The 72,089-nt window shown below is 39.7% G+C and overlaps 1 protein-coding gene across 1 annotated transcript; it reads left to right on the top strand.

Moving 5' to 3' along the window:
- The first annotated feature begins 29,524 nt into the window (after nt 1-29,524).
- LOC148791588 (wall-associated receptor kinase 2-like) lies at nt 29,525-48,127 on the top strand. Its single transcript, XM_088887027.1, has 3 exons — nt 29,525-30,541; nt 34,359-35,225; nt 46,803-48,127. The coding sequence occupies exons 1-3, from the start codon at nt 30,421-30,423 to the stop codon at nt 47,126-47,128; spliced, it is 1,314 nt and encodes a 437-aa protein (XP_088743153.1). The 5' UTR covers nt 29,525-30,420; the 3' UTR covers nt 47,129-48,127.
- The last annotated feature ends 23,962 nt before the right edge of the window (nt 48,128-72,089 follow it).

Raw genomic sequence — 72,089 nt, 5'->3', positions numbered from 1 at the left:
TACACTGTTATGGACAGTGCACCCCCTGAAACCCATCAAATGGGCTCTATGGGCCCAACACTTACCCTAAGTGATCCCTGGGCCAAGCCACCTTGTAACACCCAGGGATTGTGGGCAGATGCAAGATTAGCCCATTAGGTATTATCCTCAATGGTCTTACATTTAACCTCTCAGCCCATAATGATCATACACTGCCCGACAAGAGAGGACCTCTCCCTCGGCTGCAAGGAACAGTGTTGCATTCTCCACTCATATGGATCCCGGGAATTAAAACCTTCTTGCAAACATTTTAGAAACCATAATATATATACTTTTATATCTCATATAAAACATACTTTGCAAAACAAATCTCAACGGTTGAAATCGGTTGCCGGCAGTCTTGGTTTCCTTCAGGGAGAGTACATCCCCGATCATTACCTTTGTCTGACAAAGGGGCTGATCCTGTCACTATGATCACCCACTCAGATGAATTCTCAGACTGTCCCAACATACCTAGGTTTTGACTCCCGCTAAGGATCTCACTGAATGGTACATCAAATACAACCCAATCCGAACCTAGTGCAGTATCATAATCGAGACTAGGGGTCGGGTGTAACTTTGCAATTTTGCCCATCAATCTCAAAGGTCCAGGGCAATACTAGAAATCTGGTCTAGTTCAAAGATTCAATTAATCCTACGTTGTATGTGCCTAGGGTCTCACCCTAGCAGCTGAGACAGGCCACCCCAACCGACTTGGTGGCACCACAGTGTCAACCTTTGCACGATAGGTCTCCCCAGACCGATCCACTGGCTGTGAACATTCTAAATTAACACGAGTCTCAATAAATGTCCAGTTTAAGGGTATTACACAGAAACATACCAAGGGAACATGAATCAAATATGCACTTTTATTCATTTACAATAAACTCATAAAGTACATCATTCTGATTGAAGCTAAGGGCATACAAAACCGTCTAACAGCTCCCACTTGCACTTAGGTCCAATCAGGTACTAGCCGGAGTCCCATGCTTTCCACGTGTTTCTTAAACACTTTCTGTGACAATGGCTTCGTCAAATGGTCTGCCACTTTCTCCGTTGCTACTACCTCTCAACATCAACCTCCTATTGTCACACAACAGTGGAATGGGTGATGTGCTGAATTCCAAATTCAAGAATGAACACTTTCATTCATAAGGCAGCCTCACTTACGGCAATGTGTTCGGCTTGGGTTGTGGACTATTAATTTGCTACTTAGGACCCCTATTTGCTAACATTCAGGAAACAACACACGATCCTATCGTGAAAACAGATGTAGAGTCTCTATCATCTGGATCCGACTAGAAATCGGCATCTGTATACCCTTGGATCTGTAGTGAGCTACCGTCGAATACTAGACAAAACTCTTTTGTCCTTCGAAAGTACTTAAGTATGTTTTTCACAGCAGTCCAATGCTCCTGCCCTGAGTTGGCCTGAAATCTGCTTACTACACTCACTGCCTGAGCTATGTCAGGATGAGTGCACAGCATGGCATACATGATGCTCCCTGCGGAAGAGACATAGGGAACGTCTTTCATGCCATCAATCTCCTCAGAAGTCTTGGGAGACATCTTCATGGAGAGAGTGACTCCGTGCCTGAAAGGAACATTTCCTTTCTTGTAGTTTTTCGTGCTGTATCTTTTGACTATTTTGTCAATGTAAGCAGATTGGGATAATCCTATTATCTGCTTCGATCTATTTCTATAGAGTCGAAGACCCAATATATAGGAGGCTTCTCCTAGATCTTTCATGGAGAATTGCTGTGATAGCCATACTTTCACCATAGTTAACATTCCTACATCATTCCCAATGAGTAGAATGTCATCTACATATAGAACCAAGAAGGTAACCTTATCTCCACTGTATTTCCTGTAGACACAGGGTTCATCCAGATTCTGCTCAAAGTCAAATGATTTGACAGTAGAGTCAAAATGGATGTTCCGACTTCTAGAAGTTTGCTTAAGTCCATAAATGGATCTATTAAGTTTACATACCATGGTTTCCTGACCTACAGCAATGAAGCCTTGCGGCTGCTGCATATAGATATCTTCAGTAAGATCTCCATTCAGGAATGCAGTTTTGACATCCATCTGCCAAATCTCATAATCATGGTATGCTGCTACAGCTAGCAGGATCCTAATGGATTTAAGCATCGCCACAAGCGAAGAGGTTTCCTCATAATCGATGCCCTCTTTCTGAGTGTACCCTTTCACCACCAGACGAGCTTTGAAGGTCTCAACCCTACCATCGGGGCCCTTCTTCCTCTTGTAAATCCATTTGCAACCGATTGCTTTTACCCCGGAGGGCAGATCTATTAGAGTCCAGACTCCATTGGTCTCCATTGAGTCCATCTCTGCCCTCATGGCCTCCACCCACTTCTAGGAATCTATGTCCAACATAGCTTCCGCGTAAGTCACGGGATCCTCCTCACTAGTCAAGGTTTCCACCAGGTAACTATCCTGGTCATATCCATAACGGACTGGTGGCTTGGATACCCGAGTGGATCTTCTAGGTTGGTCACTACCTAGAACTTGTGGGACATCTCCCATTGCTCCTGAGCTCTCTTCATCAAGAACAATTTCCTGACGATGGGTGTCCAGGTTGTAATTGGTTTCCAAGAATTGTGCATTTCGACTGTAGAACACTTTCTGCTCACTTGGGTCATAGAATAGATAAACTACAGAGCCTTTTGGGTAGCCTACAAATAGGCAACGGCTGTCTTGGATTCCAACTTGTCTGCACTCGTTCTTTTAACGTATGCTGGACAACCCCAAATCTTAAAGTGTTTGACACTTGGTTTATTTCCAGTCCAAAGTCCATATGGAGTATTTGGAACCGATTTGTTTGGAACCCGATTCAGCACGTAAATCATAGTCTCTAATGCGCAACCCCCAAAGGATGTGGGTAACTCTGAGTGTATGAGAAGTGGCCGAACCATATCCAATAAGGTCCTATTACTCCTCTCTGAAACACCGTTAAGTTGTGGTGTAGCAGGAGGAGCCAACTGTGATACTATCCCATTGTCCTTTAAGTAGTCCCTGAAATCGTCAGAGAGATATTGGCCACCTCGATCTGATCGAAGGGCTTTAATTTCTCTCCCTAACTGTTTCTCGACCTCTTGTCTAAACTCTTTAAACTTTTCAAAGGATTCAGACTTGTGTCTCATTAGGTACACATAACCATATCGTGAAAAATCATCTGTGAAGGTGATGAAATACACGTGTTGATTCCGTGTCCTAACACTCACGGGACCACATACATCAGTATGTATTAGGTCAAGTGTGCCTGTACATCTTTCAGGTTTACCGTTAAATGGCCGCTTCGTCATTTTGCCTTGTAGGCAAGGCTCACAGGTGGGAAGATCTTCTACAATTAGAAAATCCATAGGACCATTCTTTACCAACCTTGTGATTTGGTCAACACCGATGTGGCCAAGTTGGTAATGCCACAGACACGTGGGATTCACTGTAACACGGGCTCTTTTGTTGGGGATTTCAGCTGACGTAGTTTCAATTATGTTAGTTTCTAGAGAATGATGTAGAACATAGAGACCGTTCTCCAGTTCCCCGTATGCGATGAATCTGTTATTTCTTTTAATAGTAATCGTATTACTAAAGAAGATAGAATAACCATCTGCACACAGTTTTGAAACAGAAATCAAATTTCTACTTAAATTTTGTACATAAAGACAGTCTCTCAGTACAATAGTTCATTCTCTAAAAAGTAACTCCATGGTTCCTATGGCTGTAGCTGCAACAGTTGCATTAGTCCCCAAGTAGAGTGTGACTTCTCCTTCACTCAGCCTTCTGCTTACCTTGAACCTCTGTAGTGAGTTACACGCATGAGTTGAAGCCCCGAAGTCAATACACCAGGATGCAGAAGCTACCAATAAATTGGTTTCTATAACACAAGTTTCGAATTTACCTTTCTTGGATTCCAGGTAGGCAGGACAGTTCGTTTTCCAGTGGCCGGTCTTCTTGCAAAAATGACAGGCATCTGATGTCTTGTCGTTCCTCTGTTTCTTGGGTTTGGTAGCTTTCTTCTGGGCTTTCTCTTTGCCTTCCTTTTCTTGCCCGATTTGCCAGTTTCAACAAGCATGGCAATGGGCTCATCATTTTTAATCAATTCTTCGGCCCTCTGCAACATATTGCTGAAATCCTGCAAACTGATGTTAAGCTTGTTCATGTTGTAGTTCATGATGAATGGATTAAAGGATGGAGGCAGAGAGTTGACAATAGCATCGATCTGTGTTACCAGATCCAGCCCGGATCCAAGAGCCTCTAGTTCGTTGATATAGCCCATCATCCGAAGACAATGGTCATGAACCTATTGGCCCTTGGACATCTGCGCGGTCATGAACTGTTTCAAGACCTTTTGCCGAGTAGAACGATTCTACTCTTCGTACATTGTCTTCAGACTGTCCAGTACATCCTTAGCTAGTTTGATCTGATCGAACTGCCTCTGAATAGGATTGTCTAAAGAGGCAATGATATAGTAGCGGGCAAGGGAGTTTTTCTCCTCCCATTCTTGATATTCTCTTCTCCGGGCCTCGGAAGTCCTATCTCCCGAACGATCCGGGGCAGGATTCTTGGCTAACTTATCCAACTTTTTAGAGGTTAAGACCAACATAAGGTTCCTGTACCAGTCGGCATAGTTTGGGCCCTTCAACTTGTTGTCATCAAGCAATTTTGCAAATGATCCGTTTGCCATTTTCTGATAAAAGAGCAAACATCAGTCCATAACCTAATTTGATTCATGTTCATTTCATAGATATGGATTTTAATCTACGTTCCATTTCCATTTATTTATCTCTGAGATTTCCCTCCTTTCTCAGTGACGGAGACTACGGGTCGTCTCTGGAAATGTGGGAAATCACATAGGGTGATGGAGCCAACTGTTTCAGCTACATAACCCACCACCTTTCTGTGAAGGATCATATCCACTCATCATATGAGTTTTCCCTTTGACCTCTGTCATACAAGGTTCAGAGTCGTTTTCAGGTAAACCTTTCTGTCCAGTGAGTGCTTACCCATCATATTCGTGAACGCCAAGGTACCGTGAGAGAGTTTCCATTTTCTAGTGAAGCCCCTCCCACATCGGTCTATGACGCCCCTATCATCTTATGAAACACTTAGACAAGTCCAACAGCAAATGGATAGTCCATTTTCTGGTGTGTTTCCTCATTAATGAAGGACCCATCCTCATGCTAATGATGGAAGGTTATTTTATCATGTGGGTATTTTAATTATATATATGCATATGGGTATTTTATATTTTTAAAAATATGGTTGAATCTTTTTTAATATGATTGTAAATTTTAACTATTTTATTTTTAATTTTTTAAATAAAATAAAAAAAATAAAAACAAAATGCTTAATAATATAAAAAATCTTGAGAGCCCCATGGAGATGGGGATAACCTTGTCCTCCAAGAGGACGGGGAGGGGATGGAGAGTGACTCCCCGTCCCCACCACGCCCCATTGCCATTCATATCTCGAGACAAGGTTGTTGACGGGTCTTCTTCTTCCTGCGTCTCTTGCTTATCCTGAGCAGCATTCATCAATTAAGATTAATAACATCTTGCAGCTGTGGCTTTTAACACTAATTGTAATGGTTATTTCATCATGCATTTAAAAGAAATGATATCATTACCGGATCTCATTAAGTTAGCTTTTCTTTTGGTAAAGTTTAACTTAATGTCACATGGAGCACTCATATGATATTCGCCCATTTGAATCAATGATCGGTTGGAGAGGGGGATTTATTTGAATCTCCCATACAGTTTGCTCAGATCATGTATTGGTCATATTAGCCGTCTGACTTCTTTAATTTCCTCTTAATATGAAAAATAAACAGATTTTAATTTAAGAAATATTAATTTGCATATCTCCAACAACAGCCTTGGATATATTTGCCAATGCATGCAAGGCTATCATGGGAATGCTTATCTCCTCCCCCATGGATGCCAAGCTAAGGTATGACTTCACCCTTCTTCCAATTTTGCTTCAAATTTCACTATTGAATTAGGGTTATATAAAGGTAATCATCTTATATTATTCTAGACGTCCCCACCTATTGCCGAAATATATATATCCCAGCCCTCCCTATAAACACCATCTCATAAATTGGGAATCTTTTCCACTCGACGCTAAACCAAACTGTACAATGGCCTAAGGGGGCGTTTAACTTTAATTTAGTGAAAATTCTCGATTAGTATCTTGTATTTTGGATCCAGTGCCACTTTGGTCCTGAATTTTAAAATGCGACAATTAAATATTCAAACTTTTAAAACATGTCAATCCAATCTCTACCATTCACCATTCGTTAAGTGGCAATTGAAAAAACACAAATACCCTTAAAGTGTTATCAAATTCTCTTTATCAATCATTCAAACATTGACTAAAAATGAACAGTCTCAAATCCTTGCCTCTTCTATTAGAGAAAGTTGGAGTCACATCTTGCTGGGCATTCTGGTGACCCCAACTTTCTTGAATAAAAGAGGCAAAGATTCGGGACTGTTCATTTTTTTTATCAAGGTTTGAAGGGATGATAAAGAAAATTAGACAACACTCAAAGGGAATTTGTGTTTTTTGAAATGCCACTTAACAAATAATTAATGGGCCAACTGGAACTTGATTGATAAATTTTGAAAGTCCAAGTATTGAGTTATTGCATTTTAAAATTCAGGGACCAAAGTGGCACTATACCCAAAGTGAAGGGTACTTATCAGGAATTCTTCCTTTCAATAAATTAAAGGCTTTGACATTTTTGTTTGAGAAGCAAATGTGATTTCTTATATTTAATATGTTGTGTTGAACTTGAAATGTATTTATTGATTCCTCACCTCTTCTTAAGGATGGTTATGTGAGGACTACATCCTTACTTGAGATGATAGAGGTGTAGGCACGACTTGCAAGTGGTTCGTGCAAAGTGTGGGTCGTGTGGCCCTCTCTTATGAAATTGGACCGTGCTGCAGCACAAGCCCGGGCGGGCCCGTGCCGTGCCGTGTGCCAAGCCTTAGCCTAAGTCAGGCCAAAGACTGGGCCAAAGCTATTTTTGCCTATTTATTTAAGAAATTTGAAAAAATAACTTAAAATTTTAATTTTATAAGAATTTTATTGTTTACAATTGCTTATATATACAATAATTAAATAAATTAGTATAATAAAATTGAAAAAATTATTTATTTTTTTAATATATTATATACTATAATAAAATTGGACCGTACTGGGCAGTGCAGACATACAAGCCGCGGGTGGCACTACTTGCTTGGTCGTGTTGTGCTGTGCTGGCCCATGGACTTTGAACCCCAGGCCCAGCACAGCACGGACCATCGTATCGAGTCTGACAGGGCATATGTACTGTCTTGCCATGCCAGTACGAGCTAGTCCAAAGTCGTACCAGCCCACGGGCGGCACGGTTTGGTTTGTAACCAGTTTGTCCATTTAAATTTTAATTTTCTTTTTTAAATGTTTTTCTTCGTATCTCTTCCTCTTTGTGTCTCTTCGAATAAATGCATTGTTTTTGAGAGATACATCTCTCTGTTTATGGTCAAACATAGAGGTGTCTGTTCAGGTGACTGAAAGCACTCTATAAATAAAGTGTTTGACACATATAAGTGCACACAATAACACAATTTTCCTTTTCTATCAATCGTCTCTATATCTAAGCATCATCTTTGAGTGGTTCGTGAGGGTTTGATAAATAAGTGCACATCTACTAGTAGTTGTGGGTTGTTTTTTCTTTACAACCGATTTGTATTTACTCGGTTGCATCGTAGGGGGCAAATGTGGTTTAAGGAGAGTGGCCTAATAGTACGACTCAACCCTCTTTTCCTCTACAATTCTCAGTCTCGACAAAACAATTCTGCAACACTGACACATTTTGGTTTGCAAAGTGTAGTGTTCATTGATAACTTCCCTACCTTCTGATTATTATTTTTACAACACAACTTCTCACCAATAATTACCCAACATTTGGTGAGATGCCATATGATATAAAAGTATAATTTTTATAGAACATAATGTGTAACATTTAATCATAATATATTGGATTTGGCTATGAGCTCTTCTTTAGTAAAAGCTGATTACAAATTTCCTTTCCTAGATTAGAAGTCTGGAAGTGAATTAGAAATATTGTTACTTGATGATCTATTTCACATTCAAACAAGATTTTGGCTAGCAAAATAAGACGGTTCTCGTATTTGGACCCACATTGGTTAAAGGGACATTGGGATATTTGGACCCAGAATATTTCCACACGAGTCAATTGACAGAGAAAAGTGATGTTTATAGTTTTGGAGTGGTTCTTGTGGATGAGAAAAATGTTGAGGAACTTTGTGTAGTTGCTAAGGTCGCAAAAAGATGCCTCAGTCTAAAAGGTGAAGAAAGGCCCACTATGGAAGAAGTTGCAATGGAGCTACAAAACTTGAAAAGGTTGAGAAAACAACCATGGGTTCAACCGATAGAAGAAGAGAGTGTGAGCTTATTATCTGAACCTTCAGAATGCTATCATGTTGGTGATACATCTGAGCAGTCTTCTTTGCAAAGAGATATCACATTGTCCATGAATTTCCCTCGTTGAGCAATAATCTAGGACATCCCTTAGGTCTAATGTTCTTTTCCTATCATTGTAGTAATATCGAAATAATGATTTGATCATCTCCGTTAAACTACTTATTTTATTAGTAGATTTCCTTCATCTTATGTATGAGATCCAGTGAATGTACAAAAGCTCATTAAAAATATTGCTTTACTTTGTCCAATGAAAAATAAGATTTCATTTCATGCTGAGAAAATGCAGTAAAGCTTACTTTTGCATCTAGTCCTCTCTCTAATGACAAAATGATCCATTGTTTGGTACAATATGATGAAATTATAAGTTGACAAGTATGAGAACATGGATTCAACCATAAGAAGCAGCCATACTTTGCATGACACAGAATAAGATGTTCCCCTTTTCTTCTATTATTGGTTTTCGTTTTCTCTTTCATTTGTTTCTCCTTAGTGTTGGATGTGAGGGGATAATGTTAGAGAACAAAAACATATTGGGGACCATGTCTAACCGCCAAGTTGTTAAAAATGAGTTGGTTTTAGCTTTTAAGCTATTTTCTTAAAACTAAAGCTATTATATGGTTAACGGTTTGGGCCGGTAGACGGATTTAGGTGAATCCATTTAACTTTATTTAAATAGGCCATTAATGAGTTGACGAATTAGATAGGTTATATTGAAACTCAACCCAAACCCAAACCCACCCAATTGCCACCCCTACATTAATCACCATATAGGAGAGGAGGATTAGGTAATGGTGCTGAACTACCAAAATTAGAGGCGGTTGATCAAGTGTAAAAAACTGGGGGTTTATTTTCTCTTGGTGGAAAACATAGGGCAAAAAATGTTTTTAACAAAGTCGAGCAGGAAGCCATGCATTCGTCAAGCACAGCCCAAAAGCAAAAGGGTTCTAGTTGCTAGGCGTGTTAGTTTTTGTTAGCTAGCTAGGGTGATGGTAAGGTGCCGATGAATGGTTGTATGGATGGAGCTCTTGTTGTTGAGGGGCGGGATCTGTTATTTGGGTAGTTCGCTTGTGTTTTGAGTGCTTTTTGGACCCGGTGAGATCACTACTGTTGTACCTTGGGCTGATATATCTTGTATACTGTACATTGTTAGGTCCCAGTCAAAGCTAGAAGGATAAAAAAATGTATTCTTCTTATGGTGAGAATAAGATCATAAAAGTTTATTGATTTTCGACTGCCTTCACCATGTGGTGAGGTGGTCTTTAAATACAGAAACTTTTCTTAACTTCCTACCACTGAGATAGCCTCAAAATAAGGGATTAGCTCTCTAACTACCTAGCCAATCCCAAGGCCTTCTCATACTAACAACTTAACAGAAATAACAACAACTTAACAGAAATAATAAATAACTTATTTGACTCAATCAGGCCTTCTCATACTAACAACTTAACAGAAATAACAACTTAATAGAAATAATAAATAACTTATTTGACTCAATCTTATGCTTAAGACTAGCTAACTGCTAACAACATGCTTGAGACTAACTACCCTCAACAACTAATTGCTTGACCACTTCTTGTGGTTGGCCGAATCCTACTCTCTGGGTTCCTGCTCTACTGGGCCGCTACATGGGCTTGCATGGGCCATACGTGATGGGCTGGGTATGCATGGACCCAATTTCAGCCCACGTACTTTGGGTTATGCGTGAGTACCCTCTCACCCAATTTCAGCCCACGTACTTTGGGTTATGCGTGAGTACCCTCTTCAACCTTCGCGGCCCATCATTGCCCCCATCCTAAAGATGGGCCTTGTCCTCAAGGTCCAGATTTATGTACTTCTCGCGCAACTCTTGGGAATTCTCCCATGTGGCATCTTCACTAGGAAGGTTCTTCCATTGGACGAGGCTCTCCTCCACGAAGGTGGATCCTTTCTTCACCCAATGGTTATCCAAAATAGCAGCTAGTTCAGTGATGAGTTCCCCTTCCTCATTTATGGGTGGTAATTCGGTGCTTGTGGCAGTGGTGTCGCCCACCTGTCTTTTGAGTCGGGAGACGTGGAAAACTGGATGGATGCGCGAGCCCTCAGGAAGTTGCAGTCTATAGGCCACTTTGCCTAATTGTTTCTCCACTTTGTACGGACCATAATATCGACTGGCCAGTTTGTGATAGGCCCGCCTATGAACCGTCTGCTGTCAGTATGGGTGGAGCTTGAGGAAAACCAGATCGCCCACTTGGAATTCGATGTCTCTTCTTTTAGTGTTAGCCATTTGGGTCATGCGGTTAATGGCCGCAGGCAGGTTTACTTTGAGTTGTTGCAAAATGGCATCGCGAGAGAGCATGGCTTGATCTACCTCTTCTACTGGGGATGTTCCACCTTGGTAATTTGGAATACGAGGTGGTGGTCTTCCATATAGTGTTTGAAAGGGTGTCATTCCGATAGAGGAATGATATGTGGTGTTATACCAGAATTCTACCCATGGCAGGAAGGAGCTCCACTTTCGAGGTTGCTGAAAAACAAAGCAACGAAGATACTGCTCTAGACAACGGTTGACCACTTTTGACTGTCCATCAGCCTGGGGATGGTAGGCGGAGCTCATCTGCAATTTGGTACCAGACATCTTGAAAAATTCCCTCCAAAAGTGGCTGATGAATATAGGATCTCTGTCACTAACTATCGTCTTTGGCATCCCATGCAGCTTCACAATTCCTTCTACAAACCTTTCAGCTACTACCTTCGTCGTATAGGGATGTGGCAAGGTTAAGAAATGAGCTGATTTAGTGAGGCGGTCTACTACCACAAAAATAGTGGTTTTGCCTTTGGAGGGTGGTAGTCCCTCTATAAAATCCATGGTAATGTCATCCCATACTTGGCAGGGAATGGGTAGTGGCTGTAGCAGTCCTGCCGGGGATAGAGTGTCTGCTTTATTCTTTTGGCAAATGGCGCAAGAAGCTACATATTGTTGAATATCTTTGTACATAGAGGGCCAATAGAACTATTGTGCCATACACTTGTATGTGCGTAGGACCCCAGAATGTCCACCATAGGGGGAGTCATGGAACTCTTGTAAGAGTATAGAAACGAGGGGGGACTGAGGAGGAATCACGACTCGGTTTTTATAACATACCAGTCCATTTTTCCATGTGTAGGGAGATCCAGGATTCTCCATTGCTTGCTTGCTAATGCGGATCATGTATGGGTGGGTGCTGGCATCTTTCTTGATGGTGTCCCATAGAGACGTTTGAGGCATATAAAGAGTGTTAAGGCTAGGACTCCCCAAGACTCTCGAAAGTGCATCTACAACAGAGTTTTCTCGTCCAGGCTTGTAGATGATTTCATAGTCATACCCGAGAAGTTTGGATACCCATTTTTGTTGTTTGGGTGTTCCAATGTGTTGCTCTAGTAGATACTTGAGGCTGCGCTGATCGGTTTGGACGTAAAACTTGCAGCCCAATAGGTAAGGTCGCCATGTTCGTATTGCCCGAACAATGGCGAGCATTTCTTTGGCGTATGTGGACCAACTCTATTTGTTGACGCCTAGAGCTCGGCTCATGAATGCAATGGGTCGTCCATGTTGCGTCAATACCGCTCCAATACCTGCTATAGAAGCATCCGACTCAATGGTAAAAGGCTCCTCAAAATTAGGCATTGCCAATGAGGGAGTCGTGGTCATTGCCTTTTTTAAGGCTGTGAATGCTTCATGGGCTTCGGTGGTCCATCTGAATTCACCCTTCTTGAGAAGATTTGTGAGGGGTCGAGCTATGATCCCATAGTTACGGATGAATTTCCTATAATACCCTGTAAGGCCTAAGAAGCCTCGCAAGTCAGTAATATGAGTGGGTTGAGGCCACTTAAGCATAGCCTCAATTTTCCCTTGGTCTACCTTGACCCCGTGGGAAGTGACAATGTGTCCTAGATACTCCACCTCTGGCTGACCGAATATGCATTTACTAAATTTGATAAAAAATTGGTTATGCCTTAAAAGCTCAAAAGTTGTTCAAACATGTTCAAGATGCATGTTCCCGTTGGGACTGTAGATAAGAATATCATCAAAGAAAACTAGCACAACTTTACGGAGATAGGGTCGAAAGATAGAATTCATAATAGCCTGAAATGTGGAAGGTGCATTACACAGGCCAAAAGGCATAACCAAATACTCATAGTGACCATTGTGTGTGTGAAATGCCTTTTTATGAATGTCTAGTGGGTGGATCCGTACCTGGTGATATCCGGATCGTAAATCAAGTTTGGTAAAAAAAGAAGCTCCATACAGTTCATCTAGCATATTGTTAACAGTGGGGATAGGAAATCTATCCTTAATGGTCACGGCGTTGAGTGCCCGATAATCGATACAAAAATGCCAAGTCCCATCTTTTTTTCTTAACTAGCAAGACAGGGGAAGAAAATGGACTTGTGCTAGATCGAATGAGTCCCAACCGTAACATATCTTGTACTTATTTTTTGATCTTAGCTTTTTGGAAATAGGCATACCTGTACGGCCGGGCGTTGACAGGTTCCGTTCCTCCTTTGAGAGTGATGCGGTGGTCTATCTCTCTTCGTGGTGGTAGTTGTGTTGGTTCTTGGTAGAGATCACTGAATTCCGCCAACAGTTGCTACATATTCGGGCATAGTTGTGGAGACACTTCTTTTGTGATTGTTTGGAGGCAGATGGCAAATAACGAGTGTTCCTGTTTGATCCCCTTCATAATCTGTCTGAAGGAGGCAGGCTGAATTGTTTGGTGGTCGATCCCCTTCAATAGCCAGTGTTGGTTGGCCCAAGAAAACTCCATCGTCATATGCTTCCAATCACATGCCACAGTTCCCAATTGCTCTAGCCAATGGATTCCTAGTACCATATCCAACCCAATTAGTGGTAAAGAATAAAGTGTCAAGGTGAATGGAATACCTTGTAGAAGGACATGCATGTTCTCAAATCTTCCTCAGCACTTAAGGGGTTCGCCATTGGCTACCTTGACGTTGAACGGCTCGGTAGGTGTTACCGGTAGGTGCAGCAGTTTGGCTATCTTATTGTTGATGAAGTTATGGGTGGATCCACTGTCAATGAGAACAATCAGTTCGTGTGATCCTACCTTGGCCGTGACGCGCATGGTTCTAATGGCCGACCAACCCGTGAGAGCATGCAGAGATATTTCCGGCTCCCTGCGCAGTTCGGTGAAGCTTTGTTCGGCATCTTTTGGTTCGTCGTCACTGCAGTTCCCGTCGAGCAGTAACAGTTGCGGTCCCTTGCATTTATGCCCGGGCCCAAACCTCTTGTCGTAGTTAAAAGACAAACCTTGAGAACGCCTCCGCTGCATCTCTGTCCAAGAAGGACGTTTCAATGATGGGGTGGTCTTCGTCTTTGTCGGGAAGGGGTCGTCAGCGGTCCTAGTAGCTACACGCAGAGTCCTCTCCTGACGATGCAGTTGCTCATCCTTCATTCTGGCCAAGCTGATAGCCTCCTTCAAGGATTTCGGTTTGAACATCTGAATCCCGTCGGCTATGTCAGTTTTGAGCCCTCCCATGAACGTACCGACTAGCGCCTTCTGGGTCCATCTGTGCACCCTATTGCCCAGTCGTTCGAACTCCTTCTGATAGTCATGTAGAGACCCCGTTTGTCGTATTTTGAATAACGACTCATCGAAGTCTTCACAGTCGGTTGGGCCAAAACGGGCCGAGAGTTCTTCTACAAAAATCTTCCACATTACCTCCTTTCCGTCTTCGATATAGGTCCGGCGAAGCCATTGCCACCATTGGTTTGCTTCTCCTTCCAAATGGAAGGAAGCTAGTGACACTTTCTGTGGATCCTCGGTGTGTTGGTATTCGAAGAACTGATCAACACAGGCGAACCATTCGGTTGGGTCATCACCTGCATACTTGGGAAACTCGAGCTTGGCTAACTTTGAGGAAAACGTGGGTCGTCCTACTTCTGTATTGTCACGGGACTGTCCGTAGGAGGACTGTCCACTGCGTTCATTAGTGTGGCTCGTAGATGGTTCCTGTCGTGTCAACAAGACTTCAAACATCTTACTAATAGCAGCCTCAAGCTGGTGTAACTTGTCATTAACACCTAACTCGAGCCTACTCAAACTTGCTTGGAGTCCTCCAAGCCCAACTTCCAAACTCTCAATTCGTTCTTTGTTGGTTGCCATGGAGCCTAGCTCTGATACCAATGTTAGGTCCCAATCAAAGCTAGAAGGATAAAAAAGGTATTCTTCTTAAGGTGAGAATAAGACCATAAAAGTTTATTGATTTTCGACTACCTTCACCATGTGGTGAGGTGGTCTTTAAATACAGAAACTTTTCTTAACTTCCTACCACTGAGATAGCCTCAAAGTAAGGGATTAGCTCTCTAACTACCTAGCCGATCCCAAGGCCTTTTCATACTAACAACTTAACAGGAATAACAACTTAACAAAAATAATAAATAACTTATTTGACTCAATCAGGCCTTCTCATACTAACAACTTAACAAAAATAACAACTTAACAGAAATAATAAATAACTTATTTGACTCAATCTTATGCTTAAGACCAACTAACTGCTAACAACATGCTTGAGACTAGCTACCCTCAACAACTAAATGCTTGACCGCTTCTTGTGGTTGGCCGAATCCTGCTCTCTGGGTTCCTGCTCTGCTGGGCCGCTACATGGGCCATACGTGATGGGCTGGGTATGCATAGACCCAATTTCAATCCACGTACTTTGGGTTATGCATGGGTACCCTCGTTGACCTTCGCGGCCCATCATACATCTATTCTTTTTTGTTTGGGTAACTTAAAAATATAATATTACATAAATATAATAAATATCATTTACACTATAGTTCAATTAGACTCTTAATTTGGTTCTAAATTTATAAAGAGGTATGTTAAACTTTGAGATTTGAGAACAATTTTAGAATTCAAAAATGTGTTAAGATGTTCATATGGAGAACCAAAGTAACCTTCGAAAACCAAAAAGCCCAAGTTCAAATGTGATCAACTCGGTGAACTGAACCCAATCTTAATTATCACTGTTTTACGAAAAGAATGTAAAAACACCATGTAGCCAACTTATGCCGAAACCTATACCATCAGTTAAAATCTGACAGTCGATTTTGCTATAGAGTATCCTTATCATCAATTCATCCTAAAAAAGTATGTATACCTTTTTAATCCATTTATTCAAGTTTAAGTTTTCTTAAGCTCAGTTTGGAAAGAGCACAAATGCAAATATGTACGATGCAAATACATATAAAATATGTACTTCTTCCAAACTGAGTCTTAAGTGCCAATTGAATCAAATATGATCAAATTTAATAATTAACTAGGGGAACCGTGTGATGCACGTGCTTTGTTTAACAAAAGCTTTAGTGCTTATTTGAGAGGGTCAAAGAACAACTTTTTCCTTTCTGAGTTCGGTCACTATTGATAGCCTTTAAGCTATCTTTAAATAGATTATTTGGTATGCTTCAAAGCAGCTAAGCTAGATCAGTTGAATATTTAGTTCAGCTCTCCTATATTGGCCCTATACTTCACTCCAGTTGTAGTAATTAAGATGTATTTTCCTGACCATCTCTTGATTTACAAATAAAAACCAATATTATTTTCATACATCTAAATTATAATCCCAACCGTTGAACATTAAACCCCTAAACCCAAATTTAGCTATAAAAAGCATTTGATCAAATGTATTTCTAGGAGTCAAAAGTTTTTCATTAAAAGAAAGTATAGCAGCAGTTCTTTGAGATTCTCAACTGGGTCAAGCCAATCCAAGTCATATCAAATTAATTATTTTTATTAATCATTTTCAAAATTTTATTTCAATCTTACCAACATACGGATTGATAGGCATTGCTGAAGGCACGACCCTTTGTCCTGAGAAAGAAATCGAATCAACTACAGATTCCAATGTCAAGGTGCCAAACTCAACTCATGAAAATTGGATTCGACATGACCAATGGTTGTTAATTGCTATCATCGTTTCGATATCTCCTATCATGGTGAAGGTTTAGGTTCCCAACCATCTACTCCAACGACTTGTCATGCTGATAATACCTTTGATGTTGATACCAATTAGTATCCAGATTCGGGTGCATCAACACACATGACACGGGATTTGCAAAACCTTCATATCAAATCCGATTATCACAGTCCAGAACAAGTGAGAGTCAGTAATGGGGCAGGTTTGAAGATCTGTCACATTGGCTCTACTACTTTTCATACAAATCATAAATCCTTTCAATTAATTAATGTTTATTGTGTTCCTTCTCTTTGCAAGAACCTACTTTCTCTCTCTCAATTTATGAAAGATAATCATACTTCTTTTGAGTTTTACCCTGATTGTTTTGTTGTCAAGGATCGGTCAACGGGGAAGGTTCTACTAGAGGATTCAGTAAAAATGGGCTTTATCAATTTCCAACAGAGAATAAAACAGCTTTTTCTGGGAGAACATACTACTATGGATGGTTGGCATGCACAACTGGGTCACACCTCGCTTCGCATTATTCAAAGCATTGTTTCTAAGTTTGGTCTTACAGTTTATTCTAATAGTCTTTCTAGTTCTATTTGTGAAGTCTGTCAAGCTGCAAAGATTCACAGGTTACCACATAAAACTAGTTTATTCTGATATTTGGGGCCTTGCCCCCATTACTTTTCATAATCGAAATCATTTCTATATAGTTTTTGTTGATGATTATTCCAAATTCTCTTCGGTTTTTCCTATGGTGCACAAATCTGATGCCATTGGTATATTTTTGTGTTTTAAATTGCATGTTGAAAATAATTTTCTTGGAAAATAAGTCTTCAGTCAGATTGGGGTGGTGAATACCGATCGTTTACCGCCTACTTGTACCATTTTGGCATCGCCCATTGTGTTACCTATCCTCACAATCATTCTCAAAATGGTTCTGTTGAGAGGCGATACCGTCACATTGTTGAAACGATGCTTGCTCTTCTCAAACAGGCCTCTCTCCCTTTTCACTTTTGGGATGAAGTTGTCTACACTGCTACATTTTTCAACGTACCCCTGACTACTCCTTCCTCGAAACCTTTGGTTGTGCTTGTTACCCTTTTCTCTGTCCCTATAATCATCATAAATTTGATTATCATTTCTCTCAATGCACTTTTCTTGGGTACAATCCTCGACACAAAGGGTATAGTTGTTTTCATCGTCCCACTAGTCGGATATATATTTTTATGAATGTCATCATCGATGAAACTCTTTTTCCTTATGCTATGTCTACACCCACCATCGTTCCAAGTGCCACCCATTCCTCCCAGCCCCTTCATCTATCCTCTTACACCTCCCCAAGGACCAGTCTTCACTTCACCAATGATGACATCAAATGGTAACTCTCATGGCTCTTCTATGTTCTTGCAATCAAATGAACATGATAACATTGTTGTAACTTCACCATCACTTGTTCATGTCACCTCGCCTATATCACTAACCTCATCTTAGTCCTTCTCACTGTCTGACTCTATTTCTCCACCTTAAAGGACTTGCTCATTGAATGATATTATCCAACAAGGTCCTCGTCACACTTCCAATTTGTAGCAGCCTACTACATGAGCAAACTCTATGGTGACATGATCACAATTTCGGGCTCAAAATTCTCATGCTTCTATTGCTACGAGGTATCCTCTTCCTGCTATTCTCGTTGCCCAACTTTTAGATAGTGTGATTGAACCCACATCTTTCTTTGTGGCTATTAAAAGTGAGCCTTGGCATCGTGCCATGTTTGATGAATTTGATGCTCTAATGCGCAATGGCATGTGGTCTCTTGCACCATCTCGACCTAACATGAATGTTGTCACCTCCAAGTGGATTTATAAACACAAACATCGGGCTGATTGCTCTATTGAACTCTACAAAGCCCACCTTGTGGCCCATGGCAATAATCAACAACCAGGAATTGACTTCGATGGTACTTTCAACCCTGTGGTCTATCACACCACCATACATAGTGTTCTTTCTCTTGGTATTTTGCACAACTGGCCCATTCGACAACTCGATGTACGCAATGCTTTCCTTCATGGACAATTACAAGAGGGAGTCTTTATGGAACAACCACAAGGTTTTGTTAACCCTCAACATCCTACACATGTTTATCAATTACATAAGGCTCTCTATGGATTGAAACAAGGTCCAAGATCTTGGTTTCATCGTCTTGTCATTTTTATAATCTCTTGGGTTTTGTAGGGCTATTATGGACCCCTCATTGTTCATCTATAGAAAAGATAGTGTTATGCTTCTACTACTTATATATATATTGATGATATCTTATTAACTAGGAATAGTTCTTTTACCATGTCTACTCTCTTGACTCGAAGGAGGGAAAGAGTGAACAGTGGGTAAAGGTGTAGGATTTCAAAGATGAAAAGGAGAGAAAGAAAGAAGGAGAAGAAGAGGAGAGGAGAACGGGTGGAGCAACTATAGTTGCCTGAAGTTGTAGTGGCGGAAAGGTTTAGAGGAAGACGAAGTTTGAAAGGTAGAAGAAGGAGATGAAGAAGGGGAGTAAGAGAGGAAGAGAGAGGAAGAAAGATAGAGAAGGGGAGAGAGATTGGTGAAGAAAGGGTTTTGTCACAGAATCACTACCGCTATCGCCTCCTCTATTTTAACAGAGAAGAAGAGTGAACAGTCGATTCTCCTTAATTGAAAAGTTTAAGTCAAAAATTTATATTAGGGTTAAGGGGTAAATTCACTTTATTGCTTCTTATAGGTAGCTGGTTAAATTCATCTAATTTTGAGAAGCTAATTAAAGAAGCCACGTGAAGGACTGTATGAATGTTCAAAATTGTCTCAAAATTTCACTAAAAGTTGATTGTAATTTTCTTGGATGGATCCAACTTCAAAAAGCGAAGTACGACTGCCTTATATCAACGCATATTCTATCAATATTTTTTAATCCTTGCATGTAACAAGCACATTGATAAATTAAAAAAATAAAAAATATTGATCCCACTAATAAATTTTAATTTTCTTATAAAAAAAATAGTGATCCCATTACTTTTTTCAAAATGAATATAATGCTGAACATCGCCTAGCTAGGAATGCTTCAATTCACATGAACAATGGATTTCGCAAACTCATCATAGGGGATCTATTATATATTTGGCAATATAAGAAAAAAGATATCCAGCTAATCCCACCCCAAAGCTAAACCCAAAAACCCAAGAAGACCGTCCTCTGAACAACTCAAGAAACATCAGAAAGGGCACCGACCAACCGATACCCCAAACAGGCCTAATAAATCATTTCATAGGTCTGCCTTGTCTGCCTCTTCCCTGACCTCGGTATTCTTGGAACCTACTGCAACAATATTTCAGATCCACCCTATTGTATAAATGTCTGCCAGCCATCTTAATTAGCTTCCTAGCTAATTCCAGGAAGTCTCACAATATGTATGTATGCATGTATATGTCGGGGATGTTGTAGGAGTTAAATCAAAAATGAGAAAAAGAAATATTTCATCTGTTGGATGATCTAAATTAGTATAAATTGGACTTTTGGGCGAGGGCCCTGTCCCTCAAGTGTCTGTCGCACAGTATGATCTTGAGACCTCGGGCTTGAGTAAGACTTGCCTCAGAGGTTTGTTGGTGAGGACAATAACAATATGATCTTGAAAGTACGAACGAAGCTTTTGGGCTGCAATAACCAGTGCGTAGGCCAGTTTTTCTATCTCTGGATATCTTGTCTCTGCTCCCTGCAAAACTTTACTAACATAGTAGATAGGTCGTTGGACTCGATCTACTTCTTTTATTAGTACCAAGCTGACCACTTCGTCACTTGCCGAGAGGTACATCTCTAAAACATCACCCTCTTCGGGCCAGGTTAAGACTGGTATGTCGGCGAGGTATTTTTTGAGCTCATCAAACGCGAGCTGGTAATCTCAGGTCCATTCAAACCCTTTGCTCTTAATTTCCTTAAAGAAAGGTAGGCAGCGATCTGCCGATTTGGACAAGAAGCGGCTCAGAGCAGCTATTTGGCCATTAAGTATCTGAATCTCCTTCACCTTTCAGGGTGGTTTCATGTCTAGGATGGCTTTTATTTTATCTGGGTTAGCCACGATGCCGCACTGGTTAACAATGTACCCTAGGAACTTACCCGAGGTAACACCAAAGATACATTTATTTGGGTTCAATTTCATATTAAATCTATGCAGAATTTCGAAAACTGAATGGAAGTCTTGTATTAAATCACTTGAAAATCGGGTCTTGACGACCATGTCGTGTACATAGCATTCTATTTTTTGGCCGATCAATGGCTCAAATACCCTATTTACAAGTCTCTGAAAGGTCGCCCTAGCATTCTTTAGCCCGAAGGGAATGACCTTGTAGTAATACAGGCCAAGCTCGGTTGTATAGGAAATTTTTTCTCCATCTGTTGGGTCCATCCTAATCTAGTTATAGCCCGAGTAGAAGTCTAAGAAACTCAGCAACTCATTCCCTGAGGTCGCGTCCATTAGACGGTCGATCTTGGGGAGTGGGAAGCAGTCATTTGGGCAAGCTCAGTTCATCCACTTACCGTTGGCCTTTTTTACCAGAACGGGGTTGGCCACCCAGCTCGAGTAATGGACTTCCCTTATGAAATTGGCCGCGAGGAGCTTCCTGACCTCTTCATCAACTTCCTTCCACCGCTCTGGGGCTAAGTTGCGTTTATTCTGTCTAATGGGCCTAATAGTTGGGATCGCAAGGGCTTCTGGATTGAAGCGCCGATCAGAAGCGTGCGAGCTGGGTCCTCCACTGAGGTCGGGACAGCCACTATTTCTTCCGTAGGCATAGCTCGTTCCTCACCTTGTCCCCTGGGTCGCTCCAGTTTGAGGTCATCGGCAACCTTGGTCTTCCCTTTGAGGGCGGCAGCATAGCATTTGCGAGACTCAAGTTGGTCACCTCGCGCTACCCCCACTCCGAAGTTTGTAGGGAACTTCATTGCCAAATAACAAGTGGAGACCACCGCCCATAGGGCGTGGGTGATCGGCCAACCTATTATGGCATTATAAGGGGAGGGAGTCGCAACCACCAAGAAGTCGTGGTTGAGCCTTACTATGCTGGGCCATGTGCCGACCTCCATAGGTACTGTTACTCTCCCCAAGGGCCTGACTTCTTCTCCACTGAAGCCTACCAAGGGAATGCTCGCGGGCTTCAGGTCGCTTCCCTGCAATTGGAGCTTGTCGAACGCGGCTTTGAAGAGGAGGTCGGCTGAGCTACCTGAGTCGACAAGGACGCGCTTGACTTCGAAATCATTGATCCTCATCTTTATGATGAGTGCTTCATCGTGTGGGTAGTGGACCCCATGCGCATCGTCCTCTGTGAAGAGGATTGGGTCTCCTGTCTTCGGCCGCTTCGGAGGATTTTGTTCTTCCCTGGCGGCTTCGCGAGCTAATGTTCGAGCTGCTGTTGAAGTGCAGCCCGCGACAATCAAGCCTCCAACTATCACATGTATAGTCCCCCGAATTGGCCTCTCTTCCAGGGGCTGCCTCTATGACTGCTCTGCCGGCCTGCTGTTGGACTCGGGGGCATCCTTACCATGCTCCCCTTCCCGACCTGCTTTATTATTACTATGTACAAAATTCCTCAAATACCCACAACGGATGAGCTCCTATATCTCATCGCGGAGGTTTTTATAATTTTTGGTACTATGACCGTGATCTTTGTGAAAGTTACAATACAAATTTTTATTTCTTTCATTGGGGTTCCCTCTTAGACGGGGCAGCCACTTCACGTACGGGGCGTCTTTGATTGCCATCAGGATCTCAGTCTGCTTCGCGTTCAATGGAGTGTAATCAGTCTGATTTGCTGTAGGAGCTCGGAACGGTTGACCCGATTTTGCCCCCCGAGCTAAGTCCTTCTTCTTCCTGCAGTCCCCTTGATTTGAGGGTTCGCCTTCCCTCTTTCTCTTCTTGGGCGCCCCTTTGCCCTTCTGGCCGATCTCCTCTGTTGCTATGAATCTGTCGACAAGCTTGAGGAACTCAGTTATGGTCGCTGGCTAGTTGACAACCATGTGCCATTTGAACTCCTTGTGCGTCATGCCCTTTTTGGCCGCTGCAAGTCGCACCGCGGGGTCTAGGCATGGTATCTGAATGCACGTGTCATTGAACCGCTTGATATAACCCCAGATGGATTCTCCCTCTTTCTAAACTATGCCAAATGGTTTTCCTCGGTTCACAGACACCGCTTGCTGGTGACAAAGTGAAAAGTAAAAGCTTGCACGAACTACGCCCAGCTCCTTATCGATCTGGGTGCTAGATTTCGGTTCCACGTGCAGGCCACCCCCTTGAAGGTAATGGAGAAAGCCACACACATACAAGATTCACTGGCCCTGGCCAGGTGCATCTGAGATTGAAAAGCATCAACATGATCATTTGTGTCGAACGACCTGTCATACTTGTCCAGAAGGGGGAGCTTGAAGTCCTTGGGCATCGGGACAGCAAGGAGTTCGGGAGATAGGGGGGACAGGACAGAAAGGAGGGGAGTAGCTTTTACTTCACCTGAATTCACTTCTTCTTTACCTCTGAGCTCGGGTTGGTCACTAGAGGCAGTCCGGCGAGCTCAGCAGTGTCTCTACTATCTCTTGCTCGGCTCGGCATTGGTACTGCTAGCTTCAGTATTGCCGAGTTCGATGAGCTCGGACTGCTGAGGATGGCTACGGATGGAGGGGTCTTGCCTAGAATCTGTGGTCAGGACCTCGAACCGGTTCTCGATAAGTGAGGGTACGAACTCCGAAAGCTGGGTTAATGGAGGCCTGGTAGGTTGGGACCCTCCCACTTTGACTACTTGCGGTGAGGCCGGGGTAGCTGGTCTCTCCTTTCGGCCATGGGAGGAGACTTGACTCTTAAGAGGGTTCTGAGTCTGAGAAGTCTCTCCCCGAGGAGGAGAATGCTCATTCTGACGGCGAGGCCTAGCTTGCTGCGAGGCCGGGTGCCGAGGAGGGAGGGGTTGCTGAGCCTGAGGCAGTTGAGGGAACTGCTACTGGTAATGGTACTAGGAGACTTGGTGCAGCATTTGCTGCACCAAGTCGTCGAACTGGCTCTAATTAGTTGCTAGAGGGACGATAGAAGGTTTAGTGAAAGTTGTCCCGATTGAGAAAGGAAGAGGGACGTTCACGGGTGTCGCTGTCTGTGGCACGTTGAGGCTGGGGATTCCATCAGCAGAAAGGGGGATAGTGAACTGCCCAATGCACACCACGGGAACCTGAAGTTGTTCCCCAGCGATGTTCATCTCCGCGCTACGTCCGGTGTTACTGGAAGAAGCCATGGGTGTTGAGGTTTTTTCTGAAAGCAAGATTGAAGGAAGGCTTTTTGAAGCGTTTCCCACAGACAACACCAAATGATGCCACGCGATACGGACACTCCTAACTGGTGAACAACTGGCTTCATGCTGGCGACGGGCGGTACCTGAGAAGAAGACAGCGAAGGATTCTTGGGGGCTTACCCGGTGGGAATACTCCGATGCTTAAGTTAGAATGCTTGTGAGAGAGGTGAAGATTGCAATGAAAAGCTAAGAGTGCAGGCCGCGCTAGCTCAATGAAAGTTTTGAGTTGGTTCAAGATACCTCTTCCCCTTCGGTCAGGGGATTCTTAAATACGGGCGTTCTTGTAAAAATGGGTATAACCGCCACTGGAGTTCTGTCGCAGCCGTTACCTGCCAGGGCTGCGCAGGTGATCATTGCAGGGTACTACTCACTCGGATGAGCGACACGTCCCGAAGGGACAGGCCACCATCTGTCGAGAGTCGTGGGTGCAGACTGTCAAAAGGTCAGGGACTACGCCGCCAGTCTAGAGACGTGGCGCAGTCTGATGGGTACGGTCTTATCAGATAGAAGCTTCCTGAGGGCGTAGCGTCGTTTAGTCGCGAGCTACTCTGTAGCGAGCTCCTAGGGATACTTCGAGGTGGCCAAGATTGCCTTTGGGGCAGTTCTTCTGTCTAAGTGTAGGAGCGAGCTGGTTACCCTAGCTCGCAAGCTGGGGATAGTCGTGGAATATTCCCTTTAGGTAGCTCGAGGGACCTCGAGCTCGCGTTGCAGCAAGCTCCCCCTTTAGTGTACTATAACGTAGCGAGCTGTTCTGCGGGCTCACTACTTAGTCACAGTTAGGCTGTAGTGCTGAGTTGTTGCTTGTAATGAGTCAGGTCTACGTGTCATCGTCTTGAGGGGTCGGGTCAAATCGTTCTCCATCAAAAATCAAGGTTAATTAGATTCAATTCATATATATTCTTATAGAATTTCAACGGATTAATTTGAAAAATACTGAATTCAGTAATTACTTGTTTCCTTAATCTCTCTATGCAGGAACCTTCGACCTTCAAAGAGATACACCTATGGTGATTATGTCATCCAAAAATATCTTCTCTCGGATTGACAGGTATATTAATTAAATATATCATAACACTTTTTCCAGTAACCAAAATTGAAGTATATGAATAGAAACATGCTTGAAACACTGTCAAGTCCATTAATAAAACAGAAAGTGTTCAAGATAATTATGAGTGGGTATGGTCACTGGATTATTTGCTGGGACAATCACTAATCTCTGTTTAAAACAGTCCGAGAGAAGAATTCAATTAGTTTATTAGCTTTGACAGTTAGAAGGGGACATTGGGAGATGTTAGCAGCTGGTTTATGTTCTGTTTTGTCTAAAATGAGCAGGTGCTTGGGGAAGGGGAAGAGGAAATTATGTTCTGTAGCAGATCTGAATTCATTTATTCATTTATTCATATGCTTCTTATCTTCCATATTGTAGTCTCAGCAGCAAATATGGATTCTTCAAATAAATGTAGCAATATCCGAATTATGAGCTGACCTAACTTATGGTGAATCTGTTTTATTAGGTTTTGGTAGCTGAGTCTAAAATTGCAGAGATGGATGCAAGCTTCAACCGCAGAAGCTGAAATACTTAGAGTTTCTGTAGATACGCTGAAAGACTTAGAGCTTCTGTAGAGACAGTGAAGGGGAGAGCTTGTTCAATTTAAAAATGAACATGCATTCAGAGATGCACCACATTATTTGAGAATTTGATTTTTTTTTATTTTTGTATTTGAACAATTGCATTTTGTATTTGAATAAATTTTAGATATTATAATAATTAATCTTCCATTTAATAGATATTGTTTCAAATTGCATTTTTATATAAATTTAAGTTTTGATGGATGGGATTTGCATTAAGCAGGACTCATAAAGCAATACAAAATATAGTACGAAAGGTATAAACCAAAATATGGTAAACGACTATTAAAAAAATTTCTAAGTCGGCAGTCTTATTGACCGGCAGCTTCGCTAGACAACCGTTTGAGCATGGCAGCGATCATTTAAACCTACGCCGGCGGTCGAGGTCTAAGGCGGCAATTTTGTAGGACCGCCTTAGACATAAGCCGGCGGTCAAGTACGACAAAAATGTTTTCAATGCATTTCAGCTTGTGAGACGCCTGTGAAGTCAGATCCGGTCTCCCATTTCAAAGCACTTCACTTTATTGTTTCTTGTAGGTAGCTGGCTTTCTTCAAGTCTCAAATATATCAGACCTAAGATAATTAATCCGTTAAAATAATTTCTTGCCCACTGCAATCACCTCCTGTAAATCTTCAATTATCTGTAGAAATTAGTTGATCTGCTTCAGTTATTTAAGGGTTTGAGCAAATCTATCTATCAAGATATACTTGAAAAAAAAAACTATCCATATTGTACATCAGCAGGCATTACACTAGTATAAATGCATGAGAGTGCAAATGTAAAAAATGTATATTTTTATTTAATTTTGTCTTGAATTTTACTTTATCCTGTTTTATGTCTTAATTTACTTCATTTATACTGCAATCAAACAAAATAAGCTAAAATTTAAAATAAAGATAAGTCAAAATTTACATTCAAATATCGACAGTTCATTGACTTGAAAAATATCGATAGTTCATTGACTTGATTGACTTGGGATTAAACGGCTCAGCGTAGTAAGCTTTGATCAGTCGTACTTATATTTATAGTGGCATGGGTCACGATGATTCCATTTCCAGGTACAACAGCGTTCTGTTCATCTCATCCTACTACGGTTGGTCACGATGAACGCAGCAACAACAGGGTCGTCGACATTAACGTCTCTGACAAGGCCCGGCTGTCCGGAGAAATGTGGAAACCTCAGCATACCCTACCCGTTTGGCATCGGTGATGATCCAAAGTGTTTCTTGAACGAAGATTTTCATTTGATATGCAACACCACCGGTGAAACTCAATTGTCGTTCCACGACAATTTGCCCGTTTTGAACATATCTCTGCAAGGCCAACTGACGACCTCTGTTCTTGGAGCTGCCAAATGCTACACGGGCACCAACCCTTTCAACAATTGGGAGGGGCATGACGACCCTAAGGTTAAATTTTCAAATGCATTTAGGGTCTCGGATACCAGAAACAGATTGACCATCGTCGGTTGCGACACATCTGGTACTTTGTATGACTACAATGGCAAAGAGTTCTACGTGGGTTGCACCTCAAAATGCTTGAACGATACCAAAGTGATTATGGGCTTACCATGCAGTGGATTTGGATGCTGCCAGACCACGATACCCAAGGGTATCGCTGATTTTCAAATACAGATTCATAGCGTTTACCATTAAACAAGTATCCCAGCTTTCTACAACCTGAACTGGACGGTGGCAAATGCAGCGAGATGCATCCACAGTAAATTAAAATCAGGTCAGTGCTCTTTTTTCTTTTTCTTTTCTTTAAGAAAACATTTCTCTTACTCTTCATTTCACACACTTGTACAGCAAAAGGCTTGAAGAGTAATTTACACTTTTACCTCTCTCTCTCTCTCTCTCTCCCTCTCCTAGGCTCCGGTCCTCTACTCCTCTTGGCTTGTTTAAACAAAAGGCAAGCAAAAAGAGGTTTCGATGCTGAGGTCCCACCCTACCTAAAGGGGGAGATGCAGAGAGCGGGACCCACTTCCATGGTGCTTTGCTGTCAATGCAGATCGTTGTGCTTGTGGATGTAGTTGCACCAGATTCCGAACCGCTCTTTCGGTGTGACCCCCGCTCTCGTTATTGTACCATACTATAGGTCCTACCTGAATAACATACTGATAATCGGATCTCAGTCATCTCACCTCACACCGTCAATTAATTGGAGAAAGGGACCTACAAAATAGATGGTCCCCGTCCCCGATCGACTCACTAGAGGGTGTTCCACATCATCACCGTAAATTGATCAACTCACCCCAAATTGTTTGACTTGCCTTATTTCACGCCTTTCCACGTTGACTCCCATTTCATTTGTTAATTTATAATAAAAAAGTAAACAGTCTTTTATTTTTTTTATAAATATAAAACAATCAACAAATAAAATAGAAATAAGTGATTATTTTCTCACAATAAGCCATGATAGCTGCTAAAAGTTAGTAGTTGCTAAGATGCGCACGCGTGGATGAGAATTGAGAAATGAGATAAAAGATGGCTTTATGTATTTATTTCATACTATTTGTATTTTCCATACTTTATTATTATTTTATAGTTTATTCGTTGGGTACTACCCTGTAAGGCTGTTACATTACATACACCGAGCAAGTTGTTGTGGAATACGGATTAAACAGCAGCTGGAGGACCCTCACTACGTGTCAGTCAAATCTGATTGGGTGTGGCACAAGTGGAGGGAGGGGGGCAAGGGCAACTTGCCAACCCTCCCACTCAATAGTATTTTGGTCCCCATCCAAACACGGTAACTAGAGTTAAATTTAGGCGGTCAGACTCAGGTCCGCCCCACACTTGGGCCTTTGGTAGAGTGGCGGGCCCCCACATGCAGTTGTATGGGATAGAGTGTGTATGTGTATATGGGTCAAGATTCAACAATAGGCAAAGTCGTACCCATCCATCCAAGATGAAGGTGAAGGTGGTGAAGGTGTAGGTGGTGGTGGTGGTGGTGGGGCCCGCGCACGCTGTCTGTCTCGTGAAGGAGGCTCCTCTCCCTCTCTCTCTTTGCTTGGTTGGTGTGGGGTCCGCTCCTCGTAGGCCACGATGGGATGACCGCGACCCATTTATGTATTTTAATGTGGTCCCCTCCGCCCCACCCGGCCCCTCCTGAGCAATGAACCCGGCAACATCTTGCACGGGCGGGGGGGGGCTCTTATGTCTAGACCTCAGTGCTCACATTTTGGCAGCAAGTCTAACTTAAAAAATCCTATTTTGACACGTGTTTTTCACTTTGTTTATATTAATTAATTAATGTTACCTTAAACTTTATAGTTTGTTGGGGGTGAGGTGGGAAGAGGGGCAACTACAAAAATCTGGATTTGCTACTCACAAAGCATGCCTCACATCATCTTCACAGTGCTTTGAGCCCTGCATTGAGAACACCTCCCATACTCGAAATTGTTATTCATGGAAAGATGTTCCCAATGCAGATGTGATGTACTGTGAGGTTGGTTTGAAGAGCAAATCTGATTTCTAGCGGTAATGGTGACAGTGACCAGGCAAGCATTTGTAAAATCAAAAGTTTGGATTTTGTTGGTAAAATAAGAATAAGGATGAAAATTTCAACTTCATCTTCTATCTCATTTGGTAGAGAAAAAAAGGTGAATGAGTGATGTGCATATAAACCTAACAGTACTATTAATTATGTCAACAAGGAGTCAAGGATAATTAAGCCCCACCACAGCTCTCAGCAGAGACAGACTGCATCACATGAAGGCGGGTGATTCGGCGCAAGACTCGATCTCTTGGGGTTGGAGTCCTACTCAGCCATGACAATTGAGAAAGAACCATTTTGAAACTTAAACAGGCAAGCACTCCCATGTAGTTGTGGTACAAGACAGAGAGGGGATGTTGTAGCCCAAAAGACAGGAGGCTTTGAAGGGGAGAAAACTAGAAAAGCCCACCTTTGGCTTATGAATTCAGTTCAGTTTGGGATAGTTCTTTTCTTGCATTACTTGACCAGATTATGAAGTTGATCTCATAATGATAATGCACGTTAAGTTGAGAGTGAGGTAATCAGATAGCCCTCCTCATACTCGTACGTCCTCACCAACCAAACCCAATTTATATCAAGCTTTGACATCTTTTTTAACTTCAACATATCGTTTTGGCGGGCAGGACTCGGGAGCTGGAGCAGTCGGTATCAGGCTGAGCCTGGAAAAAGGTCCAAAGCTTTTTGTCATTAGAAAATCTCAAGGAACAGGAAGATAGAGAGTTATTCTACATCCATGTCCCTGTCCCTGTCCCTGTCCCTGTGCAGTAATAGTAGGGTAGCGTACTAGCGTTGCATCAGTTTTATTGGATGAGGGCTTTTCAGTCCTGCTGTGTTGAATCTCTCCCTAGCGAGCAAGTAAAAAGGTAATATTGTATCAAAATGCACACTGCACAGTGGCAGTTCGGTCCAAAGATTCATGGTCCCCCTCCACCCCCAACCCCAACCCAGATCTCCTACCCACAACTACAAGACACTACAGCTGTGCATGCATTGGGAACATCTATTTCTCAATGCCCAGTAGTGACTAGTAAGGCGTGCGTGGGTAGGAGATCCGAACACCACCCACCCACCTTTACCTAAGCAAAGTCCTTGGGCCTTGCCTTTCATTTTTTAAATAAAGAAAATGAAATAGATGATGGTATTCATGTCATGTGAGGAAGAAGAAAAACGTGGGAGGATAGATGAGATGGATGTAAGGGTTGTATGACCAGGAACATGGTCATGATCAAATATAGGCGCACGTCATTTATTTGGCCCATCAAGATTTGTTTCATTGGTGGCTGCTGGCATTGAGAGGGATTGGAGTTGCAACTTCTTTAATACATTGCACAAGAACTGCTCCTGTCCCCACTTGGGCAAATCTGAGGGCTGTAAATGCCCATATTTAGACCTTGGGAGACCAATAACTCTTAACACACTGATTGACGAGATATCTGTTCGAAACAACAATAAGTCTTGCGAGGAAGCACGAGGAATGAACAATTCTGCCTGCGGGAGAAACACATACTGCTCCAATTCCACAAATGGCTCTGGATATCTTTGTCACTGTTTGCAAGGTTACAATGGAAATCCTTACCTCCCGGATGGATGCCAAGGTATGAATTCAATTTCTAATTATTCTCTTGCTTTTCATTTAAGGCTCAGTTCGGAAGGAGTATAAATACAAATATGTTGAGTGCAAAACCTTGTATTTTCTTCATATTTGCATTTCTACTCCTTCCAAACTGAGCTTAAACAAAAACATGTGTAATCGGGTCTTATAATAGTGCCTTAATTGCGTTTCAATATTGTCATAGGAGAACTCTTGGTGTCGTCAATATCGTTGATCGGGCAAGTAGGATTTGTCTGGATTGCCCATTTTCTCATCATTCAACGGTTTCGGTACCGTTTGAATTTTCTGTTTCTTGATATCCTCTGGATATCGTAAGTGTTAACCAATTAAATTAATCAGCTGGTATTCATCAAACTTCTCAGAGTAGTATTGATTAATTGGTCAAAGTTCGGCCATGTGTTGGGAGTGCTTATCATAAAAACAAGTGTTTGAATAATTACTTATTTACTTTTTTTATTCCTTTTGAAGGGTGGTGTTGTGTTTCTTGTCTCGTTTTCTTTTGGGTCTTATCGGATGGAGGCTCCCTTTCAAGAAGTTCAGGGTGGAGGGAGATCCTCTCCCCCACCCTTTAACCCTAATGTATATCCTTCTTTTTTTATTTTCAATATTTTTTTTGTCACAAAAAAAAAAGACATTCTATCGAGAAAACTTCTGATCAATCAATTTGTATCAAAAACGTGGTAACCAATCATGTTTTATTTATCAAAATTCATGCATGGATTTTGGTTGATCAAAACTCAACTTAGACAAGAAATTAGATTGGAAAATGTATTTATCAAAACCAATCATGTCTTTTTTATCAAAATTCATGTCTTATTGCTTCTATGTTGAATATGCTCCACATAAAGTTATGAAAGCAAGAAATTAGATTGGAAAGTGTATTTACTATTTTCTTCATCACCTCGTCTCATAATGATGATGACAGCATTAGTGATATCGTCGGATACAAGGCCTGGCTGCCAAAGCAAATGTGGGAATGTTAGCATCCCGTACCCGTTTGGCCTAGTGGGAGATGATCCAACCTGTTTCAAAAATGATGACTTCAAGTTATTCTGCGACACTGCTGTCCTTCCTCCAAAATTGACGTTTTATGGCGATTATAAGGGAGAGGACCATACCATTCTCCATATATCACTTGATGCTCATCAACTAACGACTTCCATTCTGGGAAGCGTAATATGTAACACGGGTGACAGTTATGGCATTAATTATTCTTTTCCAAACACATACAGACTCTCCAATACCAGAAACAGATTCATGGCAGTCGGTTGCGACATGTATGGCAAATTGTATGATTACGAGGGCTCTGTGTTCTATGTGGAATGTCGATCATCGTGCTTGAACGATACAAAAGTGACAGCTGGTTCATCTTGCACCGGCTATGGTTGCTGCCAGACAACCATACCAAACGATCTTAATGACTTTTATGCATTCATATGGAGCCATAACGACTTCGCATACACATGGAGTATTAGTAGATGTGGGTTGGCTGTTCTTCTGTCCGACGACCAGGATTCATTATTTGACTCACAAGTATCACAGCTCTGGGAGATGAGAAACGATGTGGAACACCTTGTCAATGTCGGGATCAACACTTCCATAATTCTGGACTGGGCAATTCGAAACCAGAGTTGCGAGGGAGCAGAAAGAGATGTAGTTGTTGATTATGCCTGCGGGAGCAACACCTATTGCACTAACTCCACAAATGGCGTTGGATATCTTTGCAATTGCCTGCCAGGTTATCAAGGGAATCCCTATCTCCACGATGGATGCCGAGGTATGGTATTAAGTTCAAAGAATTTATCTTCTTTTACTTTAAAATTTAAATACAAATATTCAATATGAAAATTGAATGATAATAAATGCATTATTGTTATTGACGTACGGAAGTCGCTAATCAAAACCATTGATCTGCTAAGGGAATTCTTTGGATCGCCCATGTGCTCATGTCTTACAGTTTACTCTTGTAAGGATGTCAAATGATCGAGTTCTGTATGTATGGGTTTTGCAACCCAAACCCGATCTGAAGGCAATCCAACCCGACTTGACTACTTGGGATAGGTTTAACAAACCCGACCTGACCCATCCAAATAACAGTACCAGTGTTTTTAGCTAAGGTTATATCTGTTTTTTTTTCATGCTCAGTTTGGGAAGAGTAGAAATGTATACATGTTGCGCCTATCTCACCATCCTTGAAGCAGTGTCGAATGGCGCTTTAATTGCGGTTTCTACTGAGACTATTGGAGACTCGGATTTGGGTTGAGGGGATATCTTTGGGTTCGGATCAGGTTGGAAAGTGGGAGACAGAAGTGAAGTTGAGGGGCTGATCTTGATTTATAAAAGCTGGGGTGGCAAAGAAGGCTGATTTGGAAGTGTTATGTAAGAGGCATTCGGCTAGAAGAGTTTGGTATGCCGTGGAGTTGGTGGAAGGAAGTGTCTATTTTGTAGAGAGGTGAATTAGAAGATATTCTGTCATCTTCACAAAGTAAAAGGGAAGGTAATGGAGGCAATCAGCGGCCTTGTCGAGGCACTGAGCAGACAAGATACGGGCTCCGGTGATATAGAGAAAACGGTGAAAGAAGTCAGAACCGACTTCTATAAAGGGCCCCACGTGGACCATTTAAAGACCAAAAAATTTGTTTGAACTGCCCCTTATAAACGGTGAATACAAGTATAAATAGGGGCTCACCCCCTATGGTTATCATTGTAATTTCAAAGTTAAAAGTGGTAAATGTTGTTGTGTTAGTGTAATAATAGTTTGAATATATATAAATATTTGTAGGTAGTTTGCATTAAGTTATTTGCATAGTTGTTTCCTAGTTATGGTGTATTTGCTTCCTTCAATTTGAATGCTATTATATTGCTTCCTTTTGTGTGGTTCCACTTGTTTGTTGTGCTCTACAATGAGGGTGCCAAGGTCTTTAGAATAACTTGATGAAAGAGATGTTTAAGTGCTGTGAGTTAGAATCTAGGGAAGCCAGAGACAAGGAAGGGGCTGGAAGTAATGACTCATAAGATGATTGCGAGCGTAACACTTCCCTTGAAGAACCTGATGAAGCGTTTAAGTTCAGAGTTCGACCAAGTGGGTTGATTGATTTTTATGTGGATGCCTCAGTTAAAAGAGATTTAAAGAGATGTAGGGATGTAAGAGGAAGAGGGAGAGAAGACAGAGGGAGAGCCACTATGTAACTGTGCGTTTGATCCTTTTGTTTTTTTCTATAGCTTTTGCTAGAAACGTGGGAGCTAGTGGAGGTTTCATTTTTGTTATTGTTTTTTTTTTTTTTCTTTTTCTTGTTTTTGGTTAGGAAGGGTGGTGTTGTGTTTCTTGTCTCGTTTTCTTTTGGGTCTTATCGGATGGAGGCTCCCTTTCAAGAAGTTCAGGGTGATTTTTCGGGCGGAGTGAGATCCTCTCCCCCACCCTTTAACCCTAATGTATATCCTTCTTTTTTTATTTTCAATATTTTTTTTGTCACAAAAAAAAGACATTATATCGAGAAAACTTCTGATCAATCAATTTGTATCAAAAACGTGGTAACCAATCATGTCTTATTTATCAAAATTCATGCATGGATTTTGATTGATCAAAACTCAACTTAGACAAGAAATTAGATTGGAAAATGTATTTATCAAAACCAAGCATGTCTTATTTATCAAAACCAAGCATGTCTTATATATCAAAATTCATGTCTTATTGCTTCTATGTTGAATATGCTCCACATAAAGTTATGAAAGCAAGAAATTAGATTGGAAAATGTATTTACTATTTTCTTCATCACCTCGTCTCATAATGATGATGACAGCATTAGTGATATCGTCGGATACAAGGCCTGGCTGCCAAAGCAAATGTGGGAATGTTGGCATCCCATACCCGTTTGGCCTAGTGGGAGATGATCCAACCTGTTTCAAAAATGATGACTTCAAGTTATTCTGCGACACTGCCATCCTTCCTCCAAAATTGACGTTTTATGGCGATTATGTGGGAGATGAGCATACCATTCTCCATATATCACTTGATGCTCATCAACTAACGACTTCCATTCTGGGAAGCGTAAAATGTTACACGGGTGAAGATGAATACCCGGCGGGTTATAGCATTAGATATTCTTTTCCAAACACATACAGGCTCTCCAATACCAGAAACAGATTCATGGCAGTCGGTTGCGACATGTATGGCGCATTGTATGATTACGAGGGCTCTGTGTTCTATGTGGAATGTCGATCATCGTGCTTGAACGATACAAAAGTGACAGCTGGTTCATCTTGTGGTGGCTATGGTTGCTGCCAGACAACCATACCAAACGATCTTAATGATTTTGAAGTAAGCATATGGAGCCATAACGGTTTCGCATACACATGGAATATTAGCAAATGTGGGTTGGCTGTTCTTCTGTCCGACGACCGGGATTCATTATTTGACTCACAAGTATCACAGCTCTGGGAGATGAGAAACGATAAGGAATACCTTGTCAATGTCGGGATCAACACTTCCATAATTCTGGACTGGGCAATTCGAAACCAGAGTTGCGAGGGAGCAGAAAGAGATGTAGTTGTTGATTATGCCTGCGGGAGCAACACCTATTGCACTAACTCCACAAATGGCGTTGGATATCTTTGCAATTGCCTGCCAGGTTATCAAGGGAATCCCTATCTCCACGATGGATGCCGAGGTATGGTATTAAGTTCAAAGACTTTTTCTTCTTTTACTTTAAAATTTAAATACAAATATTCAATATGAAAATTGAATGATAATAAATGCATTATTGTTATTGACGTACGGAAGTCGCTAATCAAAACCATTGATCTGGTAAGGGAATTCTTTGGATCGCCCATGTGCTCATGTCTTACAGTTTACTCTTGTAAGGATGTCAAATGATCGAGTTCTGTATGTATGGGTTTTGCAACCCAAACCCGATCTGAAGGCAATCCAACCCGACTTGACTACTTGGAATAGGTTTAACAAACCCGACCTGACCCATCCAAATAACAGTACCAGTGTTTTTAGCTAAGGTTATATCTGTTTTTTTGTTCATGCTCAGTTTGGGAAGAGTAGAAATGTATACATGTATTGCATGTTATAGTTTTAAAGTATTTAATAAATTTTATAATACTTCTTATAATTCTTATTTTTATTATTTAATTCATGGCATTAGTGCATCGCAAGCTGAAATTAAAATCTATATATACTACCGAGATTGAAGAAAACGCATTAGTATTTATTTGTAAATGTTACATCTCAGTTGCAGATAATTGAGTCCTGCATGCTTGTAGGGGGAATATTTATTTTAAAAATAGTTGCGCTTTGGAATAGGTTATATATAGATTTGTTATCGGTAGAAAATGGGCATATTTGGAAATTCAATCGACTATATGAATGAAGTATTTCATTGTGAGCTAGCGAGCCCATAAAGTTCATGGAGATATGGGCCTAGATCTGATGTGGTGGTACAATTGTTTCCTTGATGCATTGTAACGTTTTTGGGTAGCCTTCACAGGTACTATTGTGAAATTGCTTGAGGATCTCTAATAGTGGGGACTGGGGAGTGGTGGTTCAGGTAGATCCTGCCCTTAAAAGAAATGTAAACCTTCATTGAAGTGCCAAGGGTCCACTATTATCCGAGTTTGACATAGATGTACTAATTGCCGTAATCTGTTGGAGTTAGCAAATTCCTCTCTAATGGGTTGAACTTGGTTGGGAACGGGCCCTGAAACAACAAACCCAATGTTTTCAACCCATCATTGACCCGGCCAGTCAAATCATTCGAATTGTCACCCAGTCAGGATTTTAGGTTCGGTTTAGTCAAGACCCATTAAACAGTCAAAAATTGTTGATTTGGTCAAGAACCATTTGATCTGGCCAATTTGACCTCTAATCCATTCGACCTGATCACTTGGTTACGGGTTGCATATTTAATGTATAAAAAATTTTGGAGGCCATAACTTTGCACTCCAATGAGTCATACACACTTTGCCCCGCAATTTTTGTAAAAGAAAAAACACTTTTTTGGCCTCAAATTTCAATTTTTAACATCTTTTATAAATAAAAATTTTAAAACTAAATTAGAGAAACATAAATTAAATATAAAAATATATATAACATATCTAAAATATTTTTACATTATTTATTGATAAGATATATACATTTATAAACGTATATGTACACTCACACACACACACACACACACACATATATATATGTATATGACGTAGCATGGCTTGAACCATTCGACCCGGCCAGTTGAACCGGTGAACCATGACTTGGAGGCAAAACGGTTTGGCCTCTAGGTCAGTTTTTAAAACATTGAACAAACCAGCTCACTAAAGAACAAGATGCATTTGGTTGAAGAGAACATGCCTCTATAAGTTTAACATGGCTTGTAACACCTCGTGAATGTGATTGCCCTTGTCTTCTACGCACGCTATTGCTGGACTGGCATCTTTATAGCTTGGAGTTGTACCATGAATTGAAGCATCTTTTTTTTGGAAAAAACAATGTAACTAGGACTTCCATTCAGCACTATCATAGGTTGTTGGTGGCTCTTCTTTTTCCTAGTTTTCTTTTGCTTCTCCTTGTAGATGTGGTGGTAAGGCTAATTGTAGTTATCTCCTTGAAAGGTGAAGGGAGGATAGGAATAGGTCTGGTTATGTGTTCCTATTGATAGAGAGTCATGTCTTCATTAAGATCTACACCCCCTTTTATAAAGGGAGATCCCGGGGACCTGAAAGTAAGGAGCCAAAAAGGATTTGACTCTTATTTGGAAAAGGGATCTTCGATTCGGTGTTGGCTAACATAGGGACACTGTTAGGGGTTTGCCACGTGTGTTATGAGATCTTCCTAAGGCGAAGTTTCCTTTCATCCGAAATTCTCATACTACACGTGTGTTGCTTCCCTTTATGGGTCTCCTGTAATGACATAGTGTGGCCGGCATCAAAACTAATCTGACATGTCCCTATTTGATCCTATTGGATGTCCTAATACAGTTGAATTCAGTTGATGGTATTTTTGTCCATTGTAGGATTGTGATGGTTTCGAGCTAATCGTAGGTCTATGACGAGTTATGGACCCATTGCGGATCCGCATTGGCTTGTGTGTCACCTTAGATGTTTCTGTGATTCCAATTTGGTATCTTCATTACAATTGTAGTGAGGATAGATAACATGTACTTACATTTAGGCCCTTGCTTATTAGTAAGAGTGTTCTTATCAATAAGCATTTCTGTGATTGCTGCATTTTAATATTGGCTAGAGTATTGTGATCGAATATTAGAACCCATCCTGCCTTCTCTATTGCCACGATGAGGGGGAGGTCTTCGGGTATCTCTTCGGAGATGGGGAAATCATCACTAGTAGGGAAAGCAACAAGGAGGTTTGCGACTGCTTAACACTTTATCACTCTAGTTTGGGTGTACTCAATACTATACTCAATCAGCTTCATCATCCATTCGACCAATCTTCTAGAGATTGGGGATCTATCAATGAAGTACCTAATCGGATCACACTTTTATGTAGTAAAGACTAATGCTAGACACTATTGTTCCATGTGTAAGTAGTTGTTCTTTGTTGGTTTCAAAGTTCTACTGGCATAATAGATGGGCCACTCAACTTTTTCGTTATTCTCCTAGGCTACCAAACAGCCTATGGCTTCTAAGTTAGATGTTATGTATATCCTGAATTCTCGACCACCATTCGGATGGGAAATGGTTGGGGCTTTGGGTAGTGTTTGCATTAGCTGGTTGAAAGCATGTTGGTGCTGTATTGACCATCTGTATTCCGTGGACTTCTTAGTAAGTTTAAGGAAAGGCATTGTCATGTGTGCTAGACCAGGGATGAACCTCCTGTGATAGGAGACATTTCCTAAGAATGTTTTTAACTGTGACTCAATGCTCGAGGGCTGCAAGTCTAGAACTGCTTTTACTTTACTCTCATCTAGATGAATTCTAGTGTAGTCAACTTGATATTCCAAAAATTTTCCCTATTGCACTTCGAATGCACACTTAAGTGGATTAAGCCTTACATTGAAGGCTCGACATCGCATAAATACCTTTCTTAATACATCATAATGATCTTTTGCTTTAACTACGGTGTCATCTTTATAACACTATTTCTTTGTGTATCATATCATGGAATATACTTGTCATGGCTCTCTGGTACATGAATTGAAGAACATCATCTTGTAGTAAAAGTTCCCTATTGGCATTCAGAATGTCGTATGAGGTGTGTTTACAGGGTCCATGTAGATCTTATTATAGCCACTATATGCATCCAGGAAAGAGAATAATTGGTTTCCGATCGTAGGACCAATGAGAATTTCCATGTTTCGTAGTGAAAATTCATCCTTAGGGCAAGACTTGTTTAGGCTCCTAAAGACTGCACAACACCTAAGGTAAGAGTGGAAGGAGGTTAGTGCACTAGTTCCTCACTAATGGTTATGAGCTAGTGTGTTAGGATTTGGGTACTAACCATAACTGGTCATTTTTCTTCTTGATTGGGATGACATTCGCTAACCATTGTGGGTGAATGATAGGCTTTCTCAAACCTAGTTTCAGGAGTTCTTCGACTTTCTCTTTGATCATCAAGGCTATTTCTGGTTTGAAGACACACTATAGTTGTTTTACGAACTTGAATTTGGGGTTGATGTACAACGAATGCATGACCAGTGCTAAGTTTAGTCCGAGCATCTGATCACATGACCAGGCGAAGACATCTTAGAATTTTGTTAATAGCAGAAGAAACAATTCATTCGTGCCTAGCAAGTCTCCTAATTTCATGATTAGGATGGTATTAAGTTCAAAGAATTTATCTTCTTTTACTTTAAAATTTAAATACAAATATTAAAAATATGAAAGTAGCATGACAAATGCCTTGCTGTTTTCTGTCACATGGAACGGGTTCTATACGGGTTTTGTTCGACCTAAACCCGATCCTATGGGCAATAACACGACTTGACTAGTTGGAATAGGTTCACCAAACCCGACCTGACTCATCCAAATAATAATATATATACCAGCATTCTCTCGTATTCCTGTAGGTTAGTCTTAACCCGAAAGCTAATAACAATTACCCGAACAAGATCCCATAGTCCCCTACTATTATTAACACAACACGATATTGTTTTGTAACATGGCTGAAGCCTGAAGTGGCATTAGCAATCTGAATTTTCTGTATCTCCTAATAAGAAAAATAGTATTGAAAAGCATTATTTTTGGGTACGTAGGGGTAGACGGGTCAATTGCTGCCATGACCAAGACATGTGAGAAGGCATCTATCAACTATGCATGCGGGAAGAATTAGACTTCCTCTTGATTACACCTACGAAATAGAGGGGCCATATATTCAGTTTGAACTGCCAGTAGTCGATATCTGAAAAACTTTTAATCTGAAATCATAAATATGGTAGCCAATTAGGTATTATTTATTAAAATTCATGGATGGATTTTGATTGATCAAAACTCTTTCAATACGGTATCTTTTCTGCATTATAGATTTTCCCTTTTTCTAACAGTTTCCACTTAGACAAATTTAATTTTTTCATTTTATAAAAAATACATACTCAACAGTTAAGTAGCATGATAAATGCCTTGCTGTTTTGTGTCACATGGAACGGGTTCTATACGGGTTTTGTTCGACCTAAACCCGATCCTATGCGCAATAACACGACTTGACTAGTTGGAATAGGTTCACCAAACCCGACCTGACCCATCCAAATAATAATATATACCAGCATTATTTTTGGGTACGTAGTGGTAGACGGGTCAATTGCTGCCAAGAGCAAGACATGTGAGAAGGCATCTATCAACTATGCATGCGGGAAGAACACCGACTGCTCCAACTCTACCAACAATCGTGGATACATCTGTCATTGTATGGAAGGTTATCATGGGAATCCTTATCTCTCCAACGGATGCCAAGGTATGTTGTCATTTATAACAATTCCAATGGATGCAAAGGTAAGTTTTGATCTCCATCCTTATCCACCTCTCTTCATGGAAAATTTAGGCATTTTCAAGAAAGGTTCTGCGGTGGTAAAAGTAACCAATGAGGGGATTAGTGTGACAAGGGGTATATAAAAGAGAGGCCATTCTAAGAAGGTACTAGGATGGAAAATGATGAGGAAGATTTGGCCCGACCTTGCAATCACGCCATGTGGCAAAAAACAAGTACCTCAGCACTTACAGCAGCATACCCAGGGTGCAAACACTAAAGGGAAGAGACCAGTAGTCCGAACTCCCCTCGAGGAGACCGAACTCCCCTCGAGGAGACCAACTCCCTAAGAGGAGCCCGAACTTCCTATAAGGGGCCCGAACTCCCTAAAAGGAGCCCGACCTCCCTACTAAGAGCTCGAACTCCCTAAAAGGAGCCCGACCTCCCTACTAAGAGCTCGAAGTCCCTAAAAGGAGCCCGACCTCCCTACTAAGAGCTCGAACTCCCTACGATGGATGCCGAGGTTATCAAGGGAATCCCTATCTACACGATGGATGCCGAGGTATGGTATTAAGTTCAAAGAATTTATCTTCTTTTACTTTAAAATTCAAATACAAATATTAAAATTATGAAAGTAGCATGATAAATGCCTTGCTGTTTTGTGTCACATGGAACGGGTTCTATACGGGTTTTGTTCGACCTAAACCCGATCCTATGCGCAATAACACGATTTGACTAGTTGGAATAGGTTCACCAAACCCGACCTGACCCATCCAAATAATAATATATACCAGCATTATTTTTGGGTACGTAGTGGTAGACGGGTCAATTGCTGCCAAGAGCAAGACATGTGAGAAGGCATCTATCAACTATGCATGCGGGAAGAACACCGACTGCTCCAACTCTACCAACAATCGTGGATACATCTGTCATTGTATGGAAGGTTATCATGGGAATCCTTATCTCTCCAACGGATGCCAAGGTATGTTGTCATTTATAACAATTCCAATGGATGCAAAGGTATGTGGTCATTTATAACAATTCCCTGTAAGAGAAATTTAGTACAATTGGAGTAATTAGACTTCCTCTTGATTACACCGTCTGATTCTATATCATAGCTAATTAGGTGTTATTTATTGGTCAAAACTTTTTCTATATCATATCTTTTCTGTATCATAAATTTTTCCTTTTTCTAACAGTTTCCACTTAGACAAATTTAATTTTTTCATTTTGTAAAAAATACATACTCAACAGTTAAGTTTTGATCTCCATCCTTATCCACCTCTCTTCATGGAAAATTTAGGCATTTCCAAGAAAGGTTCTGCGGTGGTAAAAGTAACCAATGAGGGGATTAGTGTGACAAGGGGTATATAAAAGAGAGGCCATTCAACGAAGGTACTAGGATGGAAAATTAGATGGTTGCTACTTTAAGTCTAACACCAAGCCTCAAACCAAACTTTTCAGCCTATCCAAAGCCTTAAATTTTATTTAAACAACACATTGCTTAAAGACCCCCTGTGACCCTCTCTTCAGAGATATATGAACTGTAGATGTACAACCTAGACACATTTGTTGACTAATCAACCATTACCATTAGTCTTCAGATACTCTTGAAATGCCTACCCACCAAATTTCACTTCAATATTCCCTCATTTAATCTTCAATTAAACCAAGATTTAAATTCTGGGTTCCCTTTTTTCTCAAGAAAATCTATCATCAAATCTTTACCGTCCAAATGCTTTTAGGTGAATTTGATGCCACTATTGGATTCAAAATCCCCATAAAATGGACCTTCCAAATTTCACTCAAAAACCTCTCCATCTACCCCTCTTACTAAAATGACTCCATTTCAAGCATTTTAATTTACTTGGCTAGTTGAGACTGCATTATTCTTCCTTCAAACTAGTGTCCACTAGACCTCATCCGAAAAAAACACCTCAACCTAAGATTTGGAATCTTAGGACTCCCCTTTTGATAAGGAATTTTTTTATGCTCAAAGTCCCCAAAATTCCCTTATCTTTTTCACTTAAATCCCAAAATGCCCCTACTTTTTTGAACTATTCTAACCTTATGCCTAAACCCTTGAGATGAAATGACTAATTGTGAGTATTAGAACTACAACAACACAGATAGGAGAGGGAAGGGGGTATGCACCACTTTCTTATTTCAATAGATGGAGTCTACATGGGTGAGACCTCAATGCTAAAGTAAATGTAAATGGTTATTTAAAATGAAGAATAGAGAACTACAACAATTGACAAGTATTGCCAAACAAAACAAAGAAGAGACAATATATATATATATATATATAATGTCGTTCGATCCTAGGTGGTGCAAGAACCGAGATCGTAGTCAGATAATCCTTGCTAACTGGGTGGAGCCAACTTAGAAGGATGAAGTCATGCTCCAAGATCTAAAATCAAGAAAGGAATCAGAGGTCCAAGGAGTTATCCCCGGGTAGACACTTTGACACTCAAGTTAGTAGAAAGCAGTGGGCTGTCAGGCCAGGTAGTTAGGGAGTGTTGTTGGTTCGAGCAGAGCAATGGTATGGGAATTAAGAGTTGGATCCTTTACCCTAAGCAAGAGGTACCTTTTTATAGTCTAAGATTCGTGTCCTGGTCAAATGAGGCTCTTAGGGTTATCGGGATGAGGTTAACCACTGAAGTCGAGGATTAAATGCTTGGCCGCGGGGGTGACGTGGAAGAGTTCTTAGGTCTTCGGCTATAGAACTTGAAGTCAAAATTTAGAATACAAATGCCACCCCCCCCCGTTCCAAAGTCGAGGAGTAAAGTGTTCGGCCTCAGTGTGGCAAGGAAGAGTTCTTTAGTCTTTGGTTGAGGAACTTAAAATCAAAATTCAGAATACAAACACCACTCCCCCATTTCTGAAGTCGATGAGTGAAGTGCTCGGCCTCGACGTGGCATGCTAGAGTTCTTCGGTCTTCAATTGAGAAAGTTGAAGTCGAAATTCAGTTGAGCACTCAATTTGGGATGCAAGACTCGAGGTTGGGCCGGTTTTCTGGGTCGGATCAGTTGGTTCAATGCAGATCCCTTCTCTGCAAAAGGTTGTTAGAGGCATTGTTTCACTTCTTGAAGCTTTATGTGTGCAAAGGGCATAAATTCTTATTCATTTCCCAATCTTATCAAAGCAGCATTTGATCTTTGCCATTGATCTTGTCTTGAGCTGGACTGTTAAGAACCCTTAAATGGGGGGAAGAGCATTTCTCCTTCGTCATTTGCAAAAGAAGTCACTTGAAGAGCTCGACGAGTAGTCTTTGGTGCTCGATGTTTGCTTCAATTCTGCGGCCTTCCGTTCTTATTGCTAGGTAGGATGTCTTCCTCATCCTTTTGTTCCTTTTCCTCTTCCTCTTCCTCTAATTTGTCTTCTAAGTATAGTGCTTCCTCTTCTAAGTCCGAGTCGGGGTCTTACACCGAGGCTACTGAGCTTGATACTCCTGAGGTTGAGGGCCAGGGGGCTGAGGCCAAAGACTTCAGGGGGTTAGATTTTGAAAGGTTTACTAAGCCGAGGAGGCTAAGGTGGGGCCGTCATCTATTGAGGTCAAGCTTTCTATGCAGAGGGGTTGTCGATTTGGGACCACCCCATTATGTTTGAACCTTTGGGATATGGCTTGGATTCGAGCTTTGTACTACATTCTTGAGGAGTATGAGCTCAAGTGTCCAAAGGCTGGTAAGGGGCCCACACATGCTTGGTCGGACGAGCTTTATGTGTACGAGAAGAGTTTAGAGTCTGGGCTAAGGTTCCCGTTGCATGAGGGAATAGTCGGGGTGTTTGATTGGTACCGAGTGCTACCAGCGCATTTGATGTCGAACTCCTTTAGATTCTTGATTGGCCTCATCTCCTACTATTTTGTCCTTGATGTTGAGCTTACCATGGGTATGGTTTCCTACTTCCTTCAACTGAAAAACCACCAGTAGGGGTACCACTACTTCTCGGTGAGGCAGCACATCAAGGTGTTGGTCAGGACCTCATCCTCTATAAAGCACTGGAAGGAGAGGTTCTTCTTTGTGCGTTGTCCTAGAGGTTCGCCTCTCCTGGCTGTGCTCCAAGAGCCGAGGACTAAGGCGTTGCAGCTTGCGTTGGCCCAGCTTACTGAGGAGTAGAGGGCAGCGATAGGCGTGATTGAGGAGATTGACATGATGTGCTACATGTCTTTCTCGATGTTGATCCATGCCAGACTAATGAGCGAGGAGGCCGGTTTGTTTCGTCAATTCAATTCTTTATCTATCAAACTCTTCTTTTCCGAGCTTACAACTTGTACTGGTGAGGTGCTTATTTAGGTGTAGGTGAGGAGGTTGTTGCTCAGTTCAAGTGCTCGAAGGAGTACTAGTATGCGATGGACAACTTTGTTGTGCATTCCTTTGAGATGGGATTCAATCTCTTTCGGGACAGGGTGTTACGCCATTTCCCCGACATCGCTGAGGTTGCATAGGACTGGGGCCCTTACGATGATACCACTCCTCCTATAGAGGATAACACTACAGCCATGGACATGCCTGAGGAGAATGAAGAGGCCGACTGCCCTGCCATGGATTGAAGTGCCTGTTGGTTACTGCTGTTGATACTAGTCTGAGTTCATGTCTTGTTTTACTCCACTTTTGTTGCTGCAATGTTGTCCATTCTTTTTCTTCTTTTCCTGAATGGAAGTATGCTTTTTGGTCCTAAGCTTGTGTGCTACCCTTTTTCTCTTTCTTTTTAAGGTGCAGGCCTTGGTCTTACCATGGTCGAGGTTGGGAGTGGTTGAGATCTTTTGTCTTCGGCTTGCTTGGTTGAAGTGTCTTCCGAGGTCTCATCTCAGGTATGCTTAGTTACCAATCTTAGGAGCTTTCGACTCTTTGTGGACTGGTCGTTCCTCAACTAGCTCTAGGAAGTGGGGACTAATAAAAGTAATTGAGAAAAGACTTTAAGGGAGAGATATTTTAGGTAATTGGGAAGTGGGGACTAATAAAATTAACTAGGAAGAGGCTTTAGGAGAGAGATATTTTAGGTAATTGGAAAGTGGGTTCTAATAAAAGTGAGGCTCCTTAGTGATGTGACTTAATGTAAAGGATAGGGAGGGATAATGAACAGAGAGAGAGAGTTAAGGAGGAGGCGGGAAAGGGGAATGAGAAAGGAAGATAGTATAGATATACAATAAATGACATACTTAATAGTATAAATATTCCATAAATTTTTACTATATTTTATATGTTATATATGAAAATATATTGCATTTCATATTAGATGTCAAATATTTTACTTAAAATATACAAATTTTGTCATATACATATGCCACATGTCAACACACGAGTCAACTCAAATGTGAGAGAGAGTTGTCGTCAGAGGTAAGCCTCCATTTCCTTTTCAAGGAATGTAGGATTTAGAACAACATTTAATAGTGATTGACAGTTCCAAGTCTCACATTGCTTCAGAAAGGGAACGAAGGCCTTGCCTTAATCTATAAAAGTATGGAGAGTCTAAACCAAGTATGGGAATTAGACTAGGCCCATGCAACTGAGTATCGCCATACAGTTATCTATCACCCTAACTCAACTATATTTTACAATTACATAGAAACCATAGCCATAAGCAACTGAGTATCGCCAAATGCAAACCTAAAACCAAACCGTGAAATTGATTAGATAGTTGAGAGGTCTTCCGGAAATAACTTCAAGAGATAAAAGGCTGCACATATAAAAAGGCTCAACATAAGACGAGACAATCAACCCCCCCATAACACAACACTGCCCCCCCACAACGTTCTACACCACATCTCCACTGTGTATTAGAAACATCTCCCGATGATGATATGATCATTCCTGGTATTAGTATTGAGAGATATTCCCAATACACGGCAGGATGTGCTGTGAGACGTTGTGGGGTGCTGATTTGAACTCACATATGATCAGTATTAAATCCTTTTCAAAATTATATAAAAAATCTTTTTTAAACTGGAAAGAAAACAGAAATATGCTTTAACTATGGTTTTCAATACCGGATTGGATTGAACGGCCGGAATGAAAAAACCGGGAACTGGTCACCTGACCTGACTGGCTCTGTTTTCCCCCAAGACCGCTTTTTTCTCTAAAACCGTTGATTTAAGTCAGCAAACCATTGAACTGGCCAATTAATTGTTTAAACCATTCGAACGATTTTGACCATTTTCCAATTTCTTTAATTTTTAAAATTATTTTTATCAGAATGAACCGGCCTCGGACCATTCGAACCGGTAACCGAACCCCTGACCGGTTCGGTTTTAAAAACCTTGGCTTTAACCGTGTTACTTTACCTTGTCTCATAACAACTTGTGATGATGACAATTGCAACAGTCATTCCAACATCTCCAGAGACAAAGCTAGGTTGTCAAAGCAAATGCGGAAATGTCAGCATTCCGTACCCGTTTGACCTCGTTGGAGATGATCCAAGCTGTTATAGAGATGAATTCAAGTTGTTGTGCAATACAGCCACTGACCATCCGCAACTGATGATGTATGGCCCTGACAGATATGAGTATAGTGACAAAATTGTGTTGAACATATCACTAGATGGCGAATTAACTTTCTCCTACTGGGCTGCTGTCGAATGTGATATGGGGGAGAAAACATACCGCTCCGAGACCAGAATTCCGAAGGCATATAGATTATCCAACAAGTGACCAGCACCGACTATGCTTGCGGGGACAACACCAATTGTTTTGTCGCTTCAATTCTTTATCTATCAAACTCTTCTTTTCCGAGCTTACGACTTGTACTGGTTAGGTGCTTATTTAGGTGTAGGTGAGGAGGTTGTTGCTCAGTTCAAGGGCTTGAAGGAGTACTAGTATGCGATCGACAACTTTATTGTGCATTCCTTTGAGATGGGATTCAATCTCTTTCGGAACAGGGTGTTATACCATTTCCCCAACATCGCTGAGGTTGCATAGGGCTGGGGCCCTTACGATGCTAGCACTCCTCCTATAGAGGATAACACTGCAGCCATAAAACAATCACCCCACCCCAGAAGCTAAACACAAAAACCCAAGAACAATGGATTAGTTTTTCTTTTCATAAAAAAGGTCATTTTATTAGTCAACTTATGAGATGTTGTTCCTTGAGAAAATTACAACATATATAAGAGTGGTTATTCTGTCATTAACTAATGATTGATATATATTCTCTATGCAGGTATAAGCTTTGGCATCTTCTTGTTACTCATCTGTATTTCTTGGCTGTACTTGATCATAAGGAAAAGAAAGCTCATGAGATTGAAAGAGAAATACTTTGAGCAAAATGGTGGCTTCCTTTTACAACAACAATTATCTAATGGAGGTTCAAATCTCTTAAAAATCTTCTCAACCGAAGAGTTAAAGTTGGCAACCAATAATTATAATGAAGAGTGCGTCATAGGCCAAGGTGGACAAGGTACGGTTTACAAAGGCATTTTACCTAATCATCAAGCTGTTGCCATTAAAATGTCTAGAATAATGGATGCTAGTCAAATGGAGCAATTCATAAATGAGGTTGTCATTTTAACTCAAATTAATCACCGCAACGTGGTAAAACTCTTGGGGTGTTGTTTAGAGACTGAAGTACCTTTGTTGGTTTATGAATATATCTCCAATGGAACCCTTTTTCACCATATTCATCAAAACAATGGCATTTTGCTTTCGTGGGAAGATCGATTGAGGATTGCAACAGAAACAGCTAGCGCATTTGCCTATCTTCACTCCAAAGTCTCTATACCAATTATTCATAGGGACATCAAATCCACAAATATATTATTAGATGAAAAATATATTGCAAAAATTTCTGATTTTGGAGTTTCCAAGTTACTTCCTACGGATCAATCTCAAATAACCACATTGGTTCAAGGGACATTGGGATATTTGGACCCAGAATATTTCCACACAAGTCAATTGACAGAGAAAAGTGATGTTTATAGCTTTTAATAAATTTTATAGTTATTATTTTATTATTACTATTATTATTATTATTATTACTTATCCTATTATTTTTACTTTTCCCCTTTTCTTTTTTCATTTTAACAAAATTATACATTTAGCTTCAAAAAAATTATTTTTAATTGTCTTATTAATATTAATTATTTTAAATATAATTCAACGCACTTGAATTTTTAATTTGTCAACTACTGATTTTTATTAATTTCTTAATTTTTAATAGTTCCTAGATAAAAGCTTAGTAAAATTTAATATTTTAATAATTTTAGTATGTTTTATTAAATTTAGTTTTTAGGCTTAAATTATAATTTTATGACAATTAACCAATTAAATAAAATTTGAATATAAAACAAATAAATGAGATTTGTATGAGAGTAGAATTTGTGGACGTGATGTGGACCTGGCCTGAGTTGGATTGAAATAATCACCCCTGAGCAAATTTCTTTTGATTTATTAGATTAATGAGGATAGGTGAGAAAATAAAATATAAAAGGCGTATCGGCTTGTATCGATTTTTTTTTTTGTTTTTTTTTTTCGAATCTAGTTCAAAGGGGCTGGTATAAGGATAGTCTACCCCCTAATAGACTCGCCGACCCGAAACACCCCCTATATGGGAGAATCCAAAAGGCCTCGTTACAATATGTATCGGTGGTACAACCTGATACGTATCGATATTTTGAACCTTGCTCTTAACTACATCAAAAGTTTTGTTTTAATAATGGGTTTAGGTGTTTTTAGGAGCGAGCTGCAAGAGTTTAAGTATTCAATGATTGTCTCAAATTTTTCAATCTTAGAAGAGGGCACTTGGGAGTGCGAAGTTTTCCTCAAGTGTTGTTTGATCAATGTGGTTTGCAATTCAGTGCAAAAGTGGATGAGGTTAAATGTTTGTCTGCCCTCTGTTGGCATCTCAACTTGAAGCCAAAAGTCAAAAATACGTTATTTTCCCTATTTCAGATTTAACGTTAACATGGAAGCAGACTCCAAATGCCCAAATTCCATTAAGTGGACATTTTGAGTTACCCCCCCCCCATATCTCTTTCGCTTTCCATCTCTCTTTGTAGTTAACCAAACATAGGATCCCATTCTCAGCTCTCCCTTTCTCTAAGTCTCAACTACATCCCCCTCCATCATATTCGGAAGGTGGTTTTTAAATGTTGAATCTCAACTAGCCATCTACCACTAGACTCAATATATTGAATTTATACATGGGAGAAGAGGCTCAATTGAAATATATCTTTGATTAAATCAGTATAAGTTGGGCACGAGTTTTAGTACAAAACCTACACAGATATAGTATTGACATTTTTTTCCACTGTTTCACCTATTTGAGAATTTGATATGTTTGAACTTAAAAACTCTAGGGCTTGTAATGGTGGAGAACGAATATAATTCCACCCTTAGGGCATGGGTTTCCAACAACACCACAACAGCAGCAGCAGTAGCAGCAACAATGTCATCTCTCAAAGAATGGGACCCATGACTCGATCTCACTCCACCAAGCCAAAAACCCATCACATGATTGACTTCTAACTCAACCTCCCAAGACCAGAGAGCCCAAACAGCACTATTTTGATTTATTGACCTCCTATTTGGGAATTCCAATACTATATATCAAATTATTGGGATATGGAGGAGAGTGGAGTTGTTAGAACTTGGGATGTGAGAGAGAGTAAACTAGGTAAGATAGAGTTGTAGCAAATGGCAAAGGCTCAAGATGTTGGAAAAATGAGAACTTGTATTGGTTTGTCCTCAAATGTAGAAGCTTAGTCCTATTTAAATTGGAGCCAAGTCAATGGAGCAAAAGCCAACTGACATTCTATATAGTTTCTTTACATTTTCTAGAGGCTTGGAGATTTAATTTCTAGTCATACCTGATAATTAGTTCTTGAAGTTTGAATTTCTGGAAAACTTCTAGAAAGTGGATTATTTTTTTAAAACTCCTCCTTAATACACTTTCTTGTAACTCCTAATTTCTCTTGTAACAACTCAAACTTTGAACAAAGTAATGCCTTTGTGAAAATTTCTACTAATTATTCTTCAAAGTTGTAGTGCTTGAGCTCAATTTCTCCTTTGCTAGTTGTCTCTCGTAAAAAGTGGTACTTGATTGCAATGTGTTTCATTCTGCTATGGTATACTGATTTTTTGCCATTGCTATAGCAAACTTGTTGTCACAATAGATCATTGTCGGTTCCTTTTGCCTTTCACCCATGTCTTCGAGTATTCTTCCTAGCCATATAGCTTGATTTGTTGCTACCGCTGCTATGTATTCAGCTTCTTCGGATGATTGTGCTAATGTGTCTTGCTTCTTTGATACCCATGAGAATATTCCAGAACCTTGTGAGAAGGCATAGCCTGAGGTACTCTTCATTTGGATTTGTACCAAATGAAGTATTCTTTTATGCCCTCCAAGTATCTTAGTATCCTTTTTGCTGCTTCATAGTGAGCTTGACTTGGGCTTTGCATAAACCTTGAGAGTAGACTTGTTACATACATAATGCCTGGCCATTTAGTTGTGAGGAGTAAACTCCCAATAAGACTTCTGTAGATTGAGGCACCAACCTTCTTTGAACTATCTTCTTTCTTGAACCTCTTGTTTGTAATGAGTGATGTAGCGACCATCTTGCATCCTTGCATCTTGAACTCTTCAGTAGGTTCTTGATATATTTCTTTTGTGATATAAAGATACATTTTTGATTGATCTCAATGCCAAAAAGTAGTGCATTATTCCGAGATCACTCATCTCAAATGTCTACATCATATCTTTTTTGAACACCTTGATCATTGTCTCATCGTTTCATGTATAGATGAGATCATCTACGTATAGAGAAATAATGAGAGTGTTATATTTACCTTGGGTCTTGATGTATAGAGTAGGCTTACTTTGACTCCTAATCCTTGAATGATGAAGTAACTATCAATTTGATTGTACTATGCTCGTTCTGCTTGCTTTAGACCATAGAGAGCTTTCTTCAATCTCAGTACCTTGTCTTCTCGTCCTTTTACTATAAACCCTTGAGGTTGCTCTACATATATTTCTTCCTAGAGCACTTCATTAAGAAACGCCGACTTAACATCAATTTGATAGATCTTCCACTTCTTCTGTGATGCTAATGCTACTAGTGTTCTTATAGTGCTATGTGTGCCACCGAGCAAAGGTTTCATTGTAATTTGTCCCAAGCAATTGTACATAGCCTTTAGTGACTAGTCTCGCTTTGTGTTTTTGTATTAAGCCATTAGAGTTGAGCTAAGACCCACTTAACTTCAATCACTTCTTTGTCTTGAGGACGACCCACTAATTCCCATGTCTTATTTTTCTCAATCATATTGATTTCTTCCTTTATCGCCTTTACCCATACTTCTTGTTTTGTTGCTGCTTCAAAGCTTTCAAGCTCCATAGTTACAAAGTTGCATGTCAAATATATCTCACTAAGTGAAAGGAGGGAGAGATCCATCGTATGGACGCCAAGAATGCAGCGAAACAGGGTGGGCAAATTTCAAATATTTTCTCTCCTCCCTTCCAATTGGGAATCATATTCCCTGATTTTATAATACAATATTCAAGGATCTAATCGAACCAAAGCCGAACCAGATCTGAACTAAAGAGAAAGGGAAGGGTTATACCTGATACGGAGAGTTGGTATCTCCCAACGTCGGTGTTCACGCCCAAAGAATACTCCCAAGATCTGCTCCCACTGAAGATGACATAGTGATACTGGAATAGAACCAGCAGTGTTCGTCCTACGAACTAAATTCTTCACAAGAATTCGATGGAAGCGAAGAGCACCGTACACAATCAGCCTTTCAGCAAAGAATGATATCAAGAACACCTTCTTGATCTTTCCCTCTCAAAGAGATCGAACCAAGCAGTGAATGGCGACGGCTAGAGGAGAACTCTAGAGATGAAGTTGGCATATTTGCTTTTCTTCTCTCTTGGGTTTCTAAGATCCTATCTCAAATTGCAGGAGGATTTTTCCGCTAAACCCTTGGTTCGAATTCTTGTAATTCAAGATTAGGGTTTCTTCTCTTTCTTAGTGATTAAGAAACCTCCTAATCCTATTAGGAGTTATCCCAATCCAAATCTGTATTTGGATAGGTAATTATCTTAATCCTATCTACAGATTAGGTCAGCCCACTCTTGATCTCATCAGGAGGTTACCAGATTCAAATCTTTATTTGAATTTGGTCTTCAAGAATGGATAGGGTCAAGACATAATCCTTTGGCTTGCCCTAATCTCAAATCCGCCCCTTTAAGTGGGTAATTAAATCAGCCAATTCGATATGGGCTTTAGGCCCAATATGTATTAAGTGCTCAAAAGGCTTCCAAACTGCTACCCAGTTGGGCTTCTTTGTATGGCGTGGGACCCAAGCATTGATCTACACATCAACCACATGGGTTCGGCCCAGCCTTTGTTACAAGGCCTAACGAATTCACTAAAGAGCCCAGTGAACCCCCTGAACCCATCACATGGACTCTATGGGCCCAACACTTACACTAAGTGGTCCATGGGTCAAGCCATCTTATAAAAACCCAGGGACTGTGGGCAGATGTAAGATTAACCCATCAGGTATAACCCTAAATGGCCTTACACTTAACCTCTCAACCCATAATGATCAAACACTGCCCGACAAGAGAGGACCTCTCCCTCGGCTGCAAGGAAGAGTGTTGCGCTCTCTGCTCATATGGATCCCGGGAATTAAAACCATTTGCAAACATTTTGAAACCGTATATATCTATATATCTTATATATAAATTTTGCAAAACAAAATTCCAACGATTGAAATCAACTACCGGTAGTTTGGCTTCCATCAGAGAGAGTGCATCCCCGATCATTACCTTTGTCCGGCAAAGGGGTTGATCATGTCACTATGATCACCCACTCAAATGAATTCTTAAACTGTCCCAACATACACAGGTTTTGACCCCCGCTAAGGATCTCAATGATGGACATATTAAAGACAATCCAATCCGATACCTAGTGCAGTATCATAATCGAGTCTAGGGGTCAGGTGTAACTTTTCAGTTTTGCCCATCAATCACCAAGGTCCAGGGCAATACTGGAAATCTGGTCTGGTTCAATGATTCAAGTAATCCTACACTGCATGTGCTTTGGGTCTCACCCTAGCAGTTGAGATAGGCCACCCCAACACTTGGTAGCACACTAGTGTCAGCCTTGGTAAGATAAATCTCCCCAGACTTATCCAACGGCTGTGAACATTCTAAACTAACACGAGTCTCATTAAGTGTCCAGTTTAAGGGTCTTACACAGAAACATACCACACAACATGAATCATACATGCAGTTTATTCATTTACACTAAATGTCAAAAGTACATCAAAACTGATTGGAGCTAAGGGCATACAAAACTGTCTAACACTAAGTGGCCTCATCCTTCTTGGTGGCAAATCAAGAGATAACTCTTCTTGTTCTTCTTCTATTGTGGCTGATGATGGAGTTGATAGTGATATTGTAGATTCAAGACTTTTTTAACCTTCTTCTCATTCATTAATAAAAGACCTTAGTTTTTGTACTTTTGGTACCATGATGTTATGTATCTCTACTTTTTCTTCTTTCTAGTTCCATGTAGCATTCTCATCAAACTCTACATCTCGAATCTCGACTAATAATTAACTTCTTGCTCTTTAGGCTTTAAATTCTATAGTCTTTTGATTGCATATTTTCCGTAAGCTTCTAAAGAACCTACCAATTTCTACCACACTAATTAATATTTTTTCATCCACCATTTTCTTAATTGATTGACAATTTCTCTTAATCTAGAATAATAATTTTTAATGGTCTAAAAATCCTTCATTTTCATATTCTCCAAATCCCTTTTAAGAGTTTGAAGTTTAATAATAGGTATCTTGGCATTGCCCGAAATTTGCCCGCTCACGTTTTGAGTAGGGGCCGACGGTCAAATTTTAAGAGGCCACATAACGTAACCGCATGATGAGTCCCGGCAGTTATTATTTTGAAAAAAGAAAGAAAATAATAACCAATTGACCAGTGAAACATGGGTCCGCCAAAACAGCTATGTCGCGCCAAAGGAGGGATTCGTTAAACGTAATGACAAATATCTCTCACTTTAAATCATCCTTTCCCTGAATCTCGATGCCATATCTTTGTTCCTCCATTTAACTTATCATTTGAGAACTGTGAGAAGCCATGCATAGAGTTCGATTTCAAGAGAACTGTGGATGTGAGGGTGGAGATTTCAAGAGAACTGTGGATCGGTTGTGAATATATGCTTAGAGAAAAGGATTTGAACCCACGACCTTGTGTATAAAGATTTGAAGATTTGAAACTAGAGGGTTTGAGTTGAAGCCAGGAGATTTGTTCCTAGTACTCCATTCCTGCTTGTGCGAATGATATTCATCATCTCTCCTTTCTGATTTTATATTTTTTTCTTATGAGATATCTTTATTTATATATCTTCACCTCTCTTTCCCCTCATATGCAAGGATTTCATCCATCGGCCTCTAGTTGGTACCCCAATCTTTTGTGAAGCCCTAAATACAAGAGACATATTGGATTGTTGAAGCATAAACACAGCAGTAGGTCAAGCCAAATTCAAACGTAGGTATGTCAAAGCAGAAAGAAATCATTTGTGGAATAAAGAATATATATCTGTCTTCATGTTCAAATTTTTGGAGATGGAGAATTTAGGTTTCTTAAAGAGTTTTTTATTTAACATTTTATTGGGGTTTCTTCTTTACTGGTTATGTACTATTTTCTCGACTCATAGATTTCCCTTACTATCATCATCTTGTAAGAAAAGCCCTATTTGGTGGGGAAACTATAGGTGAAAACACAATAAAAATTGAAAGTGGCAATAATTTTTCTCTACTTCACTACAAAAACTAGATAATTCTCTACTTCACTAGTGGGTAGTGTCACTACTATCAACTCATAGGAATTTCTTTTTCTGTAGAAAGTAGCCAAGGATTCATTAGGATCCAATTTATAAAGTGTTTTTGATCCCCACTCAAGTTGCACCCCTAATTTTAATTTTCTCATTGGTAAAAAATCTCAATTACAACTGATTGATTAAATCTATCAACCTTCAGCCTCAATAAGCAGGGCAATAGAGTTTTGTAGAGAGTCAGTCCAGATGAGGCAATCAGAGTAATAAGCACCTCACCCAAAAATAGAGCACACAACCTAACTCTCTCATCCTAACCCAATACAAGGTTTAAAAAATAGAAAAAAAAAACCAATCATAAACCAAAAAGACCATTGACCTACACAAATAGACGGAATACCAAAGTATTCTTTAAGCATATAGCAACATTGCCATGCTTGGAAACTCATTGATGATATTATAATCATAGAAGTTTTCTTCATTGATACCCTTATTAGCAATGAAGTTGGTACACTTGTTGCCTTGTTTTAATGTTTAAGAAAAGGAAAGGCTCATGCCAACACTTGTTTTCTTTATTTTTTGAAAGATATATTGCTAGATGCCAACTTGCCAAGGGTGTGGGTATTTTCTCATTGAATATATCGAACAAACATTGGTTATCATTCTAAACCACTACATCGAAAATGTTGTGAGATAAGAAAATCTGAAGGCAATCAAAGCATTAAATTTAATACAAATAGAGGTTCCCTCACTATAAAAATTATGGAAAGTAAGCTTCTTATAAAGTAAAATAGTCGCATGATTTTTGCACATTAATGCTTTGGTTGCACCCTAACCACAAGAATTGTTATTCTTTCAAATGATATGTATGCTGAATGGTATATAAAACTAGTGATATATCAAAAACTTAGATCTTTATTTTATAAAATTCTTATCATCTTGGCATTGCCTAGGAGCCCACCTAGGCAACTAGGTACCCCACTGTCACCCAGAATCACCTGATGCGTTGACAAGTATGATCAGCAGTTGACTTTAAAACAATTGAGCACATCAAGAGGGGGTTCATGTCTACAACCCTACTTGTAGTGATCAAATCAAAAAGACCAGATGATTTGGTCTTTTGAATTTAAAACTATAGGAATTGTGTGTATATTTTATGGTCTGTCACAATAAAATGCTTCAACCAAGGCTGCAGAAAATGCATTTGGACCTGCTGGTTATTTATTAGTAGCTGACCATACTTACATGCTTGCTTGATGAATGTGCATTCAATTGCAGATCCAGCACTTGATCCCACTTATAGATAATCAGTAAATCAGGAGTAGTGGGCTAGGTGAGGTCTGTAAATGGATTGCATTTAACAATATCTGAGTCCAATCTGAATATTGAAAAATGACATCTGAATCCAATCTGAATTCTGATCAGATTTGAAGATCCTGGGTTCGAATTTGAATCCTAATGGACTTGGATCAGATTCAAATTTAATCCGACACTGCTTAATTTTTAAAATACAGAAAAAATTTAAAAAGTTGATAACTTTTTAATAATTCATATAAATATGACATACTAAATATATTATATATATTTTCATATATAATATAATATACAATTATATTTTTTATAATATCAAATATGATTATCTAAATTTATATATTAAAATCAATGAATATTATAATATAATCGAATTTGGATTTTAACTGGATTGGATGGAGTTAAATCCACATCCAGTAATGCAGATTGCAAAATCCAAATACAATCCGATTATGTAAACACATAATCCTAATCCAAGATAATTGGATTGGATGTCAGAACAGACATCAGACTTTCAGAGGCCATTGACAACCCTAGGCTAGGTGAGGTATATTTTATTTTTCTGTACCACCATGCCAAGCAGATCCAAATTTTTCCAAATGATCAGCTATAGAATTTAGTTCCCTAGGAACCCAATTAAGGTTGACATGCAAGGAACCAAAGATGTCTCTGGCCTCTGTCAGATAGTGGGCTAACCTCCAAGGACCTCCATCCTTCTCTCCTAACCATTTTTTTGTGTTTGCAGAGTTTTGTCCTTTGCAATTCAGAGACCTGTGAAGATAGCTAGAATTTCAGCGTTTGTTGAGTGAGATGTCCCTATCAAACTAGGGGTGTAAACGGATCGAATTTGAATCGGATCAGGCAATATCCGAATTTGAATCTGATTAGAAAATCTGATATTCGAATTCGATTTGATATCTGACGGATATTGAAAATTAATATCCGAATTTGACTCTGATTAAATATTTGATTATTCGATTTGATTCGAATTTGATTAATTAATTATTTTAGATAATTAATAAATATAAATTATTTATATAACTTACTTATTATATATATTATATAAAATATTTTATATAAGAATTAAATAATTGGTCGAATTCAGATATTTATCGAATCAAATCAGGTCATATCCGAATTCGAATCCGATTAACTATTCAGTAAGAATAGGATATCCAAATTCGACCGATTTGATATTTGAATTATTCGAATTCGATTCGATTATGTCGAATATCGAATTCAAAATCAGATTTTCGAATACCGTTGACACCCCTATATCAGACCACTAAAAACCCACCAAATTTTGACATCCCTCTTCTTGAACAGACCACCAACCCCTGCTGAAACGGGGTTACCAATGGCACTACCATCAAAATTTACTTTCAACTCCAACACTTCTGGTATAGAACAGCTTCTGGTAATAATACTTAATGGTCTAGGAGATGAACGCAGGATCTCTAACAAGTTCATTTGAAGATCACCCATCAAGATGCCTTTGAACTCAGAGGTTGCTTAACTGAGACTTTATTATCCCTCACTCCCTCCTTAAAGTCTTACTCACTGGTTGTTTTGAACTGAAAGACTTTATTGTTCCTATTTATTATCCGTCACTCCCTCCTTAAAAACTTTATTATTCATATTCTGCCTTTGAACTCAGAGGTTGTTGAACAAAGTCTAGCAATTCCTATTTGTTTTGATTTAAGTCAAACTGGTTTTAATTTTATTCCAGATTAAATTCTTTCTAAATTTGAATAATTTTATTCCAGATTATCATGCCCAGCTGTGGCAAATTTGAATGAGTACCCTCCATGTTTTAATTTTCTAAATCCTTAACTAGATTTCTGGTCCTTGAGATAATTTGGGGTCAGTGGTTTGAGTAGATTTTTAAGAAGGCACCAATCTGGTCCTTGTCAAAATAAGAAAATGGCACCAATCCGGTGCTTATCAAAATTGGTAATATGGTCCTTCAGGTAATGGGTAACAGGCATGCTTGGCCGCCCTATCTTCCACTTCAGCCCCTTCCCCACCTAACACCCTTACAGTGTTGAATTATTCTTAGGACTGCATTCTGGAAACTCGGGGCCCCACAGGGCATGCCCCACAGCACATTCCAACCGTGTATTGAAAACATCAATCTTTCAACGACAAGTAGAAGAGATGTTCCCAATGCACACTGAGATGATCCTGTGGGGCGCTGATGTGATTTCTGTGGTGTATTTGAGTATATCCTACTTTTTAACGAGAATTTGCAAGAGAAATCTTCTTCTGTGTTCCCTAAACATTTTTTTTCTTCCCATTATCAAAATAAGAACTTGGGTCAGTTTATCATCTTTGAGTTTGCTTGTATCTACATAATCCCATGGCAACATCAGTATATCCCCCTTTTTGAGTTTGATAAAATAGAGAGTATTTCAGGTTAGCATTAATTTAGCATTTTAGTTGAGTAGAACAGATGATTTTATGTTAGCATTAATCCCATGGCACCAATCTTGATTTGTTGCATGCTAGTTGAGTAGAACAGAGGTTTCACTATCACTTGACTTGAACTACTTTGAAGAATTGGTCTACTGTCATCAATTTGAGACGGTAGCATGATAGGTTTTGGTTTGTTGCTTTACCCAGGTAGCTTTGCATTGTTAGCTTTTAGAACTCGTTGGCAACAAGAATGAGGTTTGAACTCAAGTCGGACAGGTTGCAATAGGATATCTGATATGAACTGCCTTATTGTCTTCTACAACCAAATAATAAAACAGAATAATGAAGGTTTGTGTCAAAAAAACCAGGTTGTGACCTTTTGAAGTTATGTTGCAATGAGCTAAGTACTTGATTGGGGGTTGTAAAGGAGAGTCTAGAATGGGGATTACCTATGCTATGAGTAAATTTGTAATTTCCTTGATTTTGTCTTGCATCTTGTGTATTATGTAGCATGTCACTCATGAATTGGGCCATCAGGAGATTATAAATTTATTAATACAAGCACTTCTGTTGCTTATCAACAACAACAACAATTCATATGCAGACTTCAAATTGACTACCATGTCTGTGTTGTAAACTGCTTACAGAACCAGTGAATGATTTTTACAAGTTGGAGTGTCTAGAAAAAGCTGAAGAGCAGACCAAAAAGGACATGGGTTGAAGTAGAGAAATGATTTAGTGGACCACAACTTAACAGTAAATATAGCACTGAACATAGTAGAATGACAGAACAGATCCAATGTAGTTGACCCCATATTATTGGGACAAAACTTAGTTGATTTGAGTACATGTCAGAGGTATAAAGGCGTCCTCTCTAGGAGGAGGGGATGAGAGAAAGGTCAAAAGTTTTGGGAAGGATTCAATCATCAAGGTGGTTGGAGACCAGGGTTACCTACAGAACTACCGCCAAAATTTAGCTTTATTCTGTTGAGGAGGAGATCAGCTTACATGAATAGTGGGAATGAGGAAGAGGAGCCTGCTACTGTATCCAACCTCAGTCATCTACTGTAAAAGCCTTGAACAGATCCAATGTTTTCAGCCAATTTAAGAAATCGGTGGTTATGTTTTTCTACCAATTCATCCTTTGATTTTCCCTTTCCTTGGAAGATCCTAGTGTTCCTCTCTTCCCAGACTGCTGAAACAATAGCTGATCTCGTTGCTCTCCACCCTGCCCCTTTTATTTGGTTATCAGAAGAAGCTCGAGTTGAGTAGCTATTGTTTGGTAGTGTTTGTTTATGTTTCTCTACTTTGTTTTATCAGGTTCTTTTCCCCTGGCTTTTGGTTTTTGGTAAGTTTAGATTTGTGGGTAGTGAGATTCAGATTTGCATACTGTACTGGTGTTGGATCAGGGTTAGAAATAATTACATATTTAGAGTTTTTCTTGCTGAAGATCGTTTGGTGCCGTTCATTATTAGAAAGAAAAAATAGCATCAGATCAAATTAGAGGTGCAACTGGAGTGGGCCTAATCAGAGCCTGAATTGATCTAGCCTGCAATTTTACTTGGGCTAGGCATGGAATTTTAGTCTTCAGGCTGGGTTTGGGTCCAAAATTTTGGGTTTTCTTAACGTTTAGGCTGGGCTTGGTTATAGCGTTTGGGGAACTCGAACCCAGTTCAAATCAATTTGATTTTATCTCAAATTAAACCTGGACCAAATATATATATATACATACATACATACACATATAGACACATTATTTGCATATATACATACATGCATACACTATCCAGGTCCAACCCAAATGCATTAATTTTTAGTAAGGTATAAACTTGAATTGAACAGATAACCTTGGGCCCAGGTTTGAGTGCATGATTTATGGTTCCCGCACCCCCCTTCTACACGCCCTTTTTTGTTTGTTTGTTTGTATATCATCCTATACAAATTAAGACATAGAAGAAGATTGAAAGGGAGTACCATTGACTTGACTTATGAATAAATACCATCACCTAGAAAAAAAACCCTAAGAGAAGTAATTAATCAATGGCAAACTCTTATAAAATGTTAAATAATAGTTTCAGCAATTCCTTATCCCATAAAAGGGGCTTGAACTCTATATTTTCCATTCACAAAATATTTAATTAACACTCAAATCTCCCACTTTCTTAGAATTGTTTTTTCAAATCTGTCCTCTTCTCGACCACTAATGTGACGTGACAGTGGAAAAAAATGAAAAAACATTATAAATTCCATGCATTCAATGAAATGAATTGATAAATCATTTTGGAATGCTGAAATATTAATTCCAGAGTGGACAATATTCTGAGGAATAGAGTCCTTAAAAAGAAAAGAAAACAAAGGTTAGGACCCATTTTCTTTTAGGTTTGGGGATTTGCAGTTACATTTCACGTATTTCATTCCATGAAATTAATTGTTACGCGACTCCTGTCAATTTGTTATTTCATTATTGGGATGAAATTTTTTTTTTATGCTTTGAAAGATACCAACATTTGTGTACAAGAGATTCCTGGAGCGGATTTTTCAAATGAGGATATCTGGTGAAAAACCTATCTCCACAACCAAATTAATACCACACTCGAAAGCCCAAGCTTCTACGGTTCGTTATCAACAGTTACCAAACAATGTGTCGGAATAGTAGCAAAACCCGCTCCAGCACACTCATTCATATGGGTTTCGTACAGTGTTTTAATTTGTCGTTGACCCAGCTGGGTACCGTTTCAACTATCATCTAGCAATGATTCTGGGTTGGGTTTTAGTAAAACTCGGAATTTTTTGTCAAAAACAATGTTCACGTCAAAACTGTTCGATCCGGTCGATCAGATGATTGTCTGTTCGACAGGTAACCGGGTTATAAGTCATACGTTAAATATGTATGCAAACTTCTAGAGGCCATGATGTTAGGTGATCTTTTTTTTTTTTTTTACTTTTATTATGAGTAACATTTTGAGATCCATGCATCTCAAGGTTCCAATGGAGCGTTGTGTTGCTATTTTTACAAATAAAAAATTTTAAATTAATTTAAAAATATAAATTAAACATAAAGTAATAATAATATAATTATATATTATTTATTAATAAAATATATGTTTATAGACATTTATATATATATATATATCGGTGTCCCGCAACCCAGAGGCAAAAATGGTTTGACCTCCAAGCCGGTTTTGAAATATTGGTTCCATCAACATTAAAGCTCCTTTCATTTTTGGGATTTGCTAGGAAGAAAGTTGGTTAATAGAATTATAGTTGCTATGAAAGGTTTTGCAAAGCTTAGGTTTCAACTTTCAAAGGATTGATCTCATAGACAGTGCTTTTGAAATAGTAGCCTGTAATGTATATGCATAGGGTATTTTTGTCATCAAGTGAGGTGTTACAGTAATCAAATAACTTCAGTCTGCACTGCCAAACAATGAAAGAAAAAATAACCATTGAGAGTTATCGTCAACTTCACTTTGTTTGTAAGATAGGTGAATTCACGTGTTGATTGTTCTATGCGCGCATACATGCAAACAAGACTTAATTTGGAAGGAGTACAAATGAAAATATGTAGATATATTTTGTATTATTTTTTATATATTTATATTTTATATATTTGTATTTATATTCTTTCTAAATTGAGCCTAACAAAAAAGGTTTTTTTCATAAAACGTAATAAGGTGATATTATATAATCAGAAAAACTTAATTTTGATGACCTACACGTACGCAAATATCTTTATATGGTATAGATATCCCATATAAAGATCTGCGACTAAAAAATTAAATCGTGGAATCTTCAACAGATCTGCGACTAAAATCAGCTACTTCGGTGTAATATTCCACTGATATTTGTCAAGGCAACGACAGTCACTGATATTTGTCTGCGTGTGCCTGGATTGAAAGCTTTATTTTTGGCTTCTGTGTAATATTCCACGCCTTAAGCTTAACGTTAGGGACTTGGAAAAATATCGATAGTTCATTCACTTGATTGACTTGGGATTAAACGGCTCAGCGTAGTAAGCTTTGATCAGTCGTACTTATATTTATAGTGGCATGGGTCACGATGATTCCATTTCCAGGTACAACAGCGTTCTGTTCCTTCCTTTTACCGAGGACGCATTTATCATCCGATCATGATTTGGCCCTTGTTGCTTCTTCATTTCATCCTACTACGGTTGGTCACGATGAACGCAGCAACAACAGGGTCGTCGACATTAACGTCTCTGACAAGGCCCGGCTGTCCGGAGAAATGTGGAAACCTCACCATACCCTACCCGTTTGGCATCGGTGATGATCCAAAGTGTTTCTTGAACGAAGATTTTCATTTAATATGCAACACCACCGGTGAAACTCAATTGTCGTTCCACGACAATTTGCCCGTTTTGAACATATCTCTGCAAGGCCAACTGACGACCTCTGTTCTTGGAGCTGCCAAATGCTACACGGGCACCAACCCTTTCAACAATTGGGAGGGGCATGACGACCCTAAGGTTAAATTTTCAAATGCATTTAGGGTCTCGGATACCAGAAACAGATTGACCATCGTCGGTTGCGACACATCTGGTACTTTGTATGACTACAATGGCAAAGAGTTCTACGTGGCTTGCACCTCAAAATGCTTGAACGATACCAAAGTGATAATGGGCTTTCCATGCAGTGGATTTGGATGCTGCCAGACCACGATACCCAAGGGTATCGCTGATTTTCAAATACAGATTCATAGCGTTTACAACTTCACATACACATGGAATGTTAGTAGATGCGGGATTGTTGTTCTGTCCGATCAAGATGACTTACAGTCGCAAGTGTCACAACTTTGGAATATCAGAAACAACGTGAACGACCTTGTAACTTCTGGCATTCGACGTCCAATAGTACTGGATTGGGCAATTCGAAACAACAATAAGTCTTGCGAGGAAGCACGAGGAATGAACAATTCTGCCTGCGGGAGAAACACATACTGCTCCAATTCCACAAATGGCCCTGGATATCTTTGTCATTGTTTGCAAGGTTACGATGGGAATCCTTACCTCCCCGATGGATGCCAAGGTATGAACTCAATTTCTAATTATTCTCTTGCTTTTCACTTAAGGCTCGCTCAGTTTGGAAGGAGTATAAATACAAATATGTTGACTGCAAAACCTTGTATTTTCTTCATATTTGCATTTCTACTCCTTCCAAACTGAGCTTAATTGCGTTTCAATATTGTCATAGGAGAACTCTTGATGTCGTCAATATCGTTGATCGGGCAAGTAGGATTTGTCTGGATTGCCCATTTTCTCATCATTCAACGGTTTCGGTACCGTTTGAATTTTCTGTTTCTTGATATCCTTTGGATATCGTAAGTGTTAACCAGTTAAATTAATCAGCTGGTATTCATCAAACTTCTCAGTGTAGTATTGATTAATTGGTCAAAGTTCGGCCATGTGTTGGGAGTGCTTACCATAAAAATAAGTGTTTGAATAAGCACTTATTTACTTTTTTTATTCCTTTTGAAGGGATACACAATGGGGAGTAATAACCCCTCATATTTAAAATAAATACTTTTTTTGAGCTTATTTCCTAAATATCAATAAATACTTAATAATGTGGTCCAATCCCAAATAAGTATTTATTTTAAATAAACACTTATTTTTAAACACTCCCAAACCTCTAAAAGAGCAGAATTTAGTTTAAGAATTAGATCTTAATTTAATTTATATGCATGCATAGTATCGGACGGGTCTAATGCAAACAAGACATGTGAGAAAGCAAACAGCAATTACGCATGTGGGAATAACACCAACTGCTACATCTCCAAAGACAGCCCTGGATATATATGCCAATGTACCGAAGGTTTTTATGGGAATCCTTATCTTCCTGATGGATGCCAAGGTATGTCTTCACAAATTTTAATTTTTCCAGTTTTCTTCAAATTTTACAATTATTTAAGTAGGAAAGAAAGGCAGGCATCGTATAATAGTTCCTTAATTGCGTTTCAATATTGTCATAAGAGAACTCTTGATGTCGTCAAGCAAATGCTCGATGACTAACATTTCTTCCAAAGCATAGAAATTAAACTATTTCATTCCGATAATAAAATAATAAATTGCTAGGATCATATTATCTTTCATTAGGATGTTGACTATCGAATTTCACAAAACCATGTATTTGGAATTAGAAATTAAAGTGATTTTTCACGTAATATACTAATATTACGTGAACAGAAAAGTTCTTGGCTGATAGTTCATTTTTAGAATTTGTTATGAGCTTGCATTATTTTGTGTAGAATTAATTTCATGGAATGTGGGTTTTAACCTTTTGTTTTCGCTTTTACTCTATCCCTCACAATACCGTCCAGTATTGGTGGAATTTTTCAGCATTCCATAATGATTGTCAATTCTTCATTTCATAGAATTTTCCCACTGTCACGTCACATTAGTGGTAGAGAAGAGGACAAATTTGAAAAAAAATAATAATTTTAAGAAAGTGAGATATTTAAGCGTTAACTATAGTTTCTGTGGATGGAAACTTAGAGTTCAAGCCCTTTTATCGGATAACGAATGGTTGGAACTATTCTTTAACATTCTTTTAAGAGTCTGCTATTGACTTATTATTCTTTCAATATTCTCTATGTCTTAAAAAAAAAAAAAGAGTGAAAAGTAGCATCTAGGGTGAGAAGATCACGATGAACCATCAAGTATCAACCCCATTAGTCTACAGAAGACATAACTGAAATATCATTAACAGGGGAAGGAATGAGCTACAAACAAATTAAGGCGTAAGAAAAGGGGTGAAACTATAAATCCAAACAAAAGAGAGGAAGGACAGGATGATTTATAAACAAAGACGTGTAAATGTGCTGACAAGGACAAATTCAAATCACAAACAGTAGGCATAGGGATAGGATGAGCTCCAAACAAAGGCGTGTAAAGGGGTCCAAACTCCGAACAAAGCTTGTGCAATACGATCAAAGCATTTATTGAAACCACAAAGAAAAAGGAGTCGCTGGTTGTCCTATCTGTCCCTGAATACGAATTGGGTTTGTAGTCCAATTCTAAGAATTGGGTTTGAGGCCCAAGCTCAGTTTGTACACTAAGCCCAGCCTGAGACCAAGATCAGTCCAAGTCTGAGGACCAAAAATCCATGCCTAGTTCATGTAAATTTGTAGGTTAGATCAGTTCAGACTCTAATTAGGCCAATTCCAGTTGCACCCTTGGAGAAATCACAACCTCCCGAAACTCAACCTGTTCAACTTGCTCTAACGATTGCAAGGGGAAGAGAGAGAAAATGCTAAAGGACTCAAGATGGGAGAATAGAAGAATGCTGCTGATGCTAAAAGTTGGTGAAGAAGAAGGAGAAGAATGCTGCTGATGAAGTGGAGCTTCTTAACCACTCAAGATGGGAAAACCGCACCAAATCCAAGGAATCCAACAAACATGCATCACCTCACTCTCTTTCTAGGCCCTTGAATAGCTTCTGAAAGAAACAAAGTTGTTGCAGGCTTTGGGTGAAACGAATGATCAATAGTCAAAATCGTGACCCAAATTGGAGGGACACAAGATAAAAGAATGATAAGAGGAGCTCAATCCAATGAACCAAAACTAACCACATTCAAATTCGAGTTAATCAACCCCAAAGGCACTCCTTAGAAATTAAATCTCTACGTGTACATTTGAGGACAAGCCAATACAAATTCCCATTTTCCCAACCCCTTACCATTTGCTACCACTCTATCTTACCTAGTTTATTTTCTCTCACATCCTAAGTCTTAAATCCTAACAATGGTGATATCAGAGCCTGTTCGATTATTTTTGGGTGTTATTTCCTTTTAGCTGAAATTCCTTATTATCTCAAACCTTATCATGGCCACCATTCTAGCTAAAAGTCAAATTCCAATCCTCATTTTTTCTTGAGAAAATTATGACTATTGAGCCATTAAAATGAGGACTTTTTTCATGTCCCAAGGTCCATGGGAAATTGTAGATAAGGGATTTACTATCCCTAAATACAGTTCTACTTTGTCTGCAACAAAGCAAGAGAAATTACAAAAGAATACAGAGAAGGATAATTTTTCTCTATATCACATACAATTGGCAATGGTAGAACACTACAAAAATATAGGTTTTTTCCGACGGTTTGGGACCGCCGACAAAAACTACATGACCGTCGGCAATGACCAATGCCGGCGATCTATCGGCAGTCTTTCTTTGCCGGTATAGCCACCATCGGGGAAACTCATGACTGCCAACAAATTTGTACAAACCCGCAAACCTAGGTGGCATCAATTTGGACTATTAAATTAAGTATTGCCGGCATTTTGTCAGAACTGTTGGCTTATCCTTTACTATACCGACAGTCCTAAACCGCAGGTAAAATAAAAAAATAAATAATTTTTAAAATATAATATAAATACCAACATTACAAACTGTCGGTACAAGTAAAAGCAGACCACCGGCATGATTTTCAATTTACATATGTGCCGATGGTTTAGACCACCGACGTAGACGCCATGGACTGCCAGCGTAGGTTTTGGTAAAAAAGCCTTACTCTTTTAGGTGGCGGTCTGAATCGTCGGCTTTAGTTTTGTCAAAAACTGGCTGCTCCTTTAGGCGGCAGTCTGGACTGCCGGCCTAAATTTTGCAAAAATTGTCCTGCTCGTTTTAGTGATGACCTGAACCGCTGGCTTAGATCATACTTAAGTCGCCATTTAGGCCTTATGTATAGCTACGCCAAGCGATTAGGTGACCGCCGGCTTTGGTCACTATTAATTTTTTTTTATATGTTATTTTCAACATCTTTTTATATCTGCACTTTATTGGTCCAACACTATAATACATACTTAATACACTCTTGCAAATTGATATATGGAAACTTAAACAACTTAAATAAAAGTTTAAATGTAAAACTCAATCTATTAATATAAAGATTAATCATTATAACATCGAAAACAAATTGTTCAAATACAGTTTATTGATCTATGACAATTTATTGTTCCTTCGATCTTTGACTGCTACTGCCTTCTTCCCCTGATCTTTGGCTTCTACAACCTTCTTCCTCGGATTGTTCATCTTGCCAGAATAATTGGAACGCTTCAGGGCAACCAGGAATTGATAATCCTAAAACTCCCCTACCTGTACATAGATTACAAACACGCAAGTCATAACACAAGTTTGAATGGTATATGATAATATAACATGCATAGAACACAATAAATAAGTGCCCCATGAAAGGTGTATACATTCTCCTAAGAATAGGTAGTTGAATTGAAAAAAAAAAAAGAGAAAAAAGTGTAGGAAATCGAACCCAAGTTAATTTATATCTGGGTTGAGTTTGATGATAGTGCAATTATGATTGAATATATATGAAAATAGATTCAGGACTATAAGAAAAATAAGCTGATGTGAATAAATGCAATTATAAACTCCAGAAAATTTAAATTAATATTTAAAATCTATAGATAGATATTTCCTTTTATTTCTTTCTAGTTGAACAATGGCATACAAGCAGGCCACATATGCACAGAAAGCCACTGCTTAAGCCTGTGCCTACCTTTTATAGAAAATTGACACTTCTACACCCATCATGGTGATGCTTTCAGAAAGCCACAGCTTAAGCCTGTGAAGCTACAATATATCTCAACCAAGCAATGAAAGGCATCCGAGTAGAAAACTTAGACTTCTCATGTGCCCACTTATAGAAATGGTAAAATTATTCATCAATCACACAACCACAGCATGCCATTTCCACCAATATCTTCTTTGGTAAATTTACCACAAGTAGAAGAATGACTGTTGTAGGTACGTTGTAAAGAAAACATCAAAATAAACCATCTTAAATGGTTACTTGTTTAGGTTATGGCCTCTGACAATCAGCCCATCTCTGTTCCATTATGGTGAGACCGCGACGTGATGTGGGCTCGCCTAGAAGATCATGGAGATTCAATATTTTGGGCCCTTTGTGCCACATTCTCAGCCATGAGGCCTAAGTTCCCAAACCCATACCTCAATTTACATGGAACAAGATTGGCATTTTGGACAACACATTAAAAAAGACAAATGGCACTGTACCCTACCAACACATGCATTGAATGTGAAGATCATAGTAGAAATCTACTAGTCTTTCTTCTGTCACTAGGGTTAAAAATTGGTCAATAGGGTCACCAATCATTCAAAGTATCTGCTGAACAGGAGAAGACAGTGGAGAAGCTGGGAATATCCCTGTAAGCTTGTGGATCAAAACCAGATCACTTTCATTGTGGGCAAATCTTCATCCGCAAGAAAATAAAGTGTTTTGGTGAGCCTGTATTGTGTAGCCAGCTTTGAGTATTGGTTACACTGATTAGCTACTGATGGCACCCACAATTTCTGGATAGAAAGCTGGAAAGGAAGGTCTTGGGGACCCAAAGTCAGCCAGTGAGCCCTACCAATTATACCTTCATAGGTAGAAGATCAACCTATTCTGAAATCTCCTAGGCATGGATGTAGATGTAAACCCTAAATCAAAGTAGCATTCTCTGGTGCCTTCAAATTTCAAAAAAAAAAAAAAAAAAAAAAAAACAAAAAATGTAGACCATCATTTTCCATCTAAAGTAGTAAGACTTAATATATACAATTGAATTGGCGAGAAGGAATGGGAGATGAATTCTTCTTCCCCTCTTATTCCAGTACATGAAATAAAGTTGAATGAAATCCCGGTAACTACAAGAGTTTCTGACAGTTTATATTTTATACATCAATATGTATAGAGCTTTTCAATAAGTGGCCATCTTCCATATATCTTGACTCAGCAGAGAAGCTAAGAAATTAAGAGCATTTCATTTTAACAATCCTCCATTCTTTTGAAGCTAAGAATAAGAGTATGACAAAGTAAAGAAAAAATGCGGCATGATTAATACAACAGCATCTTTATTTGATTTAAAAGAATCACCTGTCATTTAAAACCCCATCAAATTTGAGATTCTAACCCAAATACAATTATCATTTTTTTGTTCAGCCTTCTTGATCTACCCCCGTCAAACCCTTGATTCGTCCTAATTTAATTTTGAAATGCTGATGATGTCTTAACAGCATTGTTGATGAAGTATGAAAAGCATCTCAATAATTATTTTTGCCTCAAGAAATATATCAGCATAAGAACCGAATTCTTTATTTAATTCTTAATAATGTAGTGATTCAAAAGAAAAGAAAAAGAAAGAAAGAAAGAAAGAAAGAAAAGAAGTGGGCCGATCAGATTAAAATCTTTTGGTGATTTTGTATGGAGAAACTAATTTGATCTGATGATATTTTTTCTTTCTAATAATGAACGCCACCAAACGATCTTCAACAAGAAAAACTCTAAATATGTAATTATTTCTAACCCTGATCCAACACCAGTACAGTATGCAAATCTGAACCTCACTACCCACAAATCTAAACTTACCAAAAACCAAAAGCCAGGGGAATAGAACTTGATAAAACGAAGTAGAGAAACATAAACAAACACTACCAAACAATAGCTACTCAACTCGAGCTTCTGATAACCAAATAAAAGGGGCAGGGTGGAGATCTGTTAGACAGTTTTGTATGCCCTTAGCTTCAATCAGAATGATGTACTTTATAAGTTTATTGTAAATGAATAAAGATACATATTTGATTCATGTTCCCTTGGTATGTTTCTGTGTAATACCCTTAATCTGGACAATTAATGAGACTCGTGTTAGTTTAGAATATTCACAGCCAATGGGTCGGTCTGGGGAGACCTATCCTGACAAGGCTGACACTGTGGTGCCACCAAGTCGGTTGGGGTGGCCTGTCTCAGCTGCCAGGGTAAGACCCTAGGCACATACAGTGTAGGATTAATTGAATCTATGAACTGGACCAGATTTCCAGTATTGCCCTGGACCTTGGAGATTGATGGGCAAAACTGAAAAATTACACCCGACCCCTAGACTCGATTATGATACTGCACTAGGTGTCGGATTGGGCTGTCTTTGATATGCCAATCAGTGAGATCCTTAACGGGGGTCAAAACCTGGGTATGTTGGGACAATCCGAGAATTCATCTGAGTGGGTGATCATAGTGACAGGATCAGCCCCTTTGTCGGACAAAGGTAATGATCGGGGATGCACTCTCACTGATGGAAACCAAGACTGCCGGCAGCCGATTTCAACCGTTGAGATTTGTTTTGCAAAATATATTTTATATGAGATATAAAAGTATATATATATATATGGTTTCCAAAATGTTTGCAAGAAGGTTTTAATTCCCGGGATCCATGTAAGTGGAAAGTGCAACACTGTTCCTTGCAGCCGAGGGAGAGGTCCTCTCTTGTCGGGCAGTGTATGATCATTATGGGCTGAGAGGTTGAGTGTAAGACCATTGAGGATAATACTTGATGGGCTAATCTTGCATCTGCCCACAGTCCCTGGGTGTTACAAGGTGGCTTGGCCCAGGGACCACTTAGTGTAAGTGTTGGGCCCATAGAGCCCATTTGATGGGTTTCAGGGGGTGCACTGTCATTAACAGTGTATTCGGCCAGGCCTTATAACAAAGGCTGGGCCGAACCCATGTGGCTGATGTGTAGATCAATGCTTGGGTCCCACGCCATACAAGGAAGCCCAACTGGGCAGCAATTTGGAAGCCTTTTGAGTACATAACCTTAAATGGGCCTTAAGCCCATTTCGAACTGGGCTGATTTGATCAGTCATTTAAAGGGGCGAATTCTGAAGTGGGTTAGCTGAAAGGATTGGGCTTAGACCCTATCCACTCAGAGAGTCCAAGATCTAAATAAGATTTAGATCTGGGAACCTCCTAATTAGATTAGGAGACAGCTGATCTGATCTGCAGATAAGATAAGGATTATCCCTTATCTCTAAGGGACTTCTAACCCAAATATGATTTGGATTAGCAACTCCTAATCTGATTAGGAGCTGATCCCTTTAAGCTTATAAAAGGGGAAGGGGGCGGCAGCCTTACAACACATCATCAACAGCATTCTTCTCTTTAAAGAAAGAGAGATTGAGAGATTTCTTACATACTGCGAATTCTCTCCTGCCGCCACCTTCCTGCCATTGCCATTCCTCAAGTTCGATCTCCAATTCTTGGGAGCAATCAAGATTGGATCTTGATTTCAATCTT

The sequence above is a fragment of the Nelumbo nucifera genome, chromosome 5, assembly GCF_055504915.1.
Source record: "Nelumbo nucifera cultivar China Antique chromosome 5, China Antique-T2T, whole genome shotgun sequence".
Classification (NCBI taxonomy): domain Eukaryota; kingdom Viridiplantae; phylum Streptophyta; class Magnoliopsida; order Proteales; family Nelumbonaceae; genus Nelumbo; species Nelumbo nucifera.
This window is presented reverse-complemented; position numbering and strand designations above follow the sequence as displayed.

Coding starts and splice junctions, on each gene's coding strand:
- LOC148791588 (XM_088887027.1), top strand. CDS start 30,421: ATGAACAATTCTGCCTGCGGGAGAAACACATACTGCTCCAATTCCACA. Junction 30,542..34,358: donor CCTCCCGGATGGATGCCAAG/GTATGAATTCAA, acceptor TGATGATGACAG/CATTAGTGATATCGTCGGAT. Junction 35,226..46,802: donor TCTCCACGATGGATGCCGAG/GTATGGTATTAA, acceptor CAATTGCAACAG/TCATTCCAACATCTCCAGAG.